Source organism: Humulus lupulus, chromosome 9, assembly GCF_963169125.1.
Source record: "Humulus lupulus chromosome 9, drHumLupu1.1, whole genome shotgun sequence".
Lineage (NCBI taxonomy): Eukaryota > Viridiplantae > Streptophyta > Magnoliopsida > Rosales > Cannabaceae > Humulus > Humulus lupulus.
In genome coordinates this window covers 155,182,428-155,254,516 of record NC_084801.1, presented here as the reverse complement: position 1 = coordinate 155,254,516, position 72,089 = coordinate 155,182,428, and the positions used below count along the sequence as shown (strand labels likewise).

The 72,089-nt window shown below is 39.5% G+C and overlaps 1 protein-coding gene and 1 non-coding gene across 2 annotated transcripts; one reads left to right on the top strand and one right to left on the bottom strand.

Moving 5' to 3' along the window:
• Positions 1-44,849: 44,849 nt before the first annotated feature.
• Positions 44,850-44,956, bottom strand: LOC133802964 (small nucleolar RNA R71). Its single transcript, XR_009877707.1, has one exon. It is a non-coding gene; the product is annotated as a small nucleolar RNA R71 (small nucleolar RNA).
• A 130-nt stretch (positions 44,957-45,086) lies between these two features.
• On the top strand, positions 45,087-49,511 carry LOC133800204 (uncharacterized). The gene is made up of 5 exons (XM_062238155.1): positions 45,087-45,242; positions 45,549-45,758; positions 45,888-46,421; positions 48,485-48,571; positions 49,491-49,511. The coding sequence occupies exons 1-5, from the start codon at positions 45,087-45,089 to the stop codon at positions 49,509-49,511; spliced, it is 1,008 nt and encodes a 335-aa protein (XP_062094139.1).
• The last annotated feature ends 22,578 nt before the right edge of the window (positions 49,512-72,089 follow it).

Below are 72,089 nucleotides of genomic sequence, written 5' to 3'. Positions count from 1 at the left end.
CATGGTAGGCGTCAGACCCGAAGCCTCGACCTTGAATAATGTTAGACAATAGTTGGGAGAGTCATTAAAGAGCTACCTAGCAAGGTTTAACATAGAGGTGGCACAAGGCCGTAATGCGATGACAATGGTCATCTTATGGTAGTACGAGCTGGGGTATTTCCAGGAAGTGCCATTTGGAACGATATGTAAATGAAACCTATAAGGAAAATAACCGAGTTCAATAATAGGGCTCAGAGATTTGTCAATGTTGAGGAGGCGAGGTCAACATTAAAACTGACCCCTCAGCCTGTTATAACTACAACATCGAACTTCAACTCAGCCTCGACCTCGGCTGCCCCCTCAACATTGCGGCCCTCAGGAGACAACCCTTCAAAAAGGAATAAAAATGAAGGGAATAACTCAGAGGCGGACGGAGGGAAAAAGAAAAAAGGAGATAAATATTTCTCCATTTACACAATTTATACCGAGCTTACAAAAACTCGGGAAAACATTTTATTGCAAATTAAAATTAGGTCCCGTTTAGATGACCTGATCCAATGCGAAATCAAAAATCAAATACAGATACCAATAAATACTGTAGATTCCATAGAGACGTCGGTCATACCAATGATGAATGCAAAAAACTGAAGGACGAGATCGATGGTCTGATCTCGAGAGGATATTTTGGGCAATATGTAAAAAATAGAAATCCGACCAAAGTGTCGACCAGACATAGGGTAGCTCCTACACAACCTGCCCAACAGAACACGGCCACGCACACCAGGGAGGATGTGGTAACCATTTTCAGAGGACCACACCTCACTAGGTCAGGCCGAAATGCCTAGAAAAGATATGTAAATGAGCTCAAGATGGGGGACTGGTCTCCCTACAAACCTGAACCGCGAGCTCTAAACCAACAAAGGGTTGAAACTCAACCCATTACATTCATAGAAGAAGACACATCGTACGTCCAGTTTCCCCACAATGACCCTCTGGTCATCACACTCTAGCTCACCAAGAAAAGGGTGCGCCAGGTCCTGATAAATAACGAGAGCTCAGTTAACATCCTTTACAAGGCCACTTTGGAAAAGATAGGACTCACAATTCGAGACTTGAAGCTTGCGTGATGACACTGTTTGGATTTTCTGGAGAAGGAATAGCCAGCACAAGTTCCATCGAACTCCCATTAACCTTTTGGAGACTAACCTGTTTCGGTAACCAAAATGATGGAATTTATAGTGGTGGACACCCTATCAACCTACAATGTACTGCTCGAGAGACCAACCCAGATTGGGCAGGGGCAATGTCATCTGTGAGGCACTTGGCCATCAAATTCCCAACATCTAGTGGCATTGGGACGCTGAAGGGAGACCAGCTGGTCGCCCGAGAATGTTATAGCATTTCCATGAGAGGGAAGGGTCAAACAAGTGTACATGCACTTGTTGTCATCCAGGAAATAAGCAGGACAACCTTTGAAGTCAAAGAAGAGATCAACCCCAGAGTAGAATAGGATAGGGTCGATCTCGGACCAATAAAGGTGCTTGAACAAATAGAATTCGATGAAAAAGATACAACTAAGGTGTAAAGATAGGGAAGAACCTCCTTAAAGACGCGAGGTAGCAATTAATTCGTTTCCTGAGGGAAAATCAAGATGTGTTTGCATGGTCGCACTCAGACATGGTTGGGATCAACCCAAACATTATAAGCCATGCACTCAACATAGACTAAACCTTCCCTCCGAAGCAACAAAAAAAAAGGCTCCTGGACGATGAAAGGAAGAAAGCCCTGAAAGAAGTGGTCCAAAGGTTGAAGGCAAATTGGTTTATCCGAGATGCTTTCTACCCCTATTGGATAGCCAATCATGTGCTAGTTCTGAAGCCCAATGGCAAGTGGCGAACTTGTATTGATTATTCGGATCTCAATAAGGCATGTCCAAAGGATTCCTTTTCCTTGCCTCGAATTGATCAGCTTGTAGATGCCACTGCAGGTCACGACATCATGTCATTCATGGATGCATACTCTGAAGATAACCAGATAGCCATGCACGCACCTGACCAAGAACATACGGGATTCATGTCTGATAAAGGCTTGCATTGCTATAATGTGATGCCTTTCGGGCTCAAGAATGTCGGAGCCACATACCAAAGAATCGTGAATAGGATGTTTGCCGAACAAATAGGGAATAACATTGAAGTCTATGTGGACAATATGCTAGACAAGTCTAAGCATAACTGTAACCATGTGGAAGATCTCGCTGAATGCTTTGCTGTACTCTGGAAGTACAATATGAGACTTAACCCGCAAAAATGCTCATTCATAGTAAATGCTCGGGGCATAGAGGCAAAACCGAATAAGATTAAGGCATTAATCGATATGCCCTTATCTTGAAAACATAAAGATGTTCGAAGCCTAACTAGATGAATGGCTACCTTAAGTAGGTTCATCTCAAAATCTACAGATAGATGCCTCCCATTCTTCAATCTTTTGAGAGAGCGCAAGAAATTTGAATGGTCAGACAAGTGTGAGATCCCTTTTCAAAACCTTAAGAAGCACCTCGTCGAACCACCGATCTTATCCAAGACAATCATAGGGGAAGTATTGTACTTATACCTCGCCACAACTGAGCATGCAATCAGCGCAGTACTTGTTCGGGAGGATAAGAAAGTGCAAAAACTTGTTTACTATTTTAGCAAAAGGTTACTGGGGGCAGAGTCGAGGTATCTGTTAATGGAAAAGCATGCTTTGTCTATGATACATGCATCTCGAAAGCTTCGACCCTATATCCAACCAACACATATTAACTAATTAGCCATTAAGGAAAGTACTATCCAAGCCCGAGGCCTCTGAGAGATTGTTAAAATGGGTTGTCGAACTCAGGCAGTTCAAGATCACCTATCATCCATGAACAATGATCAAAGGGAAGGCCTTAGCAGATATCATAGTTGAATGTACGGGAATCACCAACGAGGAAGTCATAACCCCAGCCCACGAGCTGTGCAGACTTTACGTCGGTGGATTTTCTAATGAGAATGGGTCGGGGGCAAGAATCATCTTGATCACTCCGACAGGAAACTGTTTTCATTCAGATTTACGCTTTGGCTTCGAAGCATCAAATAACAAGGCTGAGTACGAAGCACTATTAGGAGGACTCCAAATAGCCTCCAATCTCAAGGTGAAGACCATTCACTGCTATAGTGATTCCCAATTAGTTGTTAACCAGGTTCTAGGAGAATATGAAGTTAGTGGCATTAAAATGGCAGCCTATTTGGAGAAACTTAAGGTGGCAATTGGGGAATTTGAGCTCTATGCCATAGAATAAGTTACGCAGGAGCAAAACTCAAATGCGGACGCTCTGGCTAGGCTTGCCACGACCAAAGAGGCTGACACACTCAACGTGGTGTCGGTCGAATTTCTACTAGTCCCAAGCATAACCGAGCTTGAGGAAGAAAATGTCAACATGATTGACTCTTAACCTACTTAGATGACCCCCATAATTGACTACCTCAAAACCGGGAGTCTTTCGGCAGACCGAAACGAGGCTAGGAAACTTATGTACAAAATACCAAGATACACCATCTTGGAAGGGGTGTTGTACAAAAAAGGGTATTCCATGCCACTACTAAGGTGTGTAACTCTGCCTGAAGCAAGAAAAATGTTAGAATAAATCCATGAAGGATTTTATGGAGACCACATTGGGGGCCATAGTCTATCGAAAAAGGTAATTAGGCAAGGATACTTCTAGCCTACAGTTAAAGAATACTCCTTCGAATACGTTAAGCGTTGTGACAAGTGTCAACGGTTTGCTTTGATACCGCGAGCTCCCCCCACCGAGCTCATCATGATGAGCTCTCCGTGGCCATTCGCGTTATGGGGGAATTGACCTCGTAAGTTCTCTGCTAATTGGAAAAGGAGGAGTAAAATATGTTGTAGTTGTTGTTGATTATTTTACAACTTGGACCGAGGTTGAACCTCTAGCTACCATCACCTAGCAAAAAGTTCTGGATTTCGTGGTGAAGAAAATAATTTGTAGATACAGGATGCCTAGGAAGATCATATCAGATACCGGTACCTAGTTCGACAGCGACTTGTTCACACAGTTCTGTGAAAAGAATGTGATAATCAAAAGTTTTTCCTCTGTGGCCCATCCGCAGGAAAATGGCCAGGTCGAAGCAGTAAATAAAACTTTAAAGAGTTCTATTAAAAAAAGGCTAGAAAAAGTTTAAGGAAGATGGCCAGTGGAACTACCCCAAGTCCTATGGGCATATAGAACCACAACACAGACCTCAACGAGACATACCCCCTTCTCCTTGGCTTATGGTTGCGAGGCCATGTTACCTATTGAGGTTGAAATTCCAAAAATAAGGCTCATGGCATACCACCAAACCTCAAACTAATCCCAACTCGAAGAAACTCTAGACCTAATTGAAAAAAAAAACGAGATGAAGCCCAACTAAGGAATGCTGCATACCAGCAAAGGGCTACAAGATACTTCAACAAGAGGGTTTGAGACGGAAAATTTTGATTGGGAGATTTGGTGCTTAGTCGCGTGTTTTTGGCCACATGAGACCCCTCTGCGGGAATGACCATACCAAATCGACTCCATCATTCGACCTGGTGTTTATAAACTAGCGAGATTGAATGGAGAATTGGTCCCACGAGCTTGGAATGGTGAACATCTACGACCTTATTATCAGTAATGTAGGAATGGTGTTTATTTATTTTTAACCCAGCTTGTATTTAATTTCTGCTTTTTATCAATAAAGTACTGATTTTTATTCAAAGTTTTGTGTATTTTTATTGTTATACTTTTTGCAAGCTCTCAAAATTCAATAACCTAAGATTGCAATTATAGGAAATTAAGGGGGCATAAATGGTATACGATAATACCATAAGCTCAAAAATGTAGCATCAATAAAAATGAAATAAAATTAAACAACATGTAAATAATAACAGTGTATGGATCACTAACCTAACATGAATTATACAAGTCTGGAACAAACTAGCTAAACCTAATCGACACAATCAAAAGTTGTAATTCTAGATAAACCAACAAAAGTTTATAAGTTGAGATAGAGCTAGAATTTTTTTGCAAATAAGTTTCGACCTCGCAACCCCAAGACTATTCTCAAGGATGAGGCAAAGTTACTATCAATAAGTAAGAAATAACTAGACTAATGATGTTACATGCCAGATACAAGGAAAAAGTAATATTTGATTTTGAAGACAACGAAGTTGGAAAAGGTGCAATCGAATGAACTATGTATGAATACGTCAAAATTTGAGCTTAAGCACAGCAAGTATTTGTATAGATAAACAAATATAGTAATTTGTGCACAAGTTTAGAATATTTCGAGGTTAGAAATGTGGAGCATGTGATAAAGGAAAAAACATCCAAGGTAGACAATATGTATAAATGTTTCGAGCAAGAAATGTAAGAATAAACATAAAAATTACCATTGAAATATAATTGTCTTTGCCCCAAGGGCAGAAAGAATATAAATTATATATAAATATGTAATTAGAAGGGGAAACAAAAATGGGTCGCAACCCATAACTTGAACTTTAAGGTTTAGCAGTCCCATCAACTACAGTTCCGGTTTGCTCAGTCGACTCCACCGCCTCTTCAGCATCGAGCCTAGCCTCTTCCTCCTCCAGTCTAGCCTACCCCCTGGAAATAATTTTGGTCTCCTGATCAGAAAGGAAGCTAGTATTGAGGTCAGGATTATTATCCCAAATCCAATACATCGCCATGTCTACTGCTCAATCTTTTTTGGTCTAAAACTCCTCAAGAAGACGAGCCTTCTCGCTCTCAATGAACTCGAAGGTTATCTTCTTTTCCGCTTCCAGTTTTGCATTGAGCTCCTGGATTCTTTTGATCTCTGAGTCCCTAGCCTCAACTTCCTTCCGCATCGTCTCTAGGCTGGTCTCAAGCTCCTCTTGATCTCCGCATCCCTTGTTTCAAGTTCCAGGCGAGCCTTTTTGAGGTCGTCCTCGACCCTAAGTTGAGCATCTCGGGCCTCTTGGGCAAGCACCTTACTCGCTATGACCTCGCGATTCATCACAAAATTATGCTAAACAAAGGATATAAATGCCTGCACTGAAAAACCAATGTTAAAAGCAAAAATTCAGAGTTGGCTCAGAAGTAGGGAGCTTGTCAGAAAGTAACTAACCAAAGAAAATAGTTCCCCACTCTTGTCGAAAGGAGTGTTGGAATCCTAGCAGGAGGTCAGAAACTCCCACTGGGGAGCCTTGAGGTTGCTAAAACCTTGACCTATGTGAGTCAAAGCATCTGAACCAAGGTTGACCCCAGGGGTACCGGCAACACCGTCAACACTGTCAACAACAAATTCAAGCACATAGGTCGAGATCGAAAGAAAGCGGTCTCGTATGGGAGGCTGGGCTCGGCTTGGTTGGGTTACAGGAGGGGATCCATGATTTCTTGGGGTGCTGGGAGCTCGATGACTTGACCCGGGTTGGACGGCTTCTATGCTGTAGGGACCACCTCGATTTTCTTGGTGAGTTTGGAGGGGTGACCTCCCTTTTGAGATGCATGTTGGCGTTTGTTTACTCTCGGGGCAACGAGCTTATTGAGGAGGTTGTCCAGGTCCGAATCCATATCACCTGAAAAAAGGAAAGATAGTACATTAACAATTGATTAAGGTTATCATAAGTAATGAGACTCTAAGTAAAAAGAAACCTAACTTGTAGAATCTGTCGAGCTTGAGCTCGGGGACCAATAAATCCCCCTGTCTTCTGATGACTCTAAGGGGGTTCCCTCTCTATAGGTGGGGGACAGTCTCGTTAGATCCCTATAAACATTGGTCCCGTATTGGATAGAAATGGTATCCCAGACTTTATTTAGACTATACATAGTCTAGTATTTCCCTAACAAATTATCGAACCTATGGACTCTAAGGTCTACCCTCGACTAAGCCAGGAAGTTATTCCTAGGGTCCTTAAAAAGAACCATTACACCAAGTTCATATCTAAGAAGAGTGGGAGACCACATGGATTGGTTCAACACTATTTTACCTCCATTCGCCGAGCTCGTCGAAGCCTTGTCGTGGGCTTCAATGCCCGAGCCTGGTTGCTCAGGTAGGCGGGGAACAGAGACATGGGCTTGCGAGCCTGAGGGCTTCCTCCTGGAAGGAATTTTTGTGGTTGGGATTGGGACATCTTTCCATCTCGCATATTTGCGAATTCCCGAGTCATCCGTGGACTCGCCTTCGTCTAGGAGACCACAAGCTCGGAGCTTATCCTCGTGGATGAGGTAGGTGAGAGATCGTCGACCATAAGGGAGCTTAAGAATTGCTTCCCTACATTCTTTCATGACTTTGTTTGGTGCTGGTTGATGGTAGTTGGCTGCAGGCAAGAGTTGAGTGAGCATTTCTAGCTCAAAAAACCAAAGAAAAAGAAAATAAAAAATGAGTATGGTGAGACACTTACGAATTCATTGGAAGGAATAAAAGTGAAAGGGAACAATGCCATCCGTCCAAAAAAAGATGGTCTTGAAATTAGGAGGATGGTTGGGTATATCCTCGAATAGCCGCTTCTCCTTGGGATAGCTTGAGAAGTAGTAGAATCCATTTCTATCGTGAGCTTGGGAAGGGTTACTCTTAAGACAAAAGAGATAGAGGATCTCATGCACAGAGGGCCCCTCCCACTTCATCTCCTTGTACAGCGACCTTAGGGCGGCCAGTAGCCTATATGAGCTGGTTTGGAGTTGGAATGGGGAGATACCAACATAGTCCAAGAGACTTCAGAAATAATATCTTAAGAGCAGTAAAGCCCCAGCTCGCATGTGCTCGTGACTCCAGGCCGCCAGCTTAACCTTCCTATTAGGATTACCGTCACCAGGAGCGTAGGAACTCCTCTCATTGGAGGTTTCACGCTAGCACATCGATTTTCCAGATATCTTTAACCCGTGGAAGGCTAGCAACTCGAAGATATGTCTGGTGGAGGTCACAGAGCTTTGATAATGCTCGGCTTTAAAGAAATTTTCCTCCGAGATCGGGATAGAATGGGCCTTAGAGGTGGCCGGTTGGGTCGAAGCACTCTCCATGAGGTTAAATGAGAGCTCATCTGGAGAGTATGTAACACCCTGCTAATTAGGGTCCATTACCAAATGTGTTATTTAAATTTAGTGTTGGACTCGCTAAACGAGTCATTTGGACTAAAACATGTGAATAAGCCACTAAGGGTTCAAGTATTTAAATTTTTGGACGAGACATAAGCATTTTCATCAAACAAAACTTTAGTCTTTACATGGGATCCCAAAATACAAGTTTAAAAGTTGGTTACAACCCAAAGGTTACAAAATAAGTTGGCCTAAGTAGCAAAACAAGGTCCAACCCTAGCTCCCCTATGATATCTCGGTCGTGGCGGTCGAGCGGACTGCATATGTGCACATCACTGCTATCGCTCTCCAACTCAGGGATGACCAAGCTTCTCCTTACCCTTACCTGGACCACAAAGCACCCGTGAGCCAAAAGACTCGGCAAGAAAACATATTCAGAAAGTTCACAAAATATAACAACATGCTTAACAGTAATAACTGGAATCAAGCATACACACTGTACATATGAGAGACCATAGGGTCACATAAGTTCGTGTCACACTCTCGTTTGTTCATATGGCATCTAAGTGATCAAGTGCATATGGAACTCCCGAGGTGGCCTAGCCATAACAGCCTGCGCTCAATGCATATAACGCCGATCACGACTTATAAGCTGAGCCTTACAGACCCTCGTCTTGTAAGTCAACCCTTGGAAACCCTCGACTTATAAGCCGAGCCTTTTTTTAACCGGACATACCTTGGACTAGTAGGTCAAGCTTTAATCAAATACAACAGACATATCCTCAGTTAATAAGTTGAGCTTCCTAGCCAGGACAACATCCACATAATACATTCAACATACATTCAGATACAATGCACTACAGTATACTAAGCAGATATGCACAGGCACAATTATAATTATGCTCATTATCTAGGCCCAAGCCCTAATCACATTTATGTTTAATAAATGGGCCAAGCCTCAGTCATATTACATTAATAGCTGGGCCAAGCCCCAATCACACATTTCACATATCGGGTGCAGTTTTCTTACCTCGATCCTCGTGCTGATAGCGGAACGACCCTGAGCGCTGATCCTGAACCAAGCCTGGTAGAAACCCTAGTCACAACAAAATTATACGTTCATCAGGACTTAACTCTAGAACCCAAGTTCCAAACCGAACTCTAAATCTTAAAACCATGGTTCTCAGTTAATGGGGCAGTAAAAACATACCCCGAGCCCCCAAGCAGGCTCCTAAGTCAGATTCCCGATCCCCTGGGCCTTGCCCTAAAAACTAAAAAATAGGCATTTCGGGGCCCCTGGCGCGGTCAAGCCTACCCTAGGCGCAGTCGCGCCCACAGAATATTTAGGGCTTCTGGACCATTGGCGCGGTTGCACCTCTCAACTCGAGCCCCAAAAATCGAATCCACTTTCCCCTTTCTGGGACACTAGCGCGGTCGCGCTTGGTCCCCAGAACTTGAAAATCCATCTATAATTTGATGTTCTTCCCCAAATCGCCAACCCAGCAATTTCTAGCAAACTCAGACCTCAATTCAATTAATCCATATGTTTTTAGCATAGTTTCAGCCACAGAAACTCTACTCTAAGCCCAAGAAACAAAACCTATTAATCATACCCTCCAAAAGACCCACAAACATACAATTTGGAAATCAAAACCCATTAAAACCAAGAACATAATCTTAAATACCAAAACAGAGGAAACCCCACCTCTGATTTTGAATTCCTGGGGATGAGGATGATCTTAGCTGCTTCTAAACCAAATCCCAAGCTACCACTCCTCCAAAATTGCCTTCAATTTCCACAAAGTCTAGGCTTAGTTTTGCCTTATGTGCTCTTCAAAGGAAAGTGCTCCCAAAGCTCAAGAAATGTGTTTGAACGTGAGTGAGCCTAAGTCCCCAACTACTGGCCTATTGGTAACCCAAGTGTTCAAATGACCATTATGCCCCTCGCCCCTTATTATCTTAAAAGTTACACTCAAGGGCAAATTAGTCATTTGGCATAGTTCCCGCTAACCTCAAATTATCTCATACAATCCCAAATAATCTATCAAACCAAGATATCCATCGATTAATTCTCGGTACTCTATAATTACAGGTAATTACCAAAATACCCGTAAGCTCACCTCGAGTCTGGTATTTTACACCGTTGTGACTTTTCTGCTAACTAGCTCTCTAGGATCACCTCGTGCTGAGTAACTCAAATATATCCACATAATAATGTGGTTGCAATCATATAACACATATTTACAACTATACCCTCAACGGGTCAAAATTACAAAAATGCCCTTCTAATAAGAAACGGGCCCACATGCAAGCATAATCTTATCATAACACAATTCAAATAATTCACATAATAACATGCTCATAACAAATAATAACTCTATTAATTCACTTACTGCCTCCTGGCCCCCTAATCCAGGCACTAAGCCATATTAGGGAATTTGGGGCATTACAATTATCCCCTCCTTACATTAATTTCGTCCTCAAAATTTTACATGAACAGCTCGGGATACTAGTCCCGCATGGTTGATTCCAAATCTCAGGTCGCCTCCTCGACCTTATTGTTCCTCCACAATACCTTAACTAGAGGTATGGTTTTGTTCCTCCGGACCTTGTTCTTTCTGTCTAATATCTAGACTGTCTGCTCTTCAAATGACAATTTTGAATGCAACTCCAGTTCTTCATAGCTCAGTACATGAGTCTCGTCAGATACATACTTCCGCAACATCGAGATATGGAACACATTGCATGACTGACAATGGTGGAGGTAAGGCCAATCTATAGGCCACCTGACCGATCCTTTCCAGGATCTCAAAAAGTCCTACAAACCTAAGGCTCAACTTGCCCTTCTTCCCAAACCTCCTCACCCCCTTCAGTGGTGAGACTCTAAGGAAGACATAGTCTCACATCTGGAACTCCACATTCCTGTGCTTCGAATCCGCATAACTCTTCTGCCTACTCTGTGACGTGAGCAGCCGAGCTCTGATCTTCTCGATAGTCTCATTGATCCTTTGAACTGCCTTAGGACACAAGTATCTACGTTCACCCATCTCATCCCAGTGAATAGGGGATATGCATTTCCTACCATACAACATCTCATAAGGGACCACTCCTATAGTCGTCTGGTAGCTGTTGTTGTAGGAAAACTCTATCAGGGGTAAATATTTACTCCAGGACCCCTTAAAGTCCAGTACACATGCTCTCAACATTAACTGCAATAGTTGGATGTTCCTCTCAAACTGACCATCAGTCTACAGATGATAAGTTGTACTAAGCTTCAACTGCGTGCCTATCGCCTTCTGCAAGCTTCCCCAAAACTTGGAAGTAAATTTGGGGTCCTGATCTGACACGATCGACCTTAGAGCTCCATGAAGACGTACTATCTCTCTCACATAGAGATCCGCATACTGGTCAACTGTATAAGTCGTCCTCATTGGTAGAAAGTGAGCTGATTTGGTGTATCTGTCCACTATAACCCACACTGAATCATGTTGACTCACCGTCCTGGGTAATCCCACTACGAAATCCATTGTGATGTATTCCCACTTCCACTCTGGGATATCCAAGGGCTGTAGTAGCCCTGCTGGTCTCTGATGTTCAACTTTGATCTGCTGACACGTCAGACACCTGGCCACATACTCAGTTACATCCCTCTTCATCCCCAACCATCAATGTAAAATTCTCAGGTCCTGGCACATGTTCGTGGTGCCATGGTGCAAAGAGTACGGGGTAGTATGAGATTCATTTAGAATCTCTCGTCTGATAATAGTATCCATCGGAACACATATTCGCCCTTTATATCTTAGCAAACCCATATCTGATATTGTATAATCCTTAACCACTCTAGCTAGGATGTCCTCTCTAACCTTCACCAACCGTGGCTCTTGTAATTGACTCTCCTTTATCCTTTCTAGAAGAGTAGACTATAGGGTAATGTTGGCTAACTGGCCCACTACTAACTCAATCCCTGCTCTGGTCATATCCTCTGCCAACTCCTTGGATATCTTCCTCAAACTGTACAATTGCCCTGTACCTCTCCAACTTAGGGCATATGCCACCACATTGGCTTTCCCTGAATGGTAAAGGATGCCACAGTCATAGTCATCACCAGTTCCGGCCAACGCCTCTGCCTTTGCCTCATATTCAAATCCTTTTATGTAAAGAATTACTTAAGGCTCTTGCGGTCAGTATATATCTCACACTTCTCTCCATAAAGGAAATGCCTCCATACCTTTAATACAAAGACCACCGCTGCTAACTCTAAATCATGAGTAGGATACCTCTGCTCATAATCCTTCAACTGAAGTGATGCATAAGAAATCACCCTCTCTGCCTGCATAAGGACACAACCTTATCCTTGTCTCGAAGCATCACAATAAACCATGAACTTCTCCTGATCTGTCGGAAGACTTGGGACTGAGGCGGTAATCAAACGCCGCTTCAACTCTTGGAAGCTTTTCTTGCATCTGTCTGACCACCCAAACTTCTGACTCTTGTGTGTCAGTTCTGTCAGTGGGGTAGCTATCCTTGAGAACCCTTCCACAAACTTCCTATAATAACTTGCCAATCCAAGGAAGCTTCTAATCTCAGAGGCATTCCTTGGCCACGGTCAATTCCTGACAGCCTCAATCTTAATTGGGCCTACCTTAATCCCATCTCTACTAACAATATGACCCAGGAAAGTCACCTGAGGTAATCAAAACACACACTTCTTGAAATTCGCAAAGAACCTATATTCTCTCAATCTCTGTAATACCAACCTGAGGTGCTGCTTATGCTCTTCCTCTGACTGTGAATATACTAAGATATCGTCGATAAAGACGATCACAAATCGATCCAGATAGTCCTTGAACACTATGTTCATCAAATCCATGAAGCTTGTCGGGGCGTTAGTTAAACCAAATGAAATAACGAGGAACTCATAGTGCCCATATCTGGTACGGAAGGTTGTCTTTGGTATGTCTTCCTCCATGATTCTCAACGAGTGATAACCAGATCAAAGATCTATCTTCGAGAACACCATTTTACCTACCTTGCAATTGGTCAAATAAATCATTTATCCTTGGCAAAGGATACATGTTCTTAAAGGTTAGCTTATTCAGCTCCCTGTAGTCTATGCACATCCTCAGAGAACCGTCATTTTTCTTCACAAATAGGACCGGCGCACCCTATGGCGAGAAACTGGGTCTAATTAAACCCAAGTCTAACAACTCTTGTAATTGTACCTTGAGTTCCCTCAACTCCGCTGGGGCCATTCTGTAAGGTGCCCTAAACAATGGCTCTGTCCCTGGTGCTAGCTCAATAACAAATTCTATCTCCATGTGCGGCGGCAACACTGGTAACTCTTCTAGGAACACATCTAGGAATTCATAGACTAACCTAGTCTCTTCTGGTCCCACTGGCATGGCCTGAGTGGTATCCACCACGCAGGCCAAGAATCTTATGCAACCTCCTCGCAATCGGTCTCTAGACCTCAATGCTGAAATCATAGGTACTCGGGGTCCATGCATAGTGCCAACGAATACAAACGGGTCCTCACCCTCAGGTTCAAAGGTTACCATCTTCTTTTTACAATCAATGGTTGCCCCATATCTAGTTAGCCAATCCATCTCCAAAATCATATCAAAGTCGGTCATAACCAACTCTATCAAGTCAACCAACAACGCCCTGCCGTCCACTATCACTGGCAGTGATCTGACCCTTCTCCTGGAAAACACTAACTCCCCAAAGGGTAATAACATCCCAAACCCCACATCATAGTAATCATATGGCCTACACAGTCTATCAATAATCCTACTAGAAATATAAGAATGTGTAGCACAAGAGTCAATCAACACAGTAAAAGAAATGCCAAATCTAGAAAGCTGACCTATGACCACTGAGGGCCTAGCCTCAGCCTACGTCAATGCAAACACTCGAGCTGGAGTCGAGTTGGCTACCTTCTTCGGTTCCTCTTTCTTCATTATTGAGCAGTCCATCTTGAGAAGCCCCACAATCCCACATAAAAAGCAGGCCATCGCCCGACACTCCCCTAGAGGACTTCTTCTACATCTGGCACACTCTGGATATGTCGTTCAGTTCTCATTACCAATCTGTCCACCCTGTGGCCTCCTGTTAGGACTGGAAGCCAAAAAAATATCTGGGGTCTTCCTTTTTCTGGTCACTAGGGCCTCCACCCCTACTTGATCCCATGAAGAGAGGTTCCATCCTCCTCATATCCCTTCTGGTCGCGTTCTCGCGTCAAATCTTGTTCTCTGTGCCCTCTGCAGTAAGGGCTCTCTCTACTACCTGTGCATATGTCGTCACTCTAGGTACTATGGTAATTCTAACATCTCGGGCTATCATAGGTTGTATCCCCTGAAGGAATCTTTCCTTCCTTGTCCCATCAGTGGGTACCAAGTCTGCAGCGAACTGGGCTAATCTATCAAACTTTAGGGCGTATTTTGTCACTAACATACTCCCTTATAACAATCTATTGAATTCCTCAGCTTTGGCAGCTCTAATTGCCTCATTGTAGTACTTCTCATTGAATAGAGTTTTAAACTCTTCCCAATTCATTATGGTTGCATTCGTAGTTTGGGATACAACCTCCCACCAGATTCAAGCATCCTCCCGAAACATGTACGTGGCACAGGCCACTCTCTCATTGCCCACTACCCACTGCTCTACCTTGAGTGGATCTACGCTACCCTTGAAAATCGAAGGGTACTGTTTCCTGAACCATTCATATACTGTGTCCCAATGGTTCTCTAACTCTGTCTACTGCTATACAGCCGGTACTGAAGCAGCAGGTGGGACCTTTGATGCGGCGTTCCCTGTCGGAACTTGTTGTTGCCTCAACTGGTGAATCTCTTCATCCTGTCTTTGCAGTCTAGCTTGCATATCAACAAGCATTTATTGCCAGTTTTCAGAGGCTGGTGGAGGGTTCTGACCCTGGTCATTACTTCTGACCTGATTCTTAGCGCCAGTTGGCTCATTAGATTGCCCTGGAAGCATACCTCCAAGTCTACATGCAATCAATGACTCGACTTATCAGGCAGTAATAACAATATCTCATGTCAACCCAAGGTTCAAAATCAATCAAATAAGCATTCACATGCATTGACAATGCTATTAAGCATCCCAGTAGTTCACACATAAACAGTCATGCAAATAAGCATGGCAATTCATGACCATACTCAAACAAGATGCTGATAAGCACGTCCTTAACAATCATAAACATTAATAACGCTAATAAGCACGTTCTTGGCATGCATATCCAGAACATAAGGCTATTAAGCATTTCTAACACACAAAGGCAAAAAGGATGCTAATAAGCATTTTCTTTTAACATTTATCAGTGCTAATAAGCATCTCCTAGCATACATGCACATATAGCAGCACTAATAAGCGTTTCGAACATTCAAAAGCAACAATGATGCTTATAAGCAATCCTAACACATTTACAAGTGATATTGTGCTAATAAGTACATCTTTAACATACATACATCAGTCAAGGGCCAGGCCCTATCAGAATAGCTCATGCTTTCTATTCAAACAAGCAAGTAAGGCATATATATTTTATTTAAGCAATTGCACACATAACTACGTTAATAGTTACCAAGCCCTAAGTCGAACTTATCTTTAGCGGAAAGTGTACATGCCTAGTCCATCATGAGGAACCCTTAAACCTTGGCAGCTCTGATACCAAGTTGTAACACCCTGATAATTAGGGTCTGTTACCAAATGTGTTTAAAATTAGTGCTGGACTCGCTAAACGAGTCATTTGTACTAAAACATGTGATTAAGCCACTAAGGGTTCAATTATTTAAAATTTTGGTCGAGACATAAACATTTTGATTAAAAAAAACTTTAGTCTTCACATGGGATCCCAAAATACATGTTTAAAAGTTGGTTACAACCCAAAGATTACAAAATAAGCCGACCTAACCGAAAAAACAGGGTCCAACCCTAGCTCCCCTATGATATCTCGGTCGTGGCGGTCGAGCGAACAGCATATGTACACATCACCGCTATTGCTCTCCAACTCATGGCTGGCCAAGCTTCTCCTTACCTTTACCTACACCACAAAGCCCCCGTGAGCTAAAAGACTCAATAAGAAAACATATTAAGAAAGTTCACAAACTATAACAACATGCTTAACAGTAATAACTGGAACCAAGCATACACATTGTACAAATGAGAGACCATAGGGTCACACAAGTGCGTGTCACACTCCCATTTGTTTATATGACATTCGAGCCAGTAAAGTGCATATGGCACTCTCGAGGTGGCCTAGCCATAATGGGTTGTGCTCAACTCGCACAACGTCAATCACGTCTTATAAGCTGATCCTTACAGACCCTTGACTTATAAGTCAATTCATGGAAGCCCTTGACTTATAATTCAAGCCCCTTTTTAGCTGAATATACCCTTAACTTACAGATCAAGCTTTAATCAAATACAATAGACAAATCCTCGGTTAATAAATCAAGCTTCCTAGACAGAAAAACATCCACATAATACATTCAACATAAATGTAGATACAATGCGCTACATTAAACTAAGCAGATATGCACAAACACAATTATTATCATGTTCATTAGCTGGGCCCGAGCCCTAATCACATTTACATTTAACAAATGGGCCAAGCCCCAGTCATATTACATTAATAGCTGGGCCAAGCCCCAATCACACATTTCACGTATCGAGTGCAATTTTCTTACCTCGATCCTCGTGCAGATAGAGAAATGACCCCGAGCGCTGATCTTGACTCGAGCCTGGCAGAAACCCTAGTCACAACACAAGTATACGTTCATCAGGACTTAACCCTAGAACCCGAGTTCCAAACTGAACTCTAAATCTTGAAACCATGGTTCTCAGTTAATGGGGCACTAAAAACTTCCCCTAAACCCTAAGCAGGCTCCCAAGTCAGATTCCCGAGCCTAGCCCTAAAAGCAGAAAATTGGCATTTCGGGGACCCTGGTGTGGTCGCGCCTACCCTGGGCGCGATCGCGCACATAGGAATTCTGGGGCTTCTGGACTAGTGGCGTGGTTGCGCCAGTCGACTTGAGCCCCCAAAATCGAATCCACTTTTCCTTTTCTGGGACACTACCGCAGTCGCACTACAACCAGCGCGGTTGCGCTAGGTCCCCAGAAGTTTAAAATCTACCCAGAATTTGATGTTCTTCCCCAAATCGCAAACCCAACAATTTCCAGCAAACTCAGACTTCAATTCGACCAATCCATATGTTTTTAGCATAGTTCCAGCCATGTTAACTCTAATCTAAGCCCAAGCAACAAAAGCTACTAATCATACTGTAATGCCCCAAATTTCCTAATAAGGTTTAGGACCTTGATTAGGAGGTCGGGAGGGCCATAATTGATTTATTACAGTATTTAATGGTTAAATGCATGTTTACGTGAATTATATTATTATATGATGGTGGATGCATGCATATGGGAGAATTTATTATTGTGAGGGTATTTTGGTAATTTGGCCATTGTGGGCGTAATTGTATATTTTGGGTGCATGGTTGTGATTAATTAATATAGCCACATTATAAGGTGGATTGGTTCGAGCTATTCGACATGAGACGATCATGAGATGTAAGTGTTCGGTCTAGTCATAACGGGTTTAAGTTCGGGGCTCGGGGTGAGTCTCGGGGTAAATATAATGATTAGAGCATTACCGGGAATTAAAGGGTAATGGGATATGATTTATTGGTATTCGTGAATATTGAGAATAGCGGGAATTGGAGAGCGTTAATTATAATTAACGAGATAGGCGGGAAAGGACGGTTTTACCCTCGGAAGCTTTTAAAGGGGTTTATTTGGCTTAAGGGTATTATGTTCTTTTGACCCTAAGGATTTATATCAGCTTTTAAGTTTTAGAAAGCTGTGGAAATACATAATAAAACAGAGCATCCTTATCTTCATGCTTCTCTCCTTCCCGTGTACCACTTCCTCCATCACTTTTCTTTGAATTTTGAGAGCCCAAATTGAGGAGTTAAGCTAGGATATCAAAGGTGGGAGTTAGGGAACTTGATTCAGACATTGGAGGGGATTCAAAATCGTGTTTGAGGTAAGTTTCAACCATTAGTTTCTGGTTTATACTCTGTTTTGATTTAAGATTTCAGCTTGTGAATTCTTGGTGGTTAATTGGAATTAATGGGGGTTAGGTTGATGTTTGATTTGGGTTTTGATGAGGGTTTGATATAGATGTTGTTTAGAGGTTGAATTGAGTGTTTGGAGAAGGTTTGGAACTAGTTTGAAGGCTTGGTTCTAAGGGAATATACAGGGGAGGTCGAGCTGATGCGTTGCTGATTTTTGGTTGATCTGGGTAATGAGTCGCGGCCTGGCTTTTGTGTGCCGCGGCCTAAGGTGGCTTTTGAGGCAATTATGCCTCTGTCAGGGAGATGAGCCGCGGCATGGCTGTGGTGAGCCGCGGCCCATCAGGGCATTTTTGGCTGAAATTGTGTTTTTAGCTTAGGGATGCTTACCATAGGCCTCGGGGTTGATCCTAGTACCCGGTTAAGTGGGGATTGATGTCCCGGAGGCTAGATATTGGTTTGGGAACATATGTTGATCATTTTTATTGATGATACCTTATATTTGGTTATGACTAGGTGACCGTTAAAGGACTAAAAGTTGATCGTTCTCAAGGGTCGTTCTTTTAATCGTTCTAGCTCGACTTTGAGGTAAGAAAACTGCACCCACCCTGTGTATATGTGACATGCATGGCTATTATTGATGCATGTTGGTTGATTATTGAGTATGACATGCATGGCTATTCTTGATGCATGTTGGTTGACTATTAAACGTGACATGCATGGCTATTAATTGTGCATGTTGGATTGTTGGATATATTGCATATGATGCATGAGAAACATGTGATTAGGACATGCTTTGTATACTGGGTACGATATTGTTCAGAGCTTGTGCCTCTGTGGTTGTGCATGGTCCTAATTGTACTAGTATCTATTTAGTAAGCATGCTGAACACCTTGTTTACGAGTATTGGGTATGTGGTATACAATGGGTGGCATGACTTACTTGTGTATGGCACTGACTAGTCACGAACCGACCCTAAAGTGAATCATGCATTGAATGGCTCTATGGCATTAATGCTAGACCGACCCTAAGGTCGATGATCACGCATTGAATATCTCCATGGAATTAATGCGGGACCGACCCAAGGTCGAAGAACTTATAAGCTCTTGCCTGGTCTATGACCAGATGTTTATAGCCAAGGTATATGACCCCGGTGACTGTTTGTCACATGGCTAGGGGACGCTGTCCATAGCACGACTCTAGAGTCGGGAGGAAGGTTATGTTAGTGACCATTCACCATGCACCTGTCCTGATCAAACTTATGAAAGAATTACTTATCAGTTAAGCCCTGGTGACCCTATCGTCACATGGCTAGAGGGAGCTATGCTCATTATTGTGACTTTTGGCTATTGTCACCTATTCGCTTGGACTGATAGTCCTGAATGGTTATTATGATCGTTGTTGATATTATATCATGCTTTATTGTGTTTTCTTGCTGGGCTTTGGCTCATGGGTGCTACGTGGTGCAGGTAAAGGCAAGAGGAAGCTAGACCATCCTTGAGTTGGAGAGCTTAGGTGATGAAGTGTACATATGCAGCTGCTCGTCCACCATGGCCGAGGTTTAAAGTGGAACTAGGGTTGAACCCTGTTTTGCCGCTTAGAACGGCCTGTTGTAAATATTTTCTGTAATAAACTCTAAAATCATATTTTCGGGATCCCAATGTATATATTAAACGTTCTAGTGAAACGTTACATCCTAACCAAGGTTTTTTAATCCCTAAACCGATAATCATACTTAGTTCACGATTTTGGCCAAATGACTCGATTAGCGAGTTTAGCACTGTTTACAAGGCACACCGTAACGGTCCCTGGAGTTTGGGGCGTTACAACTTGGTATCAGAGTGAGCCAAGGTTTATGGTTTCTGAAGACAAGCTGGGCATGTACACTCATCACTAAAGATAGCTTCACTCAAGGAATGGTAACTATTTCTGTAGCTATGTGCATAGCTGTTTAAATAAAATGTGAATGCTTTACCTGCACATTGTATTAGGGAGCATGAGATTCTGATAGAGCCTGGCTCTTAACTATATGATTATATGCTCTGTGAATATATATGTATATATGATTGTGATCATATGGTTACCTGCTCTGTGAATATATATATATATATACAATTGTGTTATTTGCATGCTGGGGTTAGAAGCATGGTTTGAGTGTTGGAAGAGCAGGAATTATGAGTATGTATGATTGCCATGGGTATGTTTGCAGCACTGCAAGTGGTTTATGATTGTGGTGTGATAAGGTTTATCCCGTGGGGGAAAGCCCTTGATAAGGTTATTGTGACTAATAGGTCAAGTTATTGACTGCAGATTGTATCAGCAGGTTTTATTCAAGGCAGATTATGAGGCCTGGTGATAGTTATACAGGGGCTGGGAGTTATAGCCAGGGTATCAGATCTTCGTCTGCATCTTTGAATGTTCAGCAGACGCTTACAGACTTGCAATTAAGATTGCAGAGGCAGGAGGAAGAGATCAGGTACTTGAAGCAACAACGGAGTCTGTTGGGGAGTACCTCTTCCATTGCTATGCCAGGGGTGGCATCGGTTTCAGCTCAGCCTAGGGTTGAGAATAGATGGGAATTTCTCTGTGGAAGATTCCTGAAGTTTTATCCTCCAATCTTTGAGGGAGGTCTAGATCCATTCAGAGCTGAGCAATGGATGGGCATGATCGGCTCCATTCTTGATAGTATGGGACTGGTGGGTCACGATAGGGTGATCTGTGGTACATGTGTACTGCGGGATGATGCCCGCACGTGGTGGGAGGTAGTATCCCAAACACGAGACACAGTTGTGATGGACTGGAAAGAATTTAGACAGCTGTTTAATGAGAAGTATTATTGTGATGTGGCTAAGACTGCCAAGGTGAATGAGTTTCAGAATCTTGTTCAGGGTAATGCGTCACTGACCGAGTATGTTACTAAATTTGATGAGTTGGCCAAGTTTTCCTTAGACATGGTACCCACAGAAGTGGCTCGGAAGGAAAGATTTATTCAGGGGTTGAATCTTGGAATAGCTCAGGGCATTAGAGTTGCCCCAGTGTATGAAGTCTTTACCTATGCTCAGGTGGTAGAGAAGGCTCTTGCTGTTGAGAGTATAGTAGTTGGGCAGCAGAGTGCTGGAGAGCATGGAGCCCAGATAGTGGTACCTCCACTTATTGGAGCAAGTAAGAATGAAAGCTGGAAGACTCGTCCAGTATGCACGCGGTGCAAGAGACGTCATTTGGGAAAATGCCGAGCAAAGTCATGTTTCGCATGTGGTATGGTTGGGCATATTGTGAAGAGGTGCCCCGTGTTAAGGGATGAGCAAAGGGGGATAGATAGCTCGATTCCAACTCGAGTGTTTATTCTAGGGCAATCAGAGTCTGAGACCGAGACCAGTTCCTCGGGGATGATAGGTTAGTCTACTAGTCCTGAGTTTTGAGTTGTGTTGTTTGGCTTTGGTGCCATGCTATTCTTTTGTTGGTATGTTTATAGAGAAGGGTATAAAGATGGTATGCATGTTGATCACATGGTTATGTTGTGATGGGAAATGTAATACGGTATTGGCAACCTAAGAGAAAAGTTTAGTTATGGTAAGGACTCATCGGGGACCCTGGTAGAGCTGGTTATGATAGGATTTGGTTTGATCCAGGGTTTGGATTGGTTTAGTAATTAAAGAGCAGTCTTAAATGGCAAGGAAAGTGTAGTAATTCTTGAGCTTGTGAGCGGAAAGTCTTGTGACGATTGGCACTGTACATGGATTTGATATGTTTATGATACTGGATGTGAGGGATGGAGTTTGTGTAGGGAGGTATACTTAGCCAGTGTGGTGGATACCACTTAGATTGTGTTAGTGAGATTAGGACAGACTGGTTTGGTCTGTGGGTTTCTAAATACATTTCCAGGCGGTCTGCCAGGCCTTCTTTTTATTAAAAGAAGATTAGAATGGTGATTGGTTTAGTACCAGAGATGGAATCAGATGCAAACACTGTTTCGTGTGGCTCAGTGGGGTTATAAGAATTAAAGAGTTAGTTGCTGAGTAAGATGGAACCCTTAAAGGTGGATCTTGGATCTGGTTAAGACCAGTTAGAGATCAGAGTGAGAAAATTATGTAAAGGATTGTGCTAGTATCAGATTAGAGCACTGTGAGTGCTGAATACATATCTTGGGAATTGGGTTGATGCTAAGTATTTATGAATTAGGTGAATAATGCATTCAAGGGTAGACTTGAATGGGATTTATGATCGTCTTGGACGATGGAATAGTGGTGTTTTCTCTGCGGAGAATTGCCGAGAGTGAAGAGTGCCTTGGGGACAGGAGTGTCCATGGATAGTAAAGATATTTCAGGTGCCTTGGGAAGAAAGTGCTGGGTCTTTATAGACCAGGATCAGTTAGTGGGTTGTTAGGACATCCTAGTGATAGAGAAAAGTGATTGCCTATGCAACATGTTGATTAAAGAATTTGGCCAGGTCTGGAGTAGAGTTTCTGGCGGGCCGAGTGGCCAGTTTATTGTTTGAGATTATTATCTCAAGAAAGGTCGAAGGAAAGATGGTTAAGTGAGCCACAGACGGGCAAGGTTGAATGGAAAGCTTTAGCTGGACTAGCTAAAGGTTGTCTAGTGACAGACATGAGCTTGTGGTAGTATAGAGATTAGACTTAGGATCCGATGGACATCGAGATTAACTGAGAGATTCTGGATGAATCTCATGCTATTCTTTTGTTCGTTTCATTCAGGCATCATGAAAGGGTAATATGATATGGAAAATTTGTAGTGATGGCCTGAGATGAAGAGACATACATTGAGGCATGTGTAAAGCTCTTAACATGTTGACAGATTGAGACAGTATATCAGGAAACAGCAAGGCCATTACAGCCTTTGGGTATTTCATAGTGGGAATAGGTGAGCATCGTGATGGGTTTCGCGGTGGGATTTCCAGGTTGATGGATAGGTATGGATTGACATTAATTCATTGTGGACTGGTAGTCCAAATGAGTTTAATATATCAGTAAGGATAGGTGAATGGCACAGCTGATCAATATTTGAGTTTCCTTGTGAGAAGGATAGAGAGCCTTCGTGAACTCAAGGTCTATCTAATCAGATGAAGACTTTATTGTAACTTCCAAGTTTTGGAAGGGTTAGAAGGCGATGAATGTATAAATGGAACTCAATATAGATTATCACTCTCAGACTGGTGGTAAATCAGAGAGAGAGGGTTATCCAATTATTATTGGAGGAACATCTTATAAGATGGATGAGGAAATATATATATATATATTGTTGACCCACGATTTGGCCAACTAACACGAAGTCAAAATATGAATGATATGGATGAATATAAAGAGAATAATATAATGACGAAAGTAAAGAAAACACAGCAATTTATAGTGGTTCGGCCCCAGGATCTGGTAATGACCTACGTCCACTTAGAATTATATTGATATGAAATCAGAAGTGTGATCAAAGAACTTGGGTTCAATGAGTTTCAGCACTTCACCTAAAGCAATACAAGTTTTCTAGGAGAAATTCTATCTCTCTATGATTTTTCAGCCAAAAGTCCCCTTCCCTTGAGCTATATCTTGCTATTTATAGGCTCAAGGAGGGTTACAGAATATTGTTGCAGATTTTATCCCCTGAATAGTGGGATATTCAGAAGATTGCATGAGATAAATTCGGGATTCACAAAGATCTTCCCACAAATGTTGCTTTGCCAGCGGAACCACCGACCAGACTGGTCGTGGCAAAGATAGGCTTGTCATGCTTCTGGTGTGTCTCCTGGTCGATACTCTAGCAGATGCTTCCAGGTATCAACCACGTATCAAGAAATTATTCGCCACGTCACAAATGCTAATTTACCTGATAACATTTGCCCCCCAAAGTTTATTTACTACGAACAGTAAATAAACTTTGAACGAATGACTCTTCGGTAACCCCTCCTGACGTGTCAGGACCCTTCGTGTGTTCTTGAAAAAAGAAAACCACTCCTGTCTAATCATGGCTTTTCAGTTCCCCAGAAACACTTTTGACGGCCATCACGTTTCCCTATACTTCGAAAAAGGAAAATTAATGATCACGCCTTTTGAATATCAGAGACAAACTTATATAAGATCACCAGAGCCACTTCTTTCCTTTTCACGCACGCCACTACTCCGCCGAAAACCCTAAAAACCAGAGCTTTACCTTCTCCGGCGAACGTTCTCTTGTGCTTTCAAGACTCAGACGGTGGGCTCCTTGACTCCCGAAGCTCTCTTCCACCTTCACGACCATTTTCCCTGGTAAGTTTCTTGAAACCTCATGCTTCTAATTTCTCGTGGTGCATGCTTTTTGATGGCGTACTGTTTGAGTCTCTTGGCCTCTGGTTTTTTAAGCGCCCGTAGATAGAATATTTTTGTAGGCAGAGTAGGCTTATGAGTTGGTTTAAAACCCAGGATCAGTGCTTTTTAGGACGTAGAATCGAAGTAGCATTTTGATTTTTAAGCCAGTTGAAAATAATTTTTCCCGCCCTAAGGGGAGTCAAAAAAGCTTTTCAGGAAAACTTTTCACTTTCACCCTCTGATCCGCTTTTTAAACTGTTTGCACAGAAAGACTTAGTTTCTTGTTAGAATGCTGTTGTATAAAGGCTTAGCTTTTATACTCGACCAGCGTTATTCTAAAAGCCTTCTAGACTCCTCTGACCTCACCTCCCCATTCTTCTGTTTGCAGATTTTAATGCCAGATTTGTGGGGAGGTGAGAGACCCATCGACGACGACCTCCTCGCCCAGCTGCTCGAGGGAGAAGAACAACCAACCGATCGCGTTCACCAGATACCTTTCTCACGAGCCTCTTCCAGACCACATCCTTCTCCTCCAATGGCCCGTTCAAAGTCTTCTGGCAAGAAAAGGCCCGAATCTAAAAGTAACCCTACTTCTCCTGCCCAGCCTGGCTTGCAGGCGGGGGCTCCCTCGACCAGTGGTCGAGAGAATTTTGTTCCTGACCCTAATATCCAAACTAGGGCTCGTCCTCGTCATAGGAATCCGCCTGATGTCGAGTGGTACACTCCCCCGGCCAATTCGATGACCCCTCGGATGGTCGCCAACTGCTTCAGAAAATTCCCCCTTACGGGGGTAACCATTACACATCCTACTGCGGACCAGAGGGCTAACCGTCCAGGAGGAGCGAACAGCGCCTGGTCCCGGTATCACATTGAAGCGGGGGCTTATCTCCCTCTTCATCCTTTCTTTGTAGGGGTGGCCAATTATTTCGGCGTCGCTCCCTTTCAAATAACCCCTAACGGATATAGGATGTTGGCTGCACTCTATGTCCTGTACAAACTTAACAAATGGCCAGAACCTTCACCTCATGAGGTTAACTACCTCTTCGACCTCAAGTCCAATCCTCAGCACAACGGGATGGACTTTTTTCACTTCTGTCACCAGGAAACCGGCCGGACGTTCCTGAGTGGTACTACTCATGTCTCGAACTTGGGGCATTATAATAAGGAGTACTTCTTTACTCCGAACATAGCTAGTAACAACTTGGCCTTCGCGAGAGGAGGTAAGAGCTTGTCTTTCGCTGGTCGATACTTTTCCCCAGAGTATATTCTTTCATTTTTTCTCAATTTTGACTTGTTTTTCAGGCCCCTGGTTACGTCCGACTCCAACACCAGACATGGTGTTGAGGTCCAATGCTCTGGCCAGGATGTCTGATGCAGCGAAAAGCGTCAAGGCCCTAATCCTTGAAAAGAACTTGAGGTCATCTGGCCTCCTGGCTCCTCGCCATGAAAATAGAGGGTCCGTGGTGGACGAAGCCACTGCCGAGGGAGTTCCCGAGCAGCAACCTCCTGTGCCTTCTCCCAGGAGGAGGCCTACAAGAGTTACGATCAGGGAACCCACGGGCAGCCCTTCTGCAGAAAGGCCTTCTGCTCCCTAAGGCAAGGGGAAAGAAAAAGCCACAGAGCCTGTTGTTGACTTGGGAGAGTCTTCTGATGACAATGGTAACGTTATTTCGCTTTTAAATGGTTTGCCAATTCCCTGTCATATGTTTGACGGAGACGGTAACTTTACATATGCTCCAAATCTAGGGCCAGACTTCTTCATGCAGAAAATGAGTATATGATTAATAGAGTCAATAGTGTAGCGGCCAGTAGTTGTAGCTCGGGTATTCACTTTATTATCTTCTTTCTGTTGTATTACTTACTTTCACCTTTTTCTTCCCTTACTAACCTCTTGTGTTTATTTTCATGCAGATATGTCGACTCCCAACATTTTTGACATGTACCAGGCCGAAGAGGAAGAGGAAGCCCCTCAACTTCAACGGAGGTCAAAGAAGCGAACTGGTGAAACCAGTCATGGCCCTTCAGCCAAGAAGAGTCGACCAGAAGACCTTCCTCAAGGTACACCGACTGGGCAAAGTCCTGGGCGAACTCCTACCCCTCCTCCAGCTCCTTCTGAACAGCAAAACACTCCTGTTCGGTCCAATCCTCCAGCTGCGCCTGCTAGGGAGCAGCTTTCTCGCGAAGAGGCCCATGGGGCCAGGCTCGTGAGCCGTGCCATCCGATCTGCTAAGGACCGACTTGAACGCATAGGCAAAGGTGAGCGTGTTGGGACCGCCATGATCCAAGCTGAAGAGCTACCGGTCGACTAGATCCTGAACAGGGCTCTGAACGAGATCTCCAGCGTAAGTGTTTCTTTATTCTTTAAGTCTTTTAGTTTTTTTTAGACCTCGTGATAAGTCCTAACTTCTTTTTCTTTCGTTCACAGGCCTTACTTTCTGCCACTACCGCTCGTAACCGAGCCCAGGCTTATTTTGAGCAGGTCGAGGCTAAAGTCCTCGAGAAACATCAGGTGAAGGCAGCCGAGGAGCTTTCTGCTGCTAAGGCTAAGCATGCTAAGGAGCTGGAGATGGTGGTCCGAGAGAGGGATGCAGCGGTGACCAAACTGTCTGCGGCCGAAGCTGCAAAAGATGCAGCGGTTAAGCTGAGGGAAGAGTACCGGTCGTACAACAAAACTCATCTCCGCGAAATCAAGCATCTGGAGGGGGTAGTCAAGACTAAGGACGATACTATTGCCACTCTTGAGGGCAAGGTGCAGTAGTTGGAGCTTGACAACTCCAAGAATCTGGAAAAGTACAAAAGGACCACACTCCGATGTTTCTATAACTTCTGGAAACACAATCAGGGTGCTGACTTTAGCTACCTTTCAGAGGAAGTCAGAGCTGCGGAGTTGGCCCGGTGCGCTGCTCAACTGGCTGAAGAGAAGGCAAGAGCTGCGACTCCTGCAACCCCAAGCGTCGTTGGTTTGGAAGAAGAAACCATCGAGGAAGTGACTGACCAGGATGCTGCCCAGGACCCTCCTGCCCCCTAGGCCTCTTAACTTTTATTAACTATTTTTCTTTCTTTTTGAACATGCGACCCACGGGTCGTGATGTAAAGACACTAGTTTCTTTTTAAACTTTGCTGCACGGGCAGTAAATCTTTACATCCAAGCAGCAATGCCTGCGGTGTAAAAGCTTAACTCTTGGTGCTATAATATTTTTACTTATTATAACATTTGTCCGTATGACCGAACTTAGCATAGTACTTTGCCATGATTTATCAAACACAAATTTTGAAAAATACACTAAGTACTGTAGCATGCTTTCACTCATTTTGTTCATGTGTTTACATACCTTGAGAGTATGTTTTGCTATCGATGTGCCTTATATGCCCCCCAAGTGATCGAGGAGCTTTAGGTCCTTGGTCACTTGCCTTGACCATGGCCTGTTCGAACATTCCTGTTCGTGTGGAAAAAATGATACTTGTGATACAGCAAAACAACACACGTAATGAACAAATACTTGCAAATGTAAATTCACAAAAGGTTGGCAAGAATGACTGGCTGAGCACAGTCCCTTATAATCTCGTATTAAAAATGGACTAACATGTCTTTACGAGTGATTTTGAAACAGAATCTTACATATATGAGCAGTTAGCCATACATCGTGGCTAACCCTCTTTGCAAAACTTGTAAAAATTAATAGAAAAATTTAAACAAGCCAGTCCTTTAAGAAGGGCTGTTTATTGATAATACTTGCGCAGGTGTTCTCCATTCCAATAGCGCGGAACGAGATCTCCGTTTAAGCGTGCAAGTTTGTAGGTGCCTGGGTGAAGGACTTCTTCAATCTGGTAAGGTCCTTCCCAGTTAGGTCCGAGCACGCCAGCAGTGGGGTCGCGGGTATTTAAGAAAACTCGTCGTAGCACCAAATCTCCGACGTTGAAATTTATTTCTTTAACTTTGGAGTTAAAGTACCGGGCGACTTTTTGCTGGTAAGCAGCAACTCGGAGTTGAGATTTTTCTCTTATCTCATCGATCGAGTCTAAGGACTCCATCATCAACTGGCTGTTCGCGTCCTGGTCGTAAGTCAAACGCCGATGTGAGGGGGGATCTAGCTCGACAGGTAACATTGCCTCATATCCGTAGGCTAGAGAAAATGGGGTATGCCCCGTCGCTGTTTGATGAGATGTTCTATACGACCAGAGGACTTCAGGTAGCTGTTCTGGCCACGCTCCCTTAGCTTCTTCAAGCCTTTTCTTCAGGGTGTCCTTGAGGGTTTTGTTTATAGCTCCGACTTGCCCATTCGCTTGGGGGTGCGCGACTGAAGAAAAACTCTTAATAACTTCGTGCTTCTCGCAGAAATCGGTGAATAGGTCGCTGTCAAATTGGGTCCCGTTGTCTGATACTATCTTTCTGGGCAAACCATACCGGCATACAATGTTCTTGATGACAAAGTCGAGAACTTTCTTGGTCGTGATAGTTGCGAGTGGTTCAGCTTCGACCCATTTCGTGAAGTAATCGACTGCCACAACTGCCTACTTTACTCCTCCTTTTCCTGTTGGCAGTGACCTAATCAAGTCTATTCCCCATATTGCGAAAGGCCACGGGCTCTGCATCTACTTTAGCTCGTTTGGAGCTGCTCGTGGGATTTTGGAGAACCTTTGACATTTATCACACCTTCGTACGTACTCCATTGAATCCTCGTTCATTGTTGGCCAGAAATAGCCCTGTCTAAGAACTTTTTTCGCCAAGCTCTACCCCCCAGCGTGATCTCCGTAGAAGCCTTCATGCACCTCTTTCATGAGTTCCTTAGCTTTTTCTGATGTAATGCACCTGAGCAGTGTCGTTGAATATCCTCTTCGGTACATAACACCATCGAGCATTATGTATCTAGCAGCCCGCCTTTGCAGAGTTCTGGCCTTGTTTCTATCTGCTGGCAATGTCTCATTTGTCAGATACTCCAGGTAAGGAGCCATCCATGTATCTTCTGTACGAATTTCCATGTTGGCTTCGACCACATCAATGTTTGGTTTACTTAATCTCTCTACTGGGACTATGTTCAAGGTGTCAGCATCTATAGCACTTGCAAGTTTGGCCAAGGCGTCTACATTCGAATTTTGGTCTCGCGGGATCTGCTGGAGGGTGTACTTTGTAAACTGGGCTAGCAAATCTTTCGTTTTGTTAAGGTAGGACATCATCTTTAATCCTCGCGCTTGATATTCTCCCAGGACCTGATTCACGACCAGCTGAGAGTCGCTGTAAATATCGAGCGCTTTTATACTCATATCCCTGGCCATTCTCAGTCCAGCGAGGAGCGCTTCGTATTCTGCTTCATTGTTTGACACTGCGAAGTCAAATCTGATTGCGCAGTGAAATCGATGCCCTTCAGGCGTTATCAATATCACTCCCGCTCCAGCGTGGGATTCATTGGATGATCCATCCGTGAATAGCTTCCACGAAGGAGTCTCGTCTTGAGGCATGGGCGCGTTAGGTTGTTTGCGCAGCTCACTGTTGGGGAGTTCGGTGAACTCCGCAATAAAATCGGCCAAGGCTTGCCCTTTTATTGCTGCTCGCGGTGAATAAGTTACATCGAACTGTCCTAATTCGACCGCCCATTTTAACAGTCGTCCAGCCGCCTCAGGTTTTTGGAGGACTTGCCGAAGGGGCTGGTCGGTCAGAACTGTGATAGGATGGGCTTGGAAGTACGGACGCAACTTTCTGGAGGCTAGAATTAGGCAATATGCTAATCTTTCGATCGGTGGATATTTCAATTCTGCACCGATAAGCCTTTTGATGACGTAGTAAACAGCTTTCTGTACGCTTTCTTCCTCCCGTATTAGTACCGCACTAGCAGCAACTTCGGTAATCGCCAGATAAATATACAAAGTCTCTCCTTCGATTGGTTTTGATAGGATGGGAGGTTGCGACATATGAGCCTTTAAGGTCTGGAATGCTTGCTCGCAGTCTTCCGTCCATTCAAACTTCTTATTTCCCCTGAGTAGATTGAAGAATGGAACGCACTTGTCAGTTGATTTTGAGATGAATCTACTCAGGGCAGCGACCCTTCCGGTCAGGCTTTGTACATCCTTGATTTTCTTCGGCGACTTCATGTTGATCAGGGCTTTTATCTTGTCGGGGTTGGCTTCGATTCCTTTTCAATTTACTATAAACCCCAAAAACTTCCCTGATCCGACTCCAAAGGAACATTTGAGGGGGTTTAATTTCATCTGATACTTGTTCAACACGTCAAAGCATTTATGCAAATCCCTCACATGTCCTTCTGCCCTTTTGGACTTTACGAGCATGTCATCCACATATACCTCCATGCTTATCCCAATTAGCTCTTTGAACATGTGGTTGACCAGTCGTTGGTAAGTCGCACCTGCGTTTTTCAGTCCGAAGGGCATTACTTTGTAACAATACAATCCCGTATCGGTCCGAAAGCTAGTGTGATCCTCGTCAGGGGGATGCATGCTGATTTGGTTGTAACCCGAATACGCATCCATGAACGAGAGGATCTCATGTCCTGCAGTTGCATCGACTAGCTGGTCGATCCTCGGGAGTGGGAAGCAATCTTTTGGGCAGGCTTTATTGAGGTCTGTAAAATCCACACAGGTCCGCCACTTGCCGTTAGGCTTGGGGACCAGCACCGGATTTGAGACCCACGACGGATAAAACGCTACCCTGACGAACCCATTTTCTTTAAGTCTTTCGAATTCTTCTTTTAAGGCCTTTGATCTATCTTTATCGAGCAGCCTTCTTTTCTGTTGCACCGGTGGAAAGGCTTTGTTTATGTTCAGGACATGGCTGATTACTGCAGGGTCTATCCCAACCATGTCTTTATGCGACCAGGCGAAAACTTCCTGGTTCTCTTGCAAGAATCTCACCAGTGCCTGCTTTGTGGTAGGTTCTAAATTCTTCCCAACCCTTACGACTCTGGTTGGGTCTTTTTCATCGAGTTGGACCTCTTCCAGGTCCTCGATGGGTCCTATATTTTCTTCAAAATCCCCAAAGCGAGGATCCAAATCTATATCCTCACTTTGGGCAACACCCTATTTGGTGACTTTACTACCTGATTGGGTTTGTCTGTCTTCTGTCATCTGCAATCGTTCTGGGGTAGCGCTCCTCGACGCTCCACTTTTTGCCTTTGTGATCGAGGCGTTATAGCACTCCCTGGCTTCCCTTTGCTTTCCCAAAACGCATCCTATCCCTGCGTCCGTTGGGAACCTCATGGCTAGGTGCCACATGGAGATGATGGCCCTCAGCTCAACCAGTATGGGTCTTCCAATAACGGCGTTATACGCTGAAGGACAATCGACCACTACAAAAGTGGCGAGTAGTGTCCTTGAGGCAAGCGTTGTACCCGTTGTTACTGGGAGTTTGATCATTCCGGCTGGTGCGAGTCCTTCTCCTGAGAAGCCGTATATGGTTTGATTGCAGGGCTCCAAGTCCTTTACGGACAACTTCATGCGTTCCAGCGTTGATTTATACAGGATGTTTACTGAACTTCCTGTATCGACCAGTACTCTTTTTACCATCATATTGGCCACCTGGATATCCACGACCAGCGGATCGGAATGTGGGAACCGGACGTGCTGGGCATCGCCCTCAGAGAAGGTTATCCCGTACTCCTCTGAGCGAGCCTTTTTCGGCGCGCGGTCCTCCACAATCATCATCTCGATGTCCTGGTCATGGCGTAGAGTTCGAGCATATCGTTCTCTGGCCTTTCCGCTATTTCCCGCGAGGTGCGGGCCTCCACAGATGGTTAAGAGCGTTCCAGCTACGGGGGCAGGCTGTAATGGTGGCGAGCGCTGGCGTGTGGACGTCTGCTCGTTGCCACCTGGAGCTTCTCGTTGGGAAGTTCCCGAGGCCCGTATGTACCTTCTCAAGTGTCCTTGTCTTATAAGGAACTCGATTTCGTCTTTTAACTGGTTGCATTCATTAGTGTCATGTCCGTAGTCGTTATGGTAACGACAGAACTTGGTGGTGTCTCTTTTCGAAATGTCTTTTCGAATGGGCCCAGGTTTCTTGTAAGGCACACTAGAGCTTATGGCCTGGTAAACCTCTCCCCGAGACTCGATGAGGGCAGTGTAGTTAGTGAACCTAGGTTCATAACGATTACCCTTTGCTCGTTTATTGTCGGAGGTGGAAGGCTCGTTATATGGCCGTTTCCCACCATTTTTGCCATTACCGTTGCCGTTTTTATGGCCTTTGTCATTGCCATCAGGTTTGGACCCATTGGCGGCTTTGGAAGGTTCGGCGGCCTTTTTACCCTTGTTCGAGGGTTTCCCATCGTCAGCAATGGCTTCCTCGAGCTTTATGTAACGATCGGCTCGATCCAAGAACTCTTGGGTCGTCTTAACTCCTTCCTTTCGGAGACTCTTCCAGAGGGGAGAGCAACGCTTTACCCCTGCGGTAATGGCCATCATCTTTCCTTCGTCTCCTACTGTTTTTGCTCCAGCCGCCGCCCTCATAAATCGCTGGACGTAGTCCTTCACTGACTCTCCGTCCTGCTGGCGGATCTCGACCAGTTGGTTTGCTTCGGTCGGGCGGACACGACCCACGTAGAACTGTCCGTAGAACTCCCTTACGAACATTTCCCAGGAAACTATGCTTGCAGGTGGGAACTTAAAAAACCATTCCTGCGCGGCATCAGAAAGTGTTGCAGGAAAGATCCTGCACCGAGCGTCTTCGGACACTTTCTGAATGTCCATTTGGATTTCAAACTTATTCACATGCGAGACGGGATCCCCGTATCCATCAAAGTTCGAGAGCGTAGGCATCTTGAACTTGCTGGGAGTCTCTGCGTTGGCTATCCTTTGGACAAAAGGAGTGCCTTTTCTTCTATCGTGGTCGATGTAAGAGGTTCTTCACCCGACCAGCTGTTGCACAGCCTGATTCAGTGCGTCTATCTGGGCTTGCAATGCAGTAGGAATAGCTCCGGTCTCTGCTGCTGGAGGGATGTTCTCACCATGCTTCTCTCGACGATCATTGAGTATGTCCCTTAGGTCTTCCTCCCTTCTCCGTTGCTCGCTACCTCCGAGCCGGTTGAAGACATTATTTTGCCTGGGTTGCCCCCCAGCATCTTGTCTATTTGGTTGGTCACCTTGAGGAATTTGGCTCCTGCTTTTACCTCTATTTCCGTTCCTCCCATCAGCATTGCCCTTGCCTGAGTCAGCCTCGTTGTATCCGTGGCCATCTTTGAACCTTGATTGGCTGTGGTAAGAATGGATGTTCCCTCTATTCCCGTCTCTTGCAGAAACGCCCCGAGCGTTAGAGGGTGGCCTGCGCTGGTCGCGATGTCCCCGTGCATTATCATGCCGTGGGGGTTCACGGACCGCAGAGCCTAACTCCGAGTCCCTCCTGTTACCAGGAGGGTAGTGACCTCTGTTCGCTTGGTGTGGCCCATCATTCTCACGGCGTCTAGGACTACGAGGCTGTCATTCGGCCCTATTCTGCCATTGCTGCGGGGGATTACCTCGAGCAGCTTGGGATGGTGGATTTGCCTCGGGGTCCAGTGGGACGTCGTCATGGGGCATCTGAGGCTGCTCGGGCCTTTGCGGACTTGAAGGATGGATTGGTGGGCTAGGATTGCGACCCTCCTGAGGTGGCCCATTCTCAGGTTGGTTAGGCTGCGAGGCAGGTGCGGCCTGATTTCTTGCCAACAGCAAGGCTGCTTCGAGGGCTGCCATGGCCTCAGTCTGGCGGCGATCCACCTCTGCTTGTCTCTCGCTCAACTCCGCCCGCTGACGATCAAGTTCCTGCTGCTGCCTTGCCATGGCTTCTGCGGCAGTCTCTTGATTGGCCCTCAGACTAGCCAATTCTTCTTGCAACGCGCCCAGGGTGCTCTTCAGCGTCGCATCGTCCATTTCCTACTCTTCAAAATCTAGTTGCGGCTCATCTTCCGCCATGCTTGCGGGTGGAGGAGGAGGTGGTGGATTTGATGGTGCAGCGGTGGCAGTCTGGCCAGCTTTCCTTCCTGCTTTCGCCATCAGTTTTCTTAACAGCAATGAATTGTCCTCTCAACGAAAGCACCAGAATGTTGACCCACGATTTGGCCAACTAACACGGAGTCAAAATATGAATGATATGGACGAATATAAAGAGAATAATATAATGACGAAAGTAAAGAAAACACAGCAATTTATAGTGGTTCGGCCCCAGGATCTGGTAATGACCTGCGTCCACTTAGAATTATATTGATATGAAATCAGAAGTGTGATCAGAGAACTTAGGTTCAATGAGTTTCAGCACTTCACCTAAAGCAATACAAGTTTTCTAGGAGAAATTCTATCTCTCTATGATTTTTCAGCCAAAAGTCCCCTTCCCTTGAGCTATATCTTGCTATTTATAGGCTCAAGGAGGGTTACAGAATATTGTTGCAGATTTTATCCCCTGAATAGTGGGATATTCAAAAGATTGCATGAGATAAATTCGGGATTCACAAAGATCTTCCCACAAATGTTGCTTTGCCAGCGGAACCACCGACCAGACTGGTCGTGGCAAAGATAGGCTTGTCATGCTTCTGGTGTGTCTCCTGGTCGATACTCTAGCAGATGCTTCCAGGTATCAGCCACGTATCAAGAAATTATTCGCCACGTCACAAATGCTAATTTACCTGATAACATATATATATATTTATGTCTGGATCCTGAGGTGGTTCAGGGGAGTTATGAGATTGTTGGAGCTTAAGTTTTGGTTGCTCATATCTCAGAATAGACAGAACAGTATTATTGAACTGGAAAGTAGGAATGTGGAATTCCAGGTAGGAGAATGTGTCTTCTCTAAGGTATCACTATGGAAAAGAGTGAGGAAACCCCAGTTCAAATTAAGCCCTAGTTTGTTTCAGCAGTTGGATCCTGAATGAGTCTGAACGGGGTGACTCTGAATCAGTTTTACTTTTGACACTGGCAGTTGTATACAGTGAGTTATGTGCTTCCATGCAATGGGCATGGGCCGAAGGAACCTATGAGTTGAGTTATGAGGATCTGAAGGTTAGGTTAAGTATTCCGGTAAGGAATAGCCAGTTCAGATTGTGACATAAGTAATGAGGTTCTTTTGAGTAGAATGTACCTTGGTTTAAGGTAAGGCTATTGAAATAGTGGGGTCAAGGAAATGACCTAAGGAATTTACGACAAGTGAGTGGAATTCTGGTTCCGAGTTGTTGAGTAAATTTCAAGGATGAAATTTCTGTAAGGAGGGGATAGTTGTAATGCCCCAAATTTCCTAATAAGGTTTAGGACCTTGATTAGGAGGCCGGGAGGGCCATAATTGATTTATTACAGTATTTAATGGTTATATGCATGTTTACGTGAATTATATTATTATATGATGGTGGGTGGATGCATGCATATGGGAGAATTTATTATTGTGAGGGTATTTTGGTAATTTGGACATTGTGGGCGTAATTGTATATTTTGGGTGCATGGTTGTGATTAATTAATATATCCACATTATAAGGTGGATTGGTTCGAGCTATTCGACATGAGACGATCATGAGATGTAAGTGTTCGGTCTAGTCATAACGGGTTTAAGTTCGGGGCTCGGGGTGAGTCTCGGGGTGAATATAATGATTAGAGCATTACCGGGAATTAAAGGGTAATGGGATATGATTTATTGGTATTTGAGAATATTGAGAATAGCGGGAATTGGAGAGCGTTAATTATAATTAACGAGATCGGCGGGAAAGGACGGTTTTACCCTCGGAAGCTTTTAAAGGGGTTTATTTGGCTTAAGGGCATTATGTTCTTTTGACCCTAAGGATTTATATCAGCTTTTAAGTTTTAGAAAGTTGTGGAAATACATAATAAAACAGAGCATCCTTATCTTCATGCTTCTCTCCTTCCCGTGTACCACTTCCTCCATCACTTTTCTTTGAATTTTGAGAGCCCAAATTGAGGAGTTAAGCTAGGATATCAAAGGTGGGAGTTAGGGAACTTGATTCAGACATTGGAGGGGATTCAAAATCGTGTTTGAGGTAAGTTTCAACCATTAGTTTCTGGTTTATACTCTGTTTTGATTTAAGATTTCAGCTTGTGAATTCTTGGTGGTTAATTGGAATTAATGGGGGTTAGGTTGATGTTTGATTTGGGTTTTGATGAGGGTTTGATATAGATGTTGTTTAGAGGTTGAATTGAGTGTTTGGAGAAGGTTTGGAACTAGTTTGAAGGCTTGGTTCTAAGGGAATATACAGGGGAGGTCGAGCTGATGCGTTGCTGATTTTTGGTTGATCTGGGTAATGAGTCGCGGCCTGGCTTTTGTGTGCCGCGGCCTAAGGTGGCTTTTGAGGCAATTATGCCTCTGTCAGGGAGATGAGCCGCGGCATGGCTGTGGTGAGCCGCGGCCCATCAGGGCATTTTTGGCTGAAATTGTGTTTTTAGCTTAGGGATGCTTACCATAGACCTCGGGGTTGATCCTAGTACCCGGTTAAGTGGGGATTGATGTCCCGGAGGCTAGATATTGGTTTGGGAACATATGTTGATCATTTTTATTGATGATACCTTATATTTGGTTATGACTAGGTGACCGTTAAAGGACTAAAAGTTTATCGTTCTCAAGGGTCGTTCTTTTAATCGTTCTAGCTCGACTTTGAGGTAAGAAAACTGCACCCTGTGTATATGTGACATGCATGGCTATTATTGATGCATGTTGGTTGATTATTGAGTATGACATGCATGGCTAATCTTGATGCATGTCATTTGATTATTGAGTATGACATGCATGGCTATTCTTGATGCATGTTGGTTGACTATTAAACGTGACATGCATGGCTATTAATTGTGCATGTTGGATTGTTGGATATATTGCATATGATGCATGAGAAACATGTGATTAGGACATGCTTTGTATACTGGGTACGATATTGTTCAGAGCTTGTGCCTCTGTGGTTGTGCATGGTCCTAATTGTACTAGTATCTATTTAGTAAGCATGCTGAACACCTTGTTTACGAGTATTGGGTCTGTGGTATACAATGGGTGGCATGACTTACTTGTGTATGGCACTGACTAGTCAGGGACCGACCCTAAAGTGAATCATGAATTGAATGGCTCTATGGCATTAATGCTAGACCGACCCTAAGGTCAATGATCATGCATTGAATAGCTCCATGGCATTAATGCGGGATCGACCCTATGGTCGAAGAACTTATAAGCGCTTGCCTGGTCTATGACCAGATGTTTATATCCAAGGTATATGACCCCGGTGACTGTTTGTCACATGGCTAGGGGACGCTGCCCATAGCACGACTCTAGAGTCGGGAGGAAGGTTATGTTAGTAACCATTCACCATGCACCTGTCCTGATCAAACTTATGAAAGAATCACTTATCAGTTAAGCCCTGGTGACCCTATCGTCACATGGCTAGAGGGAGCTATGCTCATTATTGTGACTTTTGGCTATTGTCACCTATTCGCTTGGACTGATAGTCCTGAATGGTTATTATGATCGTTGTTGATATTATATCATGCTTTATTGTGTTTTCTTGCTGGACTTTGGCTCACGGGTGCTACGTGGTGCAGGTAAAGGCAAGAGGAAGCTAGACCATCCTTGAGTTGGAGAGCTTAGGTGATGAAGTGTACATATGCAGCTGCTTGTCCACCACAGCCGAGGTTTAAAGTGGAACTAGGGTTGAACCCTGTTTTGCCGCTTAGAATGGCCTGTTGTAAATATTTTCTGTAATAAACTCTGAAATCATATTTTCGGGATCCCACTGTATATATTAAACGTTCTAGTGAAACGTTACATCCTAACCAAGGTTTTTTAATCCCTAAACTGCTAATCATACTTAGTTCACGATTTTGGCCAAATGACTCGATTAGCGAGTTTAACACTGTTTACAAGGCACACCGTAACAGTCCCTGGAGTTTGGGGCGTTACACATACCTTCCAAAACACCCACAAACATACAATTTCGAAATCCAAACCCATTAAACCCAAGAACACGATCTTAAATTTCAAAACAGAGGAAACTTCACCTATGATTTTGAATTCCTGGGGAAGAGGATGATTGTAGCTGCTTCTAAAACAAATCTCAATCTGCCACTCCTCCAAAATTGCCTTCAATTTCCACAAAGTTTAGGCTTAGTTTTGCCTTATGTGCTTGTAACGCCCTACTACCCAAGGACCGTTACATTGTGCATTTTAAACAGTGCTAAACTCGTTAACCGAGCCATTTCGCCATAATCGTGTAACTAAGTGCGATTATAGTTTAGGGTTAAATTTGTTTGTTGAGATACAACATTTCACTAAAACGTTCACTGTATATATTGGGATCCCAAAAATATATTTTAAAGGTTATTTACAATAAAATATTTACAACCAGCCGACCTAAGCGGCAAAATAGGGTTTAACCCTAGTTCCTCTTTAAGCCCTCGGCCATGGTGGTCGAGCAGCTGCATATGTACACATCGTCACCTAAGCTCCCCAACTCAAGGATGGTCCAGCTTTCTTTTGCCTTTACCTGCACCACATAGCACCCGCGAGCCAAAGCTCAGCAAGAAAACTCAATATCCTCATGAACAGGTAATAACATGTTCCTAAATCATAATAGCCATGCCTAGCAGTAATAACCCCACTCATGCATGCAAGTGTGTACAAATAAATGTTTGTGGAGTCTTGTGCTCTGAGTTGATGACTAGTAAGTCTCTCACTCTGAGGTAGATGACTAATAAGTATCTCTCTGAATAGACGACTAATAAGTCATACTTTGTTTAGATGACTATTAAGTCTATCTCTGTTTAGATGACTGATAAGTCTATCTCTGTATAGATGACTAATAAGTTTATCTCTGTATTGATGACTGATAAGTCTATCTTTGTTTAGATGACTGATAAGTCTATCTTTGTATAGATGACTGATAAGTCTATCTTTGTTTAGATGACTAATAAGTCCATCTCTATATAGATAACTGATAAGTCTATCTCTGTCTAAATGACTGATAAGTCTATCTCTATTTAGATGACTAATAAGTCAATCTCTATATAGATGACTAATAAGTCTATCTCTGGGTAGATGACTCATAAGTTTGTCTCTGTATAGATGACTGATAAGTCTATCTCTGTGTAGATAACTGATAAGTCTTTCTCTGAGGTCCCATACCCTCCTAGCCATGTGACGTGTAGTTCACCTTAGCCTTTTGGCTCTGACTCTAAATAACTAGCCTTTAGACTAGACAAGCGCTTTTGTTTTTCCTCGAACTTAAGGTCGGTCAAGCATTTCATGCTTCTGTTGATGATGCTTATGTTGATTAGATCTAATATTTTTGTCTTGCGTTAAACACGCTAATACCATTCTTGACTCATAAGTCGATCCCATATGACCAGTGCTCAGTACTATTGTCAAAATTGACTAATAAGTCACAGCTTCACAGTCAATACTGACACCATTGTCGATTCTGACTAATAAGTTAGTACCATTCACAAATAAGCAAGACTGCTAAGCATTTACAATGCAATCAATGTCCACATATAGAGCACTCAACATGCCTCATCAATAACCATGCATGTCACATACTGGGTGCAGTTTTCTTACCTCTGGTTCGAGTGTGAAATAATAAAAGAACAACATTTGAGAACGATCAATATTTTAGTCCCTTAGCGGTCACCTAATCATAACCAAATATGGAATTCCATTAATAAAATCAATAATAAAAGGGTTTATAATCTAAAACCTCGCTCCCGGGACCTCAAATAGTACAAAAATGGTTAGTAGATTCGATCTCAAGCCTTAGGAAATGAACCCCCCAAGCTTAAGCCCTTGAAAACTCCTCCCTGGCACAAAAGGAAGGGGCAAGTCACGGAGCGCCCCAAGTCAGAGAGCACACTCAGCTTGGGCACTAAGGCCGGTGGCGACTTGCCTGGCCAAGTCGCGACTTGACACCACGAACAGAGCCCCCTTGCCATTTTCTCCCTTAAAACCAGCCAAGAACCTCAATCAAACCTCCATAAAACCAACCCAAAATCAAAACAAACCATCAACACATCATATCCACTAGTTTAACCACAAAACCCAAGCTTTAAACCAATTAAAATTACCTCAAATAACCACATCTATACTCATAACTTTAAGCTCAAAAACTGACTTAAAATAGAGCAAAAACCAGCAAAACCATGGCTGAATTCTTACCTCAAACTCAAGATTGAATCCCCTTCAATGGCTGAACATAATCCTAAACCCTCAAGCTTTAACTCCCAAGCTTTAATCCTCAATCTTAGCTTCAAAATTTCAAAGGAAGGAAGAGAGATGATCTTGGGGGAGAAAGGAAGGCTCTATTTTTGCTTAAGTTCATCTACAAACTTCTAATGTTAACATATATCCTAAGTTCAAACGACCAAAATGCCCCCAAGCCTAATTATTTCCTTAACAGCCACCAAGGGCAAAAGTGTCCTCTCTCCTCTAATCCCGTTAATCATAATTATTGACCTCCAATTCTTGTTATTCCCAATATTCTCAAATAATTAATAAATCATATCTCGTTACCTTTAATGAAAAGTGGACCCATATGCATGCATTTATCATCATATAATAATATAACGCACATAATTATGCATATAATCATTTAATGGCATAATAAATCAATTATGGCCCTCCCGGCCTCCTAATCAAGGTCCTAAGCCTTATTAGGAAATTTGGGTCATTACAGTGCTCTTCAAAGGAAAGTGCTCCCAAACCTCAAGAAATGTGTTTGAACATGAGGGAGCCTAAGTCCCCAACTGTTGGCCTATTGGTAACCCAAGTGGTCAAATGACCATTATGCCCCTCACCCCTTTTTAGCTTTAAAGTTACCCTCAAGGGAAAATTAGTGATTTGGCATAATTATCGCTAACTTGAAATTATCTCATGCAATCCCAAATAATCTATCAAACCAAGATATCCATCAATTAATTCCTGTTACTCTATAATTCCCGGTAATTACCAAAATACCCGTAAGCTCACCTCGAGGCAGGTATTTTACCCCGTTGTGACTTTTCTGCTAACTAGCTCTCTAGGATAGCCTCGTGCCGAGTAACTCAAATATATCCACATAATAATGTGGCCGGTCGCAATCATATAACACACATATTTATAATTATACCCTCAATGGGTCAAAATTATGAAAATGTCATTCTAATAAGAAACGAGCCCACATGCATAGATAATACAGTTAAGCATGCAAGCATAATCATATCATAATACAATTCACATAATTCACATAGTAAGATGCTCATAATACATAAGCACTCTATTATTTCATTTATTGCCTCTCGACCCCTAATCCAGGCACTAAGCCATATTAGGTAATTTGGGGCATTACAGAGTAGGCTATGGTGACTCTAAGCTTAGGGTCTTGTGGAATTGGTTGAATCTCAAGGTTCGAATCAAAGTATACCGCAACTCAAAGTTTCTTTCTCTTCAAATCTTCGACCTTGTAAATCTGACGTCGAAAATGGGCTCGTATATCTTCTTGTTCACACCGATCCTTATGCTCACGGATTAACCGTTGGTTTTGCGTGAATGGAGATTCAAGGCGAAGAGATGACGGGTGGTAAAGGATGGCAAGCTCAATCCCCCACCAATTCTCTGAAGACTATGACATCTAACAAGAAAGAAATACGTGAGGGGCCATTACAAAAAAGAAGCAAAAGAAATTAAGATTTTGATAACTCAAGCTCATAAGCTCAAGATAATGAGATTACCTTAATCGAGCCTAAAGGCTCAAAATGGCGAGATTAACTCAAATGCCAACATCAAACTATTATAAAGTTTGGGGCATCGAGAGTGTACCCACACGAGAGTGGGACATATATTACTAGTTTAAAAGAATCCTGAATTTCTAGGGAAAAAGTGGGTAGTTACCCGAAAATGCGATATTATCGAGATATGTGCATTAAAAGCCTAATCCAAAACCTTCTTTTCTTAAGCTACATGAAACCTATATCCTAATACCCCATAACCTAAAAGGTCCCATTTTTATCAGTTTTTACCATAATTTTTTTGCCTAAAATGTGTTTTCGATCTATGCAAGTCTGTACAATCAAAACTTATCTATTGTAAAGGGATCTTCAAGATTCTAGTAGAAACTAGAAAAAACGTTCGTACGTACAAAGGAAACATAAACATAAAAAAAAGGGATTTTTTTTTTTATGAGAGGTAAAGACCAGAAAACTTACTTAAGGTTGTTTGTGGAAACGTGGAGATCATCGACTGAAGAAGGGGAAGCAAGAATGATCTCACGGAGCCGAAAGTGGTGAGGTTTCTCTTCTTCTTCTGTTTGGAAAACATGCAACAGGAGGGGCTCTAGTTTTTGTTTCTATTTCTGAAGGTAAAATTGCAAGTGTGAAGCGAATGGGGAAGAAAGGTGATAACTCCATTTTAGTGTCTTTTTAGAATGTGTTTTTGTGGTAATCTTGAGTCTTCATGTTTGTTTTTTGCAAGATTACACTTGTGTTTGTCTTTGTTGCAGGCCGATACTTTGGATCATGAGCTAAACGCGAAAAGAAGAGGAAATGGTGGAAAAAAATGAGCTTTTGGTGGTTGTTCGACTCAAATTGGTGTTAAGGATTAGTTATAATAAGTTTTTTATGAAGGAAGAATGTCAAAAGGTTAAAATTTAAAGAAAAGAATATGGAATTAAAGTCGCGACATGGTGTTAAGGGCTGCGACTCTAGCAAAGTCAGAGGCTAAAGGTTTGCTGAATGGAATTAGAGTCACGACTTGGTCAATAAAGTCACAGTGCTAGTAGAAGTCAGAGGCAAACCCAGGTGGTGCATCAACATGCGGGTCGCGACCTAGGTTTAGAGGGTCGCAAAGCCTGAAGACCGAACCAGACTTTGAAGTGCCTTAAAAAAGCCACAGACCGCGACCTAAGAAAGGCCAAGTCGCAGCCCGCCCTTGAAAATAAAAAGCGAAATCATTTTTTTTTTCCAATATAAATTCAGACTTTAGGGTTTAATTAGGGTTAGGTGAGATTTTAATTACAAATTGAGAGAGTAAAATTTCATTCTGAGACAATTTTTTCTGCAATTTCATATTTCTATTTCTTCTTCAAGCTTTTAAATTTTATGTTTCTGAATAATTATTTTGTTGTTTTAGTCATGTCTGATATGAACTAAACACCTCGATCTAGGGGTTCATGTAGTCACTTGGATTTCTATTTAATGTTATTATGATGTTCTATTGATTCTTCTTCTTTATTCTGATCTATATAATGTTTGTTTAATACAAGTAAATATATGATCAATATTTTCTTGATTTATGATTTTAATTCAAAATTCGAAAGATGATAAGTGAATATGCTATGTTATATAGACATAGGTTACGTATTAGACGAAAGTACTTGTATGGCTAGTGTAGCAATTAAGTTTCTATGCTTAATGCCTGCTATATGTTTAAGTTTATCACAGAGATGTAGAAAATTTGCATATGGGTTGAGATCTTATATCTTGAAAAAGAATAGGAATCGATTTTTGATAACCTGCTATTAGAATAGGAAGAAAGAAATTTAGAACTGATTAATAAAATAGATAGAATGAAAAGTTGATGAAATTAATACCCTAGGTCTTTTTATTATTGATTTTTATCCTTTGATTAATTGTTTTGTTTACAAATATTGAAATTGTGTTTGTAGTTAGATTTATTCATCTTAATTTTACATTCCAAATAGAAAGTAAAGAGAAATTATTGGTAATTGGTTAATAGTCTCTATGAGACGATATCCATTCTTCCAGAATTTATTACTTGACACAACCACGTACACTTGCGTGCATATTTTACTGATCAAGTTTTTGGCATCGTTGCCGGGGACTTAATATCCAATATCAAAATTAATTATTTTTTGTTATGATTTGATTTTTATATTTTATACTCATTTGGATTGAGGTTGTATTGTGTTTCAAGAATTATTTGTATATGCGACGAAGTAGACAAAATGAACTCATACCGGTTGATCTTGAACTTGAAAGAACGTGTAGACAAAACCGAAAGATAAAGAAAAGGCTAGATTTTTCCATGGCTAAAAATCAAGTAAATGCAGCAATCAATGCTACTAATGTTAATAATATCCCAAATATTGTAAAGGTTCCAGTGAAACGAGGACCAAGGATGCTTAGAGACTATGCACTTCCTACTGTCACATGAGTGCTTTCATGCATTAGACACCCGACTATTGCTGCAAATAATTTTGAGATTAAGCCAGAAATATTACAAATGGTGCAGTCAACTGTTCAGTTTGGGGGGTTGCCCACAAAAGATCCTAATTTACACATAGCCAATTTCCTGGAGCTAGGTGCAACATTTAAGATGAATGGGGTGAGTGACGATGCGATTAGACTTAGATTATTCCCATTTTCTCTACGAGACCGAGCGAAGAGTTGGCTAATTTCACTGCAAGCTAATTCTATCACAACATGGGAGGAGTTAGCCTAGAAGTTTTTAGTAAAGTTTTTCCCTCCAGCAAAAGCTGCAAAGTTGAGAGGAGAAATCAATAATTTCTACCACACAGAAGGGGAATCGTTGTATGATGCATGTGAAAGATTTAAAGAATTGTTAAGGAAGTGCCCACATCATGGTATGGAGAAGTGGATGCTGGTCCATAATTTTTATAATGGGCTGAATGGTACTACTCGTACCATACTAGATGTTGCAGCAGGAGATGCGTTCATGAGCTAGAGTGCTAATGAGGCATATGAATTGTTGGCGGAGATGACAACGAATAACTACCAGTGGCCAACTGAAAGGAGACAAACCAAGAAGGTGTCTGGTATGATTGAAATGGATGCTATTTCCATGCTTACAACACAAGTGGCAGCATTAACGAAGCAGTTACAACATAGAAACTTGTCATCCCAAACCATGCAAGTTCAAAGTTTATGTGGGGCATGTGGGAGTGCTCATCCATTAAATCAGTGTCCTTCCATAGATATGAATAATATACCTATGCAACAAGTCCAATCTATAGGAAATTTTTAAATACCAACCAACAAATCCTTTTCAATGTCATATAACCAAGGGTGGAGAAATCACCCTAACTTCTCTAGGACAAATAATCAAGTTGCACAACAACCTTTCCCTCAAAGTCATCCACAATACACACCTCCACAGCCACAACGACATCAGCCAACACGTATGAAACAACTTGATGCATAGTCTTATGTACTGAACCAGTTCATGATTGAAACCAGAGCATCTATTAGGAGTTTGGAGACTCAATTAGGGAAGTTGGCTACTTTGATGACAAACCATGCTCAAGGGAACTTACCAAGCACTACTAAGGTAAAGTCAAAAGAGCAGTGCAATGCAATATCCTTGAGGAGTGGCAAGGAGTTAAAAGAGCCAAAAGTGGTTGATAAGGAAAAGGAAGTGACTGGGTCAAATGTTACTGGGAACTTAGAAAAGCAGCCAGAAATAAGTATAGATCACCATATAAAGATCCCATATCCTCAGAGGCTTCAAAAGAATAAGCTTGATAAGCATTTTTCTAAATTTTTGGATATCTTTCGAAAGCAACACATCAATATCCCATTTTCTGAGGCACTTCAACAAATGCCAAGTTATGTGAAGTTTATGAAAGAAATTTTTTCAAAGAAAAGGAAGTTGAGGTATTATGAGACAGTGACACTTACTGAGGAGTGCAGTGCGATAATTCAAGAGAAACTACCTCCCAAGCTTAAAGATCCTGGTAGTTTCAATATACCGTGTTCTATAAGGGGCTCAGTGGTGACAAAGGCTTTATGTGATTTAGGGGTCAGTGTGAATTTATTTCCTCTATCAATCTTCCAGAAGTTGAATTTGGGAGAAGCTCGACCTACTAACGTGTCTTTGCAGATGGTAGATAAATCAATCAAACATCCTCGTGGAGTGATTGGGGATGTATTGGTGAAAGTGGATAAATTCATCTTTCCTGTGGACTTTATCATTCTTGATATGGAGGAAGATGACAATATTCCACTAATACTTGGCAGGCCATTCTTGGCTACTGGTAGGGTTTTGATCGATGTACAAAAGGCTGAGTTAAAGTTGCAAGTGCAAAAAGAGGAGGTAATATTTAATGTTTTTGCAGCAACGAAAATTCCAACTTGTTGTAGAATTGAAGTTGTAAAATGAGGAGAGAACAAGTTGGAAGTCTCTAAGAAAATATCCATGGCTTATAGTGGAATGCGAAAAGAACGTCATCGTTTAGAAAGGTTATTTAGTGAAAGGATTTGAATGTTACATGAGCGGGGTAAAGTTCCACCAATTTCTAATCACAAGAAATGAGGGCCAACTCATGACACTATGGCTCTCAAGGATGTGAGGGGTGGACTTGATCCAAGTTGAATATGAAAGAAAACAAGCGTCCGGCTAATTGACATTAATGACAGCGCATTTCGAGGCATTCCAATCTTTTATTTTCATTTTTTTATTATTTTTAAGTAAAGGTTTGGATTATGAACGCTTTAATTGTAGTGTTTTGTTTATTTTATTTTATTTTACTTTCTATTAAATATGAGACTAATTTGAGTTGCAGCGCTACTTCGGGCTCAGGCAGAATGAACTTGGACTAAACCAAAAAATTTCTTTCCCAATTTTCGATTCACATTCTCAATCCGTATTACCTTAAACAGTCTAAGGTGTCAGGTAATTTTCTTTTCCTTAGCTTTTATGTAAACATTCTAGACAATTTTTAGGTTAAGTTTGGGGGAAGGGATTTATTGTTTTGTATATATTATGTTATTTTGTTAGTCGTGTTTTATTGTATTTCTTATGTTTTGTCTAGGTTGTTTAGGGTGTTAGTTGAATCAAGTTGACATTAATTAGCCAATGATAATATGATTGAATGATGTGATGTATAAATTGAATGAGAATGAAGCTATAAGAATTTGTGTGCTTGGTTGAATATTTCTTACCATGTTTACATGAGTCCACTTAATAATTGAGAGCTTAATCATGATTTTTAATAAATTTTGAGTAATTGACCAATTTGTATGCTTGCTGATATTTGAATGTTGAAAAAAATAAATTATGAAAATGTTGTTATTCTAGAACTTGTTTGTTTGCTCTTTGAGACGAAATCCTAGATGATGCATGTTTAGGAAGATGATTTAGGCAATTCTTTGGAACGTTTGAGCCTTTTAAGCCAACCTTGATTTATTGAATCCTTAGTTACCCAATTTTGATCCTAATTTGATTCTTTTTGTTTGACACTTATTTTGATGAAACTTGGTTATTTTTCCTTCCCTATGATATACCATGAGCATATGAAAAGTGATTGGGGGATGGTTTGTAATGGGGTTTATATTTGGAAATTTGTGTCAATAGAAGAAGAAAAATTGAGAGAGAAAGAAAGAAAAAATATATTGAATATGAACTACACTCCAATTGAAAATACAAAGAAATAAGTTTGGGGGATTGTAGTATCATTAGAAAAAAATGAAATGAAAAAAAAAAGAAAAAAAATTCATTTTATGAATTCTCTCTCAAAATAAGAAATATTGGGAAATTTGGGATTGGTTTTTGGGTTTTTGAGTGGGTAAAGATTGGTTTGTTTGGTTGTGTGCTTATGGTATACTTTAGCTTAAATGACTTTTTCATCTATATTTACCTAAGCCATTCAATTATAAGCTGTGAAAGTCCTATTGATTTCTGAACATGTGTTTTCTACATTAGTGGTGATTAGTAATTATAGCAAGCTTATGGAATAATGATATTAATTGATTGTAATGAAAAAAATTTGGTGAGCATGAATTGATTCGAATACATTTTATTTATTAATCATGATTTTGAGAGCTATTATTTTTGTTTGGAATTAAGTGAATTGGAAGAATGTTTTGATTGAAATTTCTGATTGTAAGTTGATTTTCCTGAAGATTATATAAGTGTGTTAGTCATCATAGCTTGAGGCATGGATTGTTGTTGTTGGCTTGATTCAAGTGTGTTTGTTCTTTAGGTTTTTAGTCCAGTTTGTTTATTTTTGTGTTCTTTACTCGAGGGCAAGTAAAGAGTTAGTGTGGGAGAGTTTGATAACTCCATTTTAGGGTCATTTTAGAATGTGTTTTTGTGGTAATCTTGAGTCTTTATGTTTGTTTTATGCAAGATTACGCTTGTGTTTGTCTTTGTTGTAGGTCAGTACTTTGGATCATGAGCTAAACGCGAAAAGGAGAGGAAATGGTGGAAAATTTGAGTTTTTGGTGGTTGTTCGACTCAAATTGGTATTATGGATTAGCTATAATAAGTTTTTGATGAAGGAAGAATGTCAAAAGGTTAAAATCTGAAGAAAAAAAATGGAATTAAAGTCGCGGCATGGTGTTAAGGGCCGCGACTCTAGCAAAGTCAGAGGCTGAAGGTTTGCTGAAAGGAATTAGAGCCGCGACTTGGTCAATAGAGTCACGGCGCTAGTAGAAGTCAGAGGCAAACCCAGGTGGTGCATCAACATGAGGGACCTGGGTTAAGAGGGTCGTGATACCTGAATACCGAACCAGACTTTGAAGTGCCTTAAAAATGACACGGGCTTCTACCTAAGAAAGGCCAAGTCGTGGCCTGCTCTTGAAAAAAAAAAAGAGGAAATCCGTTTTTTTTATTATAAATTCAGACTTGAGGGTTTAATTAGGGTTAGGTCAGATTTTATTACCAATTTAGAGAGTAAAATTTGATCCCAAGAGAATTTTTTTTGCACTTTCATATTTCTATTTCTTCTTCAAGGTTTTAAATTTTATATTTCTGAATAATTGTTTTGTTGTTTTAGTTATGTCTTATATGAACTAAACACCTCTATCTAGAAGTTAATGTAGTCGCTTGGATTTCTAGTTAATGTTATTATGATGTTATATTGATTATTCTTCTTTATTCTAATCTATATAATGTTTGCTTAATGCCAGTAAATATCCGATCAATATTTGCTTGATTTATGATTTTGATTCAAAATTTGAAAGATGAGAATTGAATATGCTATCGTTATATAGACATATGTTGCATATTAGACGAAAGTACCTGTATGACTTGTGTAGCAATTAGGTTTCTATGCTTAATGCCTGCTATATTTTTAAGTTTATCACAGAGATGTAGAAAACATGCATATTGAATTATTTTTATTATTGATTTTTATTCTTTGATTAATTTTTTTGCTTACAGTTATTGAAATTGTGTTTGTAGTTAGATTTATTCATTTTACTTTTACTTGCCAAATAGAAAGTAAAGAGAAATTATTGGTAATTGGTTAATAGTCTTTATAAGACGATATTCGTTCTTCCAGAATTTATTTTTTGAGTGCATATTTCACCGATCAAAAGGGTATATATATATGCCAAAGGGGAATAGTATGGGTCGGATGAATCCGAGCCCTTAATTTGAGTAAAAAGAGGATCCATGGGATCACGTTTGATTATAAAAACTAGCGGCAAAAAGGAAATAGGAAAGGACGTGCAAGGTAGGAGAGTACTCAAGTACTCTCAGTGAACAATTCCCCAGTGACGCGTGTCCACACTCGAGTGTGGTAGATAGGCATGTTTTTCAAAGGTGAAGTTCAAACGTTTAATTCTCAGAGGATTCAACCAACACTTTTGAAGGGGCAAAATGTTACACCCAAATTTCGAGAATAAAATAAATGGCCTCAAAATGTAGGCTCAAAAATAGTAAGCTAAAAAATAACAAGTGTTGGTTGTAAACTTGTATAAATTGACATAATCCCAGATCTACTTAGTTAATGGTACTCGAGTTTGAGTCACATTGTTCGATCTTGAACAGTCTGGCTCGAAGGCACCGACCTTTTCCGAGGAATAAGTTTGGTAAAATTTCTAGATGAAGAGGAGGCTTTAACCGTAATGACGAGCTTGAAGTCTGGATCGGTCTCGAAAGCATATCAGCCCAACAATCGAGCTCAGCGACGCGTTTTGCACGCGAAAAGACTGTTAGGAAATCTCTAGTCCTTATGGATTTGTTGTTCTTAGATAATAAATCCCTATTATCATGGGATATTATGCAATTAATGCATTGTTTGTATTTATTTCAAATTTAAATGCTTGATTGTAACGTCCCGAAATAACGAGATGATATTTTTTCAACCAAGTCTATAAATAGCCTGCAGAGTTTTATTTGTAGACAGGCACAAATTGTATTGAAGAATACTCTGCCAAATTGCTTTATGAATGAGCTTTGACATAGTAGTGAGAGTAATAATAGCGACTCATGGACTAGGCATGTTGACGTAAAATGGTGTCAACAAATATACTTGTAAATTATGAAACATGTTTATGATGTATATGATTGGAATGAATGTATTTATCATTTGTGAATCATATGATTATTGCTTATGATTAATTGGATGTTTATTACGCCTTGTGGGGGTTTTCTTGTTGGGCCTCAGCTCGTGGGTGTTCTATGGTACATGTAAGGGCAAAGTAAAGTTGGACCAGCCATGAGTTGGAGATCTTTGTAGGGGTGTCGTGTACATACTCAGCCTGCTCGGCCGCCACGGTCAATGTAACGACCCGAATTCCCTAATGTGGCTTAATGCCTGGATTAGGAGGCCGGGAAGGCCATAATTGATTTAATATGCTATTATGTGATTATATGCATGATTATGTGAGTTATATTATTATATGATGATAATTGCATGCATGTGGGTCCACTTATTATTAAAAGGGCATTTTCATAATTTGGCCCGTTGAGGGCATATCTGTATATTTATATGCATGTTGGTGAGTTATGGGCAAGACCACATTGTTATGTGGATATGTTCGAGCTATTCGGCATGAGACGATCATAGAATGCAAGTTAGCGCTTTGGTCATTACGGGGTTAATTACCGGGCTCGGGGGAAGCCTGGAGGTATTTTGATGCTTAGTACATTACTAGGAATGAACAAGTAATGGGATAGAATTTTATAATTATTTGAGGAAATTGGGAGTAACGGGAATTGGAGGTCGTTAATTATAATTAACGGGATAGACAGGAAAGGACGGCTTTACCCTTGTTAGCCTAGAGAGGGAATTAAATGACCTAGGGGCATTTTGGTCTTTTGATCACGGGATAGACTTAAGGTTGGCTGGTTGTAGAAGGGTCTAAGGTAAAACAGAGCAGCTTGGTTCATCTCTCCCTCCCATTCTAGGTTTGGATTCTTGAAGCTAAGTGGAAATTGGAGCATGAGGGTTAAGGTCTGGAGAATTAGGATCATGTTTAGTGATTGAAAGAGGTCTAATTCATAACTGGGGTAAGATTTCCAGCCTTAGTTTCTAGATTTTGCTCTGTTTTTACGTTGTTTAAAGCTTGAGAGTTTTGATCTTAGAAGTGGTTATTTGGTGTGATTTTAAGTGCTTTCAAAGCTTGGTTTTTGTTGCTTAAATGTTGGTTGTGCTGTGGTGATGATTGGTGTTGATTTTGGGATTGATTTGAGGAAGGTTTGGCTGTGTTTGGTTTGAGAAAAACAGGGGGAAAATCTGGGTTCCAAGTTGAGCTGCCGCCCTGTTCTTGGGCGCTGCGGCTCAAGCTGGACGAAGGAGAAGATGGTGCTGTTGGGCTATTTGAGCCACGACGCCAGTTGGGAGCGCCGCGACACTAATGCAGTCAAAGAGGGCTTTGGGCCTCTGACCTGAGCGGGGCTACGACTCAAGTGCTTGGGGCTGCGTCTCAAAATGGGAATTTGGCCAATTTGGGTTTTAAATGACAAAAACTTGAACCTAAGGGCTCGGGATCGAACCTACTACCCGGTTTAGTAGAATTTGACATCCCAGAGGTTAGGACTTGTTCCAAGAACCTTTAATTGCTCATTTTATTGATGGGATTTTATATTTGGTTATCACTAGGTAACCACTAAGGAACTTAAGAATCGATCGTTCTCAAAGGTCGTTCTTTTATTATTTCACGCTCGAACCAAAGGTAAGAAAATTGCACCCAGTATGTGACATGCATGGTAATTGATGAGGCATGTTGAGTGCTCTATTTATGGACATTGATTGCATTGTAAATGCTTAGCATCTTTGCTTACTTGTGAATGGCACTGACTCATTATTCAGAAACGGAAATGGTGTCAGTATTGATGGTGAAGTTATGACTTATCAGTCAAGTTCGGCAGTGGTACTGAGCCCAGGTCGTATGGTATTGGCTTATGAGTCAAGAACGGTATTAGCTTGTTTAACGCAAGCCAAAATGACTAGATCTAATAAACATGAGCATAAATGCTTGACCGACCCCAAGTTCGATGAAAACAAAAGCGCTTGTCTAGTCTAAAGGCTAGTTACATAGAGCCAAGGCCAAACGGCTCAGGTGACTGAAACTTCACATGGCATAGAGGGAAGAGCCCCAGAGACAAACTTATCAGTCATCTGTACAGAGTGTGACTTATTAGTCACATATCAGATTAAGGTTGCAAGCTCCAGAATGATTACCAGAATCATTTATTGATATTCACTTATCTGATTAGGGCTTTAAGCCCCAGAATGATTACCAGAATCATTTACTGATATTCACTTATCTTATTAGGGCTGTAAGCCCCAGAATGATCACCAAAATCATTTATTGATATTGTATACATGCAGTAATAACTTTCCTTGCTAAGCCTTGGCTCACGGGTGCTATGTGGTGCATGTAAAGGGAAAGAAAAGCTCACCCAGCCTTGAGTGGAGAGCTTAGGTGGCGATGTGTACATATACGACTGTTTGACCACCACAGCCAAGGGGTTTCTTAGGGAAACTAGGGATTAACCCTATTTTTTCCGCTTAGGTCAGCGGGTTGTAATTTTTATACTGTAATGACCCTTTTGTAATTTTCACTCTGGCCTATTAATGACACCTAGATGCACGTTTATAACCTAATAACTCGTTTAGCGAGTTAAGCTCTATTTAAAGTCCACAATAATGGTTTTGGAGTAACCAGGGCGTTACAGTCGAAATACTTTTGAGGAACGGGGGTTATTAGCTCAATTTTTCCGCTTAGGTCGGTTGGTTCTGTAATTTTGTTAAACTTGTATTTTAATTTTAAACCCCTTGGGATCCCTTGTAATTATTCAAAACCTTTTTAATGAAACGTCGAACTTCATTGACCAAAATTTTTAATACTGAAACTGTTGTTTAACCATAATTATACATTTAAGTCAAAATGACTCGTTTAACGAGTTAAGCACTATTTTTAACACACGGTGTAACTGTCCTGGATTAGTTGGACGTTACAGTGTTTCTCTTAAGTTTATTTAAATTAGGAGATTATCTTAGTCATTTAATTGTTTCTCTTTTGAATATTTTTATATTAGTTTCATTATACAATAATTGCTTAATATTTTAAAAAGGGAACTTAATCTATTTTATTATTTTTATAATGTTTAATCTTTATTTTTCATAATTTAATGGTACAATTTAAAATCACAAATACATTTTCACTTTACCATTTTTATTTTTCATCTCTTCAACTTCTCTTCTCCTCGACGTTTTATTTCTCCTCCCTCTTTGTCAAACCTTTTTGGAGAAAACTTCTTATTCATTTGCCTCCCCTTCAACTCAAAATATTTTATTATTTGTTATCATTTTCAACTCAAAATATTTTATTGTTTGTTATCATTTTTTATTATTGTACTTATTTTTTTACTATACATAAAAAAAACAAATAATTTATTTTGTTCTAGCTTTTTTTCACTTTTTTTTAAAGATCATGACTATATTTTTTCCCTTGTTTGGGTTAAGTAACTGATTACAATCACATTTTCATATGTGATTTTTAGATGTTCCTATGAGGGTAACCGGGTACCTATTCACGTTTTCATATCATATTTTTTTTCTTTTAAATTTGAATGTTCTCATCAGGGTAACTGGTTACCCATTCACGTTTTTGATATCTATGTTTTTATTTCCAAATTTAAATGTTACTATCAGGGTTACTGATTACTCATTCAAGATTTCATATTTATTTTTTTTCCAAATTTGGATGTTCCCACTAGGGTAACTAGTTACCCATTCATATTTTCATTAGATTTTTTTTCTTAAGAATTGAATGTTCTCATTCACGTTTTCACATTTATTTTTTTCCTTTCCGAATTTGGATATTCTCATCAGGGTTACTACTTACCCATTCAAGTTTTCATAACTATTTATTTTTTTCCAGATTTGGATGTTCCACTAGGATAAATAGTTATCCATTCACGTTTTCATATATATATATATATATTATAGATTTACCCATTCGCATTTTCATATTTTTATTGTTTTTCTTTCCAAATTTGGATGATCCTAGCAGGTTTGCGGTAAAAAGAAAAATGAAAAAATATATAAAGAAAAAAAAAAACAAAACAAATGATGAAGAAAAAAAAACGAAAGAAAAAGATAGAGATGAAGGAATAGAATGAAAAAAAAAAGAAGAAAAATAATGGAAAAATGAAGGAAAAAATTGGTAAAAACAAATGAAATAAAAGGAAAAAAAGAAGAAAAAAAAAACGGAAGAAGAAAAAGTATGGAAAAAATGCTAGAAAAATAATAAGAAAATGAAGGGAAAAAATGAAAAAAAATAAAATAAAATTACTTTCAAAATCAAAGAAAACATAACTATCATTAGAAATGTGACATAGTTATATATATAGATATATATATATATATTTTTAAAATTTATGAGAAAGAAAAATCCCATAAATATAAACTTTTAAATCAAAAAGTCATAAAAAATGTGAAAAAGTTAAATGTCCATATTTTTGCAAAAAATGAGTGCTAAGGAGACTCTCTAGCACACTCTCTTTTGTAATATTTCTTTAGTGTAACGACACGTGTCATCATTTAAGTCATGTTTTTTAACATAATAATCAATCATAATATTTTAACTTTATTACAATTATGCCATTATAATTGAATCACTCAAGTCATTTTTTATTTATTTATGGGGATGAAAATTAGAAGAAAAAAAATAATACTTTTTCTAAAGAACTTTTTATAATTATGCAACTATTAAAATAATTATTTTACATTTTTATATATAGTATGTATGTAAACTAACAGATAACTATTTAAAAATAAATGGTTATTTTATTTATTATCCAAAGTAAATGGAGTAAAAAAAACATCATTTCATTTTTTCTATGATTCTTGATTTGAAAATTAATCAGTATTATTGTTGCTAAAAAATTAATCAATATTATCTATTTTTAATTTTATTTTATTTACTTTCAAATTCATTTATTTTATGGGTTATATATATTATCAATATATTTACTTTCAAAAAAATTAATCAATATTTTCGTTGCTAAAAAAAATCTAATCAATATTATCTATTTTATTTTATTTACTTTCAAATTCATTTATATTATGGGCTATATATATATATATATATATGGGTAAATATTATTTTGGACATTGTATTTTGCAAAAGTTACCGATCGGACCCCGCGTTTTGTTAAATGACAATTCAAACCCTGTATTTTACAAAATATAACAAAATGGTACCTTGAGCCTGATTTTAGCCAATTTTTTATTAAATATGACCAAAATAACCATAGTTTTTATAAATTAATGAATTAATTAAATAATGACAAATATATTTTAATTAAATCATTAAAAAACATAATATTAAAAATTAAATGTTAAATTAAAAAAAACAATCTGATTTAAAAACAATAAAATGAAATTAATCCCCTTAATATTAATCAAAACATTCCCAAAAAAATAAATAAAAACAAAATGAAAGTTCAGATCTTCTTCTTCTTCTTCTTCCGTTCAAATCAGATGGACAACTTCAGTTAGCTTCAGTCGGGGTGCATTAGATCTGGACAACAATGACAGGGAGCCTTAGTCTTCAGATTTGGACTGCGGTTGCGGGTGGAAATCAGGTGGGGACAACGACAACGACATCAAGGGATCTCTGGTTTGCTGACGAGATCTGGTGCCAGGCAGTTCACTGCACGCCAAATCTTGAGTCAAGGTACGAGCTCATCGTTCATTGCAGGATTGCAAGGGTTGTGAAGCATCGACCATGACGTCGAGGACGACACAGATGGGTTCCAATCTCGGTCACGAGGGGGTTGGTACAATTGGGGGATATCCTTCTTTGAGGTTGAGTGATATGGTATTTAAATTTTGTGCTGATATTCAGATGGGCAAAGGCTATCTTCTCTTGCTTTGGGAAGAAATGGGTCGATGAGATAATTTTTCTTGCTTTCGGTTCCGACAAGAGCTTATGTTCTTCTTCTTCTTTAGATCGACATTGTGGCTTCAACTTCATATCAACGGTGGCGTGAAGCTTCTCAGCTAGCAGAGGCACGGGCAATAAATCTGGGCTCAAATGCTTCTCAGCTAGCAGAGGCACGGGGCAATAAATCTGGGCTTAAATGCGGATTTGCAATATGGGTTCAAACTTTTGGCTTCAAATGTTGGTTTTTTCACACTTTGCAATAAATCTGAGTTTATGTTCTTAATTTTTTTTTTTTTGGTTAAATTTGGGTTTTCTTTTCACCTAACAAAGGCACAAACAATAATTCTTGGAATTTTTGTGCATAAATTTAGATTTTTTGTTGTTTGACATTGGATTTAAGTTATGTTTAGTTAGCTTATGTTTGTGTTTGTTCTTATGAATAAATTTGATTGTTTTTCATGTTACTAAGTCTTAATTTTAAAATTAAATATTATATTTTTCAATTTAATTTTTATTTTTTCAATATTTAAAATTTTATAACTAGAAAACCTGAGGGTACTTTGGTCATATTTAAAAAAAGTTTGAACAAAATTGGGCTTAGGGTACCAATTTTGTTTCATTTTGCAAAATACATGGTTTGAATTGTCATTGAACAAAACACGAGGTCCGATCGATAACTTTTACAAAACACAATGTCCAAAATGATATTTACCATATATATATATATATATATATATATATGTAGGACAAAATTCTCATATAGGAGCTTTACTTTAAGCCCTATCGGTGGGGTTCTTCAGTGTTCTTGACCCGTGAACAGTTTTTGGTGCAATTTTTTTTATGATCGTGTATATTGTAGTTGTTTAGAGCATCCTGCAAATTTCCAGAAAATTCTGAATAGTTTACAGTACCAAAAACTATGTTCAAACATGTTGCTTTCCACGTGCATAAAAAAAAATTATTCACGTGTGCAACAACATGTTTGAATTTAATTTTCGGTACTGTAAACTATTCAGAATTTTCTGAAAATTTGCAGGATGCTCTAAATAGCTACAATATACACGGTCATAAAAAAAATCGCATTGAAAATTGTTCACAAGTCGAGAACACTAAGAGTCACACTGGTAAAGCTTAAAGTGAAGTCACTATATGTTGATGCCGTTTTTCGTCAACTTAAAATGTAGAGCACGTAAACAATAAAAACTATGGCAAAGATGAATAGTATAGTAGAAGAATGAGGAATTTTTACGTGGTTCAGCAGTTAATTCTGCCTAGTCCACGAGTCTTCTTTATTAGGACTTTGGAGTTTTCTGGGAATCATTCAGGGATGAATTCTCCATAAATTCTTTCAAGATAACAAAATTCTGTCCCCTCTAAGCGTCCATGATCTACCTATTTATAGAGGGTTCTCAGAGTTTGTTCCCACATATTTTGGGAAGATACTCCTCTTCATTAATGGGAATAATGACATTAAATTCTGTAAATCCTATATACAAGGAAACGTCCCCTGAAGACCAGGGGGCATATAACAGACTAGTTAATATCCCTTTAATGTAGGGAAGTTACAACAATAAATATTTTTTGGACGCATGGACTGCGTCTCATCAAATGACCCACTAAGTCGTTCGAGGTCGGCAATCAGCATCATGCCAATCCATGTCTTTAGGTAAATTAAGAGCTATGCAGCTTTCCTCAAGACCAGCTCGGAGCGGGTAAATACTACCGATACTGTTACATTCCGAGCTCATACCCATACCAAGCTCGGGCTACTTGATCTGAGACACCTGACAATGGATATACTCCGATGCTACGTCTTTCGAGCTTAGAAAGAACTCCGAGGTTACATATCTTCGAGGTTGCCACCTTGCTTCGAGGGTTTGGCACCTGGACTACGAACATGCACTTTAGATATCACGAGCTCACACTTGACGAATCCAGCTTTCGATGTCACAATCTCAGGTCTCGAAATATGGGTGTAACACTATAGGAGAATTGTCCTATAAAGATAAATATATAAAAAAGAAGTGAAAATGTATTATATATAATTATAGGAGATATAATTGTAATAAAATTAAAATATTATAATTATTTAAAAATAACACATGTCATTAGATGAAAAAAGAGCAAAAGTTGATAGATTATAGAGTCTCCTTAGCACTCATTTTTGGAAAATTACCTTAAAAAAAAAGTCATAAGTACGAAAAATTGCCTATATATTTTATTGATAACAATTTTTGAATATATCACATGCAAACACAATGGCAAATGTCCAAAGTTAAGTGATAATGCACTGCAGACTACTGGAGAGAGATAAGATTCAATCCAAAGCCATATGAACCAAACTAATGAAACACAGAGAAATTTTTACCGGCCTGCTGACAATCCATGAAAGCTTTTACTTTCCCATTTAGTACACAAGTAAATAATCACTTGGAAACATATATAAGAACAAAATTGAAGAAACATTGAATCGAAACTTATTATTTTTATTTTTTTAAAATGAAAGAAAGAAAAAGAAACTATTTGGTGATAATGAAATTAATGATGGGACAAATACACGTGCAGCAGACAAAAATCTTTGGAGAATTTTGGTAATCTTTTTGAGGAGAAAAAGTCATTTGTCACAGAGAGAGAGAGAGAGAGAGAGAGAGAGAGGGCGTGCAAATTTGTTTAAGAATCTCATCTAGGGCGTCGTCGTCTCATTTCATACCACATACATATACGACTCTGTCCTAAATTAATAAATTCGAACTCTCTCTTCCACCAAAACTAAATTGCCCAAAATTAAAGGGGACAACGATAAATATATATATTTATATATGATGATACTTAGGTACATTCATTGTTTAGAGACCTATCTTTTAAGCTTTTTGACTACACAAACATGTACCTGTATACATGTTGATCGATCAGTTACTATTTTGACATTTCTAATTCATACTTTTTTATTTATTATAGTGTTGACTGTTTTGATTAATTAAGTCGTATTTTTTTTTCATTTAGTCAATTTATAAAACGTATTAGCTCTCTCTCTTTGACTTAGTTGTGGGAGTATTAGTCTCTATTTTTAATTTAGAAAAAAGTTAAAACGTGTGAAAATCATGTTAATTTGATAATTAACAAAATACTAACCCGCTGATCACACGCAAAAGATTTGGTATGGCATGACTCCATATACAATCGCTTATTGTAATTATCATATGTTAGGGGTAGGGAAACAAACTTTGATAAAATGTAACCATAATATATATAAAATATAGACCATCGAATTTGCGTCGTTTGTGAAGAAAAAAAACGGAATGCATTCCGTTGTACAAATGGTGTGAGACAGGATGGTGAGAGTCTCGCATACTTTATTGATTTTTAAATTGTGTTGCAACCAGCTGTTGAAGGATTTTATAACTAGTTGGATTTTCGAGGTTATATTTTGTTAAAAATTTAAAGTTTAACAATACAGAATGTGATAGTATTGGGACAAAAGTACAACGGGTGGTGGGTCCATAACTCACTTACATTTATGGGCAGAAGATTTGTAAAAAAAAATTAAAGTACATAATAATACGTACTGTAAATGTTGAGTAATACAAATGAGTACATCAGTTGAATGTTGAAGCACATTGAGAGTTTTGAGAACATGAACAAAATGAATAAAACGCATGCATGACATTTTTTATATGATTTTTTGTTGAATATATATTATTAAGGTAATTTGGAGTGGAAATAATTTAAGGTGAAATGATTGTATATAACTTGAAATGTACAATAATAAATTGTAAATAATAATTGTTTTGGAGTTTTTATTATTTTTGCTTATAAGAAGCATGATGTTACTAGGATGTGTAAGTGTCATTTTTAAGATTAATTTCATAGCTTTTTTTCACTTATAAAAAATAAAGATAAATTTAACTTTGACCTAAAGTTATAATGTTCCTCAAAGTTACCATTATTCTTAACTAACGTACTTGGAGATAAGGAAATATAGAAAATACAAACTGAAGTAGTTCTTAGAGTTATAGCATAATAAACAATAGTAGTATTCAGAAGAACTAGTAATAGAATAAATCATTGTGGTATGTGTTGAGGGAGAGTGAGCTTACACCACCAAAATAATATGAATCTACACTAAATTATTCTTGATAGAGATCAATAAAATATTGAGTTATATAATGCAAACCCTTGTAGTAGACCAAAGTTCTTCAACCTTCTTGGAGCTTCAAAACCTTTGCCTTTAGAACACCACTTTGAACTTCTTCAATGCAAAACAAAACCAAAGGCTTATACACAAGGTGTATCGCTGTCCTAATTCTCTATTTCCTAGCCCTCCATGGATGCTTGAGGCTTTTCTAAGAGCAAATGAGAATTGCGATTGAACAAGCCTTTAAACTCACAAAGTCAAACACTTTCTTTATGAGTTTTTTTAAAAAAACTTGAGATCTTAAAAGCTGGAGAAAGAGAGAGAGGTTAGACACCGTGATTAATCTAACCAATAGGATTAGAGCTTTTGAACACATCATTTGAGGCTTAATTTATGTATCCGTATGGACACGCCAAGCGATGCATCGCCTGCCTGTAGTGATGCATTGCTTTCTGGGGTTTCAAGCCCCTTTGCATTTGGGCAATGCAACGCCTCCAAAGAGGCGATGCAACACAATCCTCTCTGCCCAAAGCCCCCAAAATTGGATCTAAAAATCCTCCAAATGCTCCCAAAATTTGAGGGCATCCTTAGATGCCTCCATGTATCACTTTGGACTTAAACACAATTTTTAAGTGCCTACAATTGACACTCAAATTTTACATCTTCATTATGTGAAATTTACTAAGTGTTTTATACCTAGCTTGTATCACAACACTTATCCTTTGTATATTGCCAATCATAACATTCCCCCACTTGGTTAAATACAAACATCAATCTCTAGCTCAAATAGTATTGGTGCCTAAAGTATAGTGCATTTTGACTTGAACTTTACCTTAGTGAAAATACCACTATCGAAATCATTGGTAGCTTAAAAGCTTGAACCAAATATTTGTGATAAAACTGGTGATACCTCACACACCTCCACTACATCTTTTGTCTTCCCACTTGTCACACTTAGCACTCATATGGCCATGTGCTCATCCCTTCATGAATTTTCAGGGGAGAAACTCCAACTCCCATGAGAGGCGGTGTTGGGAATTTATGACTTTACACTTTCTAAATCAACAATGAATAATATGAATAGTTAACTATTACAAACCCTCGATGTTAATCAATAATCTTATTCAAAGTATGAATGTAAATCTCAATAAATAAAGAACTATATTCATGGTATGAATGCAAATCTTGATAATAGAGAATTAAGTGATTAAATGATTATAAGACGAACTTAGAAATATTGTACCATCAATACTAGCAATGTAAACACAATTAAGAAGGTAAAACACGATAAAATAACACAATTAAAAAGTTAGGGTTTAGAGAGATACAACATTTCACTTCAAAAAAAAAATATCAACTTTTCCAAGCACTTTTTGTTGACCAAAGATTTGGCCAACGATGCTGAGTCAAAATAACGATATAAAATAAGAACTAAACTTAAGAATAACAAACGACACACAAATTTATAGTGTTTCAGCCCCGCTGATTGATAATGACTTACATCCACTTAGTACTCTTATTTATGTAAATTCACAAAACATGCGATCAGATGACTAAAGTCAACCAAGTTTCACAAGCAAAGAGAGAGGATACAAAAAACATGTATAATAACACTATATTCTTAGAATTCTCTGAAAGTAAAGAGTTGCAGCCTCTCAAATAATGAATTCTTCAGTCCTCTATTTATAGACTCAAGAATGTACCTAGATGGGCCACGGGCCTTGCGTAATTTGTGCAACAAGTAAATATAAAATAATATGTAAACAATACACTTTATATTTGAAATAACAAATATCTCACAAATATTTGTATATTAAACAAACTTTGAGCTTTAATTGTATTTCATCGAGTAGCTCTGATCGCATGTCTTTTGTCAACTTCTTTTTCTGCTGCTCCACATAAATTATGAATTTACTTGATAGCATGTTTGTTAGAGAATATATTTTATTGCTCAATGGAAAAGTGGAAAAACCAAAAATACAACTCTATGCAAGGAATACAATGGACAAGATGATAGATAAATAGGTTTACAACTCAATGACCAACAATACAAGTAAATGTAGAGAAGAGAGAAAGAAGAGAATTATTAAAACTCTAAAACAAGATATACCAATAAATATGTAAATAGAAATAGAAGAAGACAATTACAAACTCAAGACAATAATAATACAAGAAGAACAATTGAATGAAAAGATCAATGAAAAACACAAACTCACACTCAACCAAAGTGTAGAGTAATGGGGATCGCCAACTTGAACAAGGTTCAAAATCTTTGTCCAAAAGCTTATTTCCCCCTATTCTCTAAGCACTAAGGGATCTCTCAAGGAAATAGCTCTCTAGAATAATCAAGCATCAATGTGTATTTTTCACCCAAGTGCTTTGTGGATGAAAAAGGGTGTGTCTTACAAGTGAGCATTAGGCTACTATTTATAGAGTTTGAGATACCCTTTGGATTTCAAATTCCACCAACCCCCATGGCTATTACCAATGTTTAATTTGATGTTTATGGAATTAAAATGGAGATTTGGGAGTTATTTGGGATGTTAGAACCGTTCAATTTGAAAAAAACTGAAAATCCACATAGGTTGTCAACCTCACTTGCCGCGATCACTGGCCTCTGTCCCCCAGGCCGCAGCCAGGGAAAGACAGTGGCTGCGGCCACAGCCTTTTTTCAGCCAAAAAATGTCATTTTCCAAATCGTTCCAAAACGTCCTAAATCCTTTCCCACATGATTTTGTAACATCCAAACACCTATTGAGAGTTAAAAACATGTCTCCAACAGCCATATTTCATTATGACTTTATGAAATCCAATCTCAAATGTGTAACATATAATATACACATTATTGGGTAATATTTTGGGAGTTACAAAGTTGTGACTGATTTTGTAACTCCAAAATATGTCACATTTGGGCACACACATGTGTCTAATTTTGTGACTCTCAATAATAAGTTACAGGGTGTGACAAATCACATTTTGTCACATTATGTAATCTAACATTATATTATATGAAATACTATAACATTCCCCCACTAGATTAAATAATCACTTTTTGTAACACTTATTTAATCAATCAAATATTATATTAAAATATAATATTCCCCCACTTGATTAAATAATCACTCTCTATAGAAACATTTGCATTGGTGCATAAAGTAAAATGTCTTTCGACTTGAATTTTTGTAATGACCCAACTACTCTAGACTTTTGGACCATTAACGAAAACTATACATACTAATCCTTAATAAAACTTACAAGTGAAAATACCATAACTTTATTAAGAAACTTGTAAAAATAAGAGTTAAACTTACATAAAATTTAGGTTAGGATATGGGATCCCATTGTTTTAAAAAGAAAACGAAACATAATTTAGAATAAAAAGGGATTACATAACAAGTGCGGAAAAATACATGTAAAAACCATAAAAAAAACAAAACTACATCCTCAAATCGTAACGCTCGACTCTTGAATCCATTCGACCTCAATACACATTCTCCAAGCTTCCAAGAACCTTTCCCGCCGCTAAGACTATTTTCCTGCACATATAAACAAAAAGGAATGAGCCTAATGCCCAGCAAGGAAAATCTAACACATAGTTCATATACATAAATTTCATAAGAAACATAAAAACATAACATAACACTTTTATCATACACATACTATAATGGCCATTATTACTTGGGGCCCCATAGACTAAACAAGTCATATGCCCATTAGATTAGTGGGGTCCTACTAGCTAAGCAGGTCATATGCCCATAATCCATTTGGGGCTTGTTAGTCATATGGGTCATATGCCCAAGCCTACAAACATACATAACATATTTCATAACATAAAAACATAAGATAACATATAAAAAGCATATAACATATAAATTCTATCCTATTTTCTTTACCAAAATTATCGGGATATGAGGACAGAGTTGGGACTTTGGAGCACTCCTAAAAACCATTTATGAAAGGGGTGAGTCTATTGAAGAAAAAGAGATGAAAGAGATGAAGGAACTATACTTTTAAAAATATACTTACCAAAACCTTTTGCTCAAGAACTTAGATTTCCTAACCAAAATAAGAATAAGGTTAGAATGAGTAGAAGACTATGAGAACTTTTAAAGAAAAAGTACAGAAACGAACTAGAGTTTAGGATACCTTGAAGACTTATAAGACCGATCTAAACCTTGAACCGAAATGCTATAAAATCTTACTTCCCAAGTGTTTTGATAAGCTTATGATGATCAAGCTTATGATTCCCTAACCCAAGTGTTTACACTCTCACACTCACCTAGCAACTTGCAGCCTCTGAACTTAGAGTAAAAGATGAATAATGGCTGGGTACTAGGTCCTATTTATAGAGTTTAGGAATGAAGAGATCTTCATTTAACTTGAATAAAAATAATGGCTTTTTAAGTGAAAATAATTTGAATTATCGTTCAGCAGAGGCTGAAGACTCGTTCAAAAAGATGCTGGACTTATCAAGAGGTTGAAGGGTTGAATGGAAAACGATTTCAAAAACTTTCAATTTATGCTGAGAGGGGCAATATATCGCCCCCTGTAGGCGATATATCGCCTGGGCCAGTATGCTCGAGGCAGTTGTGCATCGTTTCGGGTTTTTCGTATCTTCGTGCTGCGATATATCGCCCCCTATAGCTGCGATATATCGGCATACGCTGATTATTTAAACACGAAATTACACATTTTTAGCTTAATTTGAATTGAGTAAACAGCCTTGACTAAGCCCTCTAACGTTTTCAAAGCTGCTGACTGACCTTAGGGTATTCAAATTTTAACTTAATAAATTAAATCCTCAAAATACTTAATCATTATTAAACCCATACATAACATGTGCTTAAAATCCTATTGGTTCTTATCTAAACCTTATAGTATAATAAATATTATCCTCAATATCAGTCATATTAATCAAACCTTAGGTTAAAATTAATATTCCTACACTATAGGTTAAACTTAGAAAATCTACAAGTACTACTATGAGTATCCAAATAAATCTCGGTCTGAACCAAAAATCCACAGTCATAAAGATAATACTATAATTACTATAATACTACTATCTAACTTAGCTAAGTAAAGTTCTTGGACTCTACAGCCACGGCCCTTCCCTTCGTGCCTAGAAAATCCACCATTTCCAACATCTAAACCTCATCCAAAACCATCCCAAAGCTCCCTAATTCAAAACCCATCAATCACAAAACTTTTAACATGACTCTAACAACGTAACTCAACAGAAATCCAGCCTAAGAACTTACTATAATCCCATTTTTAATTCCTGAAACTCAAGAACTTAAAACACCAAAACCAGTCATACAAAACTAGAATTTAAACTTCCAAATCACGAATTGGAGCTTACCTCTTCTGCTGAACCACTTCCTTGACAAATTCCTGAGCTAAAACCCAAGCTCTCAGCTTCAATTCGGCCCTTAAACAACAAAATCATAAATACCTTAATACTCAGCCAAAAACTCAGAATTCTAACCCCAAAAACACAATTCAATTCTCACCTTAGCCTTGATTGAGTGTTCCTTGAATAATTCTAGAGCTAATCTTCCAAATCCCCACTTCAATCCTCTGAGTTCTCAGCTCAATTCCCTAAATTTTCAGTGTTTTGTGTTTTCTCCTTGAAAGAGAGAGAGAAAGAAGAAGTCGGTCTATTTTTGTTCCACTAGCTTTTGTTTTAGCTAAGTCTAACTTTGGTTACTTAGGTCAATCCCGAGGCTCAGGGTGCCGGAAACGTCCCCGAGGGCAAAACGGTAAAAATTCCCCAATATTCCCGCCTAGACTTCCTAACCTGAAATATATCTCCATATATTTATTTCCATAACCCGATAGTCTAAATAACTACCCGATACCGAAAATACCCCTGACTTATCCAAAGTCAAATATTAAGCCTCGTTGCGACCTTTCCCACTATCAAGCCCTAGGATCGCCCCAAGTCGTACTCTGCAAACCTGCCCACATAATAATGTGGTTCTCACAAATACTATATATATCACATTTACATTCATATAATCGTACGAGCATTTTTTTATCATATAATTATGCATTTAAATCAATAAATTCATTCAAATCACATATAAGTCAATTATGCCCTCTCGGCACACTAATCAAGGCCCTTAAGCCTTATTAGCAAATTTTGGGGTCGTTACAGGTTAGATGCAGCAGGAGTGGTTTTGGATGGGTCTGCTTCAGATTTAGTCTCCTCCTCCAAATTTTCATGAGGTTCTTCAGGAATTGGCTCAGTCAAGGACGGGTTCAACTAAGGCAATGAGTCTTCCATTTCAGGAGAGACATCCGAGGAGGAGGTGCAAAGAGGTGGGTTGATTTTTGCCTTCAATTCGAATTTGGATAAAGGAGTGGACTGAGAGATGAAGCTAGTACCTTTTGCTGGAGCCACTTTGGTCTTCTTGGTTTTCTTTGATCCAACTGCTTTGGATTTGCGCTTGCCCTTTGCCTTGGGTGTCAGCACATCAGGGGATAATGACGACTCTGAGTCATGATCAGATGGATCGAACACGTCTTCGGAGGAGACAGAATGTGTGGGGCTTAAAGTCAAGGCGGGCTTGTTTTTTACTGGACCTTTGGGTGAGGCGAGTGGAACCGTCGAGGCTTTGTTTTGTTGTGCATCAAGGTTGGGAAAGGTCACTCCTTTACTCGTAGCCCTGATCAAAGTAGATCCATCATGACTTGGAAGAGCAAGGACCTTCTTCCTTGCTGTGGTTTTGGGTCGGCGACCTGTAAGAGTCGAGGCAGCTAGGATTGATGCCGGAACAGGAGGAGTGACAGAGGGAACCATCTCAGGAACTGTCTCCTTCTAAGACTTCATAGGTTTGGAGGTAGATCCACGGCCTCGGGTCTTCATGGCTGCTAGAAGATAAACAACGGAGATACACAAAGAACAAAATCCTAAACAACTTGGGCACAAGTGAGCGAGAAAGAAAACAAGAAAACACTTAGAATTAAACAACCAAAGTCAATACGAATATATAGAGAATTCGGTACACAAATGAGGCAAGTTTGAAAATGGGTAACTAAAATATGGGTAACCGAATTTGATGTGATAAATGCCAAAATATCTCCTTTTTTTAAAAAATTCTTTCACACCTCAAAATTGGAAACTTTTACAAGATTTTGAATATAATGAGATAAACAAATAAGCTGCATTTATTTTTATTTTATTTTTTTCAACTTTGATTTGTCTTTAGTACTCGGTCGAAAAAGTTATTAATTTTTTTTATTTTAAAAAAAATTACCGAAAATAAAAGGATAAATTGTCATGTCATATGTGTCCATGTAAATGCCAAGTCCTATGCAATAGAAACAAGATAACCATTTTCTTCAAAAATTAGAAAAAGGAATTTTTGGCCTTTTAAAGCTAGGGTCATTGCCCATGTTTGGAAATTTTATCCTTTTTCAAATTGTAACTATAATGGAGGCTATAACTCTTATATTGATGGTAGCCCTTTACACTGGTAGAGTATCCTCCAATATAATTGCTAATTACCTGGTACCGACTTACTCAGTGTAGGCTGTCACACATCAGTATAGGTAACTCTTTTCCAAAATGGAGCCTGAAAAAGAAACTGGATTAAGGAATGTTCATACTAAAGTAGACATAATGATTTGATCAAATATAAATTGGATGGTATATAATTTTTCAAATATGGTTTTTATTCCTCATAAAGTATACGAATTATAACGTTTATTTTCCAAAAATTAAAAAAATATGGTCATCAAATTTCTTCCAAACAGAACAAGAGTTTTACACAATCATATATGCAAGGCAAGACAATTAATTATTGGGAATTTCAAATAAAAAAAACCCCCCAGGATTTCCTGAGGGAATCAAATCTGGCTGTGTCTAAAGCTTTAGTAAAAACATTTGAAATTTGTTTGTTAGTCTCAACATATTCTAAAATCAGAGTTTTGTTTTCAACAAGTTCCTCAACATAATGATAACGAATGTCAATATGTTTGTTGCGAGAGTGTTGAACAGGATTTTTGGAGATATTAATAGCACTTGTATTATCACAAAAAATGGTTAAAGTTTTAATATCAAACCCATAGTCAGCCAACATTTGTTTCATCCACAAAAGTTGAGTACAACAGCTTCCAACAGCTATGTACTCAGCGTCGGCTATTGACAAGGAGATGGAGTTTTGTATTTTACTATGCCAGGAGACCAAATTTTTTTCCTAAGTAAAAACTGTTAGGGTTTTATGCACTAATTAAAACTCAATTTCTTTGTAATCTCATTTATTATCAATAAAAGAATAGAAATTATTTTTTGACTTGGTCAATCACTTTGCTCACATGTTTTATTTTCATGACTATTTGTTTAATATAAACTTCTATTAAATCCCGAGCATATAGCTAATAGTATTTATAGTGACGTAATCACAGTGGAATATAAATATAATTATATGTTCAAAATAAGTTAGTCTTAAGATTAGTCAGTGCACAGGATTTACACTGACTTGCCAATCTACGATATGATCTACTTACACATTGTAGTATTATGTTCTTTCTAGAACATTAGCAAAGTAGATAAGATCAGATGTATTTGTTCCATCGGACTGGACCGATATTGACATTTGATAGGATAAGTAAACATACCGTTATCATCTATTCTAGTCATATCATATAGTTGACCATAGGTCAATTCAATCTCAATTATGAGTGGTTAGTATTCTAACTGATTGTATTATTTGAGTACTTTGACTTGTTCGCTACCAGCTTACCCTACGGACTAGCCCATACTTACATCTTGGGAACTCGGTAGTATAATTGAGTGGGAGTGTTAATCATAGATATGAACATCTATAGTTTCTGATGAAGAAGTGAAACGATAGTTTCCTTTTAGTTTGGTTCAAGGTTCTAAATGATAGAGATCTCATTTCAGTAATTAATATTAGTTTACTGAAATATCACTTTCAAGGAACTAAGTGTTTTAAGGATAAAATACAATGAGGGGTAAAACGGTATTTTAGTCTCATCTCATTGTAGACCGTCTATAGAGGATTGAGTGACAATTATGGTTGTAACAATGGATAATTAATAACGTATCTATATTGCTTATAGAGCGTGCTATGAATTCAAGAGTGCAATTCCGAGTCTTTAATGGAGTCACGATGAATTAATAAGTTAGTAAATTTATTTGTTAGATTTATGATAACTTATTGGAGCTTGATTTCATAGGCCCAGGGTCCCCACTGTACCTTGGATAAAATCATCTAGATAGTCTCAATTAATTGATTTAATTATCAAAGTTGACAAGGTCAATTTTGGATAGTTTCACAGAGTTATAAAATTTAGAGAATAAAAGAGAAATTATGGCGGATTTATTAATTAAGATAAATTGGTATCTAAATTAATAAATAAGTTTAAATCAAGGTTCAAATTATAAATAATTAATTTGATAAATGATTTAAATAATTATTTAATTAATTAAATCAATAGAAAATAATACATGTCTTGATTTTAAGTCCAATGGGCTTATAATCAAATGAGAAATTTCACGGGCCTAAAGTCCATGATAATTTCGACCTAAGGCTGTTAATTGGCTATTGTTTTATTGATTTTTTTAATTAAATAAATGACCTAAATGAGTCTATAAAATGAATGTTAAGTGAGAGTTGAAATTAGATGACAGACACTGTTTTTCTGATAGGTTTTAGATTATCTCTAAACATAAGTCCTTTTTCTAAACCTTATTGTTCTTTTCTCTTCTTCTCTCTGTATCTATCTCATGTGTTGAGAATTTCCCACTCTAGTCTAGGTGATTCTAAGGATACTTTGGAAGGCTTGAAGAAAATTGAAGATCGGTTCAATTTCTTGGTAATACTCCACGACAGAAAGGATACAAGGCTTAGAGAAACTGAATGAATGACTCTTTTATTCCGCTGCATATAATGTAAGTATTATTATCATTATTTCTCTTTAAATCCAATTTTAAAAACATGTTCTAGGCTGTCTTATATTAACTTGTTTAATATTAGATCTACATGAAAATAAATAAAGATATTGTATAAGTTTTCCCAACAAAAACAACCACCACTTGTACTTTTGCGGTCATCAGTGTTTCCTGCCCAATCTGCATCACTATAACACACAAGGTTAGATTTTGTTTCTTTGGAGTACCAAATGCCTAAATCAAGAGTATTATTGATATAATGAATAATTCTTTTTACAGCAATCACATAAGACTCCCATGGGGTTCCCTTGGAAGCGAGCACACACTCCAACACTGTAACTGATGTCTGGGCGACTAGCAGTTAAGTATAGGAGACTCCCAATCATACTCCAGTAAAGAGCTGGATCAATTTTCTTCCCATTCTTATCTTTAGATAGTTTGACAGTGGTTCCCATGGGAGTTTTAGCAGGTTTAGATGAATCGAGCCCAAATCGCTTCACCAAATTTCTGGCATACTTGCTTTGTGAAATGAAAATTCCCTCGTCTGACTGCTTAACTTGGAGTCCTAAGAAAAAATTGAGCTCTCCCACCATGTTCATCTTAAACTCTTCCTGCGTTTGTTTCACAAATTCCTGTACTAGAGAGTCATTAGTAGAACCAAACACTATATCATCAACATATATTTGAGCTATCATAATTTTCGTATCAACATTTTTGATAAAAAGTGTTTTGTCTACTCCCCCTCTCTTGTACCCCTTTGAGACCAAAAAATGAGTTAGTCTCTCATACCAAGCCCGTGGAGCTTGTTTCAATCCATACAAAGCTTTTTGCAATTTAAAAACATGATTAGGACAGTGAGGGTCCTCAAACCCTTTGGGTTGATCCACATGAGCTTACTCATTCAAGAATCCATTTAAAAATGCGGATTTGACATCCATTTGGAATAATTTAAAACCAATAACACATGAAATAGCTAGCAATAATCTTATGGATTCAAGTCTTGCAACAGGGGCAAATGTCTCATCAAAATCAATTCCTTCAACTTGAGTGTACCCTTGTGCAACTAGTCTAGATTTATTTCTTATTATGGTGCCAAATTCATCAGTTTTGTTTATAAACATCCACTTTGTTCCTATAACATTAGTATGACTCGGTCTAGGGACAAGAATCCATACCTCATTCCTTGTGAATTGATCTAGCTCTTCTTGCGTAGCATTAACCCATGATTCACCATTTAAGGCTTCCTTCACGTTTTTTGGTTCAAATGTAGAAGTAAAGCAAATAAATTGAACCAAGTTTACATACCTCTTTCAAGTGACCATACTCTCTTCAAGATTTCCCAAAATGAGATCAGAAGGATGATTCTTTTTTACTCTAGTTGAGGGTTCTTTTTTAACGAAGTCAGAAGAATTAACTGGATTTTCCTTCTCTGCTCGTTCAATTGTTGTCGCGACAGAATCTGTGTCTAATACATCATCAGTAGCTGTTGTCGCCTCTGAACAATCTTCTGTCAGATTTGGTATCCCATTATTTTGTTGAATATCAATGAACCTGTCAATTTCTTCCTCATGGGAGTACTT

Excerpts from the sequence above, each read along its gene's own strand:
- LOC133800204 (XM_062238155.1), top strand. The coding sequence starts at position 45,087 with ATGACAACGAATAACTACCAGTGGCCAACTGAAAGGAGACAAACCAAG. Across the intron at positions 45,759-45,887 it reads AGGAAGTGACTGGGTCAAAT|CAACACATCAATATCCCATT; the intron begins GTTACTGGGAAC and ends ATCTTTCGAAAG. Across the intron at positions 48,572-49,490 it reads TGGTTGTTCGACTCAAATTG|TTATTGAAATTGTGTTTGTA; the intron begins GTATTATGGATT and ends TTTTGCTTACAG.